Consider the following 72,089-nt stretch of genomic DNA (forward strand, 5'->3'; position numbering starts at 1 on the left):
GTGGGCTCATCGAACTACACCGAAGCGATCTACTGGAGAAACGTCGTTCGCTCTGTGCTTTGGAACCCAGGCGATCATACCCTTACAGATCGGCCACCCAACCCTGAAATCTCAAGTTTTTGATATGGTTCGAAATGACATGATGCTGGCATTGGATTTGATTCTAATCGAAGAACGAAGAGACCGTGCCCTTGCGTCGATGGCGCGGTACCAGCAGCAACTTGCCAAGTCATATGATCAACGTGTTCAGCTGCGCCGCTACATACTAGGAAAGTTGGTCCTGAAGAAGGTACTTCTAGTTGCCAAGAAATCGGCTGATGGGAAATTGGGTCCTAACTGGGACGGCCCCTATCAGATTGATTCGATCGCAGGAGTAGGGGCATATCGGCTCAAAGGCATGTCAAGGAGGAGTCTGCCACGGTCTTGGAATTCCACACATTTATGCAAATTTTATCATTGACCCGACTTATGGGGCATAACACTTGTTCTGAACGGTTCGCCATGTACATCTCATTTTTTGTAATACAAAGATCGCTACTTACTCACTTCAAAATCGAGTTCAAGGGTGTTCTAATAAAAGCCTCTAGATTCGGAGCGCCCATCGTGGATATCACGATTGGCTAAATAAAGTCTCCGAATTCGGAGCCCCATCGACGCACGACGTCTTTGGGCCGATTAAGCCTTCGGATTCGGAGCGCCCTTCGTGGATATCACGATTAGCCAAATAAAGTCTCCGGATTCAGAGCCCTATTGGCACACAACGTCTTTGGGCCGATAAAAGCCTCCGGATTCGGAGCGCCCTTCGTGGATATCACGATTGGCCAAATAAGTCTCCAGATTCGGAGCCCCATCGGCGCACGACGTCCTTGGGCCGATTAAGCCTCCGGATTCGGAGCGCCTTTCGTGGATATCACGATTGGCCAAATAAAGTCTCTGGATTCGGAGCCCCATCGGCGCACGACGTCTTTGGGCCGATAAAAGCCTCCGGATTCGGAGCTCCCTTCGTGGATATCACAATTGGCCAAATAAAGTCTCCGAATTCGGAGCCCCATCAGCACACGACGTCCTTGGGCCGATTAAGCCTCTGGATTCGGAGCGCCCTTCGTGGATATCACGACTAGCCAAATAAAGTCTTTAGATTCAGAGCCCTATCAATGCACGACGTCCTTGGGCCGATTAAGCCTCTGGATTCGGAGCGCCCTTCGTGGATATCATGATTGGCCAAATAGTCTCCGGATTCGGAGCCCCATCGGCGCATGATGTCTTTAGGCCGATAAAAGCCTTCGGATTTGGAGTGCCCTTCGTAGATATCACGATTGGCCAAAATAAGTCTCTGGATTTGGAGCCCCATCGGCGCACGACGTCTTTAGGCCGATAAAAGCCTTCGGATTCGGAGTGCCCTTCGTGGATATCACGATTGGCCAAAATAAGTCTCTGGATTCGGAGCCCCATCGGCGCACAACGTCCTTGGGCCAATTAAGCCTCTGGATTCGGGGCCCCATCGGCATACGACGTCTTTGGGCTGATAAAAGCCTCCAGATTTGGAGCCCCATCGGCGCACGACATCTTTGGGCCGATAAAAGCCACCGGATTCGGAACGCCCTTCGTAAATATCACAATTTGTCAAAATAAGTCTCCGGATTCGGAGCCCCACCCGCCAAATAAGCCACCGGATTCGAAGCGCCCTTCGTGGATTTTCGGGTCGTGCGTGACATAATAATGCTGATTAAATACTTAATGTAGAATGCTCTCATTTCGAGCCGGCAAAAACCTTTTATTCTTCGAAACATATAAACATTCGGAATGATGTTTATATAATAAAACACATGCAAACACGTGTGTGCCGAATGAAAGTCATAATGAAAGTTATGAAAGTTACAATAAAACACATGCAAACACATACAAACATTTTATTCAATCAGGCGATTATTACATAGTTTTGAACGCGATCTGCGTTTAAGCATTACAATGAGTATTTTTATACGGCGTCGCCCTCATCCTCACTCTACTCAACCTCAAAGGCGGAAAATGGAAAATGCTTTCATCGGTAGAGTGGCGATGTCGAATCAATGCCCGATGCTTAAAGAACTTCCGCGGCTTGAGATGCCTTGATCTAACCGTGCTTAAAACTGTGATTTTCACATCGGCAAACCTCTTCGGCGAGTTTCTCCTTGGTCTTCTGAATTCTGATCTTTCGGCCGTCATGAAAACCTTTTTCATAGGCCCCGGCCCTCGCAGTCTCAATCACGAACAAACTAGCCGAGTTTCGATCGACAATAGCATCACTTCTCAGCCTTTGAGTCACCCTCTCTTCCACCATCGGATTGGGTTGGCTGGTTGATTGAGACTCGACAGACCTGATTTTCCTTAGCTCATGCTCGGTCTTCTCTGCACGAGCTTCTAACTTCCAAATGCATTCATATCTTTGCTCTATATCGCGTTGAGCGGTGCAGAGATGCATGCCGATTTCATAAGCTGTGTACAGCCCTTTCACCGCCCTGTGAACGCCTTCACGAAACACTTTGAAGTCTTGCCGACCTACCATCGACTGTTGGGCTTCGGGTGGAAAAGTTTGTCAAGCGAACTTGATTGCCACATTTGGATCTCGAACGATCGAGTCTGCCTCTGTCATTGATCTATTCCCCACGAAGACCGCAAAACTCAATAGGCATGGAGTCGTGTCAGATTCCCTTCCAGAACTAGGTTGAGAAGCTTTGCCCTAAGGCTGCTTATCCCTCCTGGGCGACCTACTTCGATGACGAGGAGATTGGTGTCTCTCCCGATCCCTCGAAGTCCTACTCCCCGTGCGTGACGGGTCATCACTTCGATTCATGGCTCCTCTCCCAGCTCAACTAGCGTCTTCGCTTCGCCTCTGCTGTTGAAGAAAAGTCTTTGTGACATTCGCACTTGTTTAATCTTCCACAAAGGGCTGGACTGAGTTGCTGACTGAGCATATAAATAGGACCCTCGTTCACAAAGTACACGCCCATTTATTCCCTACGCGGGCAGCACCTCCGAGGCAATCTCATTAATATTGAAATGTCAACAGCCTGGCACCGACTGAGTCATATGCCTCGATAGCCCCGTCAGCCGCTGTTATTCGGCATTTTATGTTTGTGAACTAGTTGGGGCAAGGGCAGATTCATCAATCTATTCAACTTAAGTGCCCCAGCTGTTCCACGAATCGATTCATCAATACAAGATTCATAAGTAACGTGTTATTCGGCGTTTTATGTTCATGAATCAGTTGGGGCAAGGGCAGATTCATCAATCTATTCGGCTTGAGTGCCCCAGTCATTCCACGAATCGATTCATCAATACAAGATTCATAAGTAACGTGTTATTCGGCGTTTTATATTTGTGAACTAGTTGGGGCAAGGGCAGATTCATCAATCTATTCGGCTTGAGTGCCCCAGCCATTCCACGAATCGATTCATCAGTACAAGATTCATTACATATTATTTGGCGTTTAATGTTCGTGAACCAGCTGAGGCAAGGGCAGATTCAGCAATCTATTTGGCTTGAGTGCCCCAACCGTTCCACGAATCGATTCATCAGTACAAGATTCATAAGTTCGTGTTATTCGGCACCTCATGAATTCATTTTGTTGATTAAATCAGATCCATAAATTTAATCGGCTTCTAAGTTTTCCGTCTCACGTAATCATGACATTTTGTTCTAATTGCGGATTCTCCTAATTACGTACTCATACAACAAACAATACAAGCAATAACTTGAGTACAATATTAAATTTTCATTAATAAATTGGGCGCTAATAGCGGACATTTTACATATGAAAATCCAAAAATGATGAAAATCTACTAGACAAAAACATACATTGAAATTGAAAACACTTAATAAAACTAGTGTCTCCCAAATCAATCCTCGGGATCAGACTCAAGTGGCTCAACGTCCACTTGCTCGTATGGAATTGGCATGGCCAATGTAATTCCAGCGACAGCAAGGGCTTTGAGCCACCTATGTTTGAATCCCCGATTCTCGAATTTGGGGACTTCTTCTACGTAGTCCTTAAAGGCTGCGCTCTTTCCAGCCTCAAGCACCGCAGAAGCCTCAGAGTCGGCTTTTTCCTTGGCCTTCCTCAACTTTTCCAACTCGGCCTCCACCTTAGCAAGCGCCTTCTTGGCTAACTTGAGCGATTCCTCGCTCGCGTTGGCCATCTCCTCAGCATCAGATCTGAGCCGGTCAGCAGTCTGAGCCCTCTCCTTCTCAGCTTCGGCTCGAGCACTTTCCATCGCGGCTCTCATCGCCTCGAACTCAGCCCTGCTTCTCTCACCTTCAGCTTCCAACTTCAGGCAGCCAATTCTTTCAATGGCTTCGTGCTAGCGGTGGCCTAGTTCAGCTATCCTTCCAACTGTCTGCAAAATAAGGAGTCAGGATCATCACATACCAAGAAATATTGTATGCAAACCAAACCAAACAAGGAGTAAAAAAGATCAAGTCACATACTAGAAGGGTCGACTGGGCAGCTAACGCTATAGCTACCAAATCCAGCTCTGCTCGAAAGGTGGCCTTGTCAGCCGGCAACGAAGTTAAGGCGACCAAGCTCAATGCTACAGCTGGATCCTTCAAGGCAGACACATCAGAAGAGATCGGCATGTTTTTGATCTTCGGTTGAATAACGAAAGGAACAACCACATCCGATTCCTCTAGACGAGACCGTTTGTCAGCAGGGCTCTCCTTTGAGCCAGCCTCTCCCTCGGCGGTACATTTTTCGCCCCGCTCTTCTTGAATCGGCCTTTCTTCTGGGATCTGCTGTTCGGCCACCTTATTCGACTCGGCCGAAACAACTTGAGCCCTCTCTTTTACCATAACGGGTTGTGAAGATTCAATTGGGGCAGGCCCAGAATGGCTGGCCTTTACTTTCCGTCGCGCGACATTTCTCTTTCGCGCCATCTGCATTAGATTTTCCGCAGCCATGCCTTCAAGAAAATCGCCGGGTAGATCTCCCAAATCTATAAAAATATCTCCGAAGGAAAACTCCGCCCCAACTCGAAGTGGATGGTGAGTCAGGCTGGTTAAGACCGGCTGCCTCAAAAGCCGAGTTTAGAGCCTCGTTGACCTCTTTAATCTCCGCAACAAACTCTCTCATTGGTTCGGCAACTACCTCGACCACTGTCTCTGCGTCTTACTCCGAATCAGAAGTTTCGAAACCAATTTGTCTGAGGGTCTTGAAGCTGGAGAAGATAAGAGCCGTAAGGTGGTGTTCGTCAAATGGGATCGGGATGTCGTCCGTAACTGAGAACGTAGTATAAGTAGGCTCGTACCGCAGAAGTATATGGGCGGCTCTCCCTTGCTTTTGTATGTTTGGACGGCCAAAATACTTGAGTACAGTCTTAATCTCCACAAGGACTACGTCGTCATCCGAAGTCTGAATCTTTTTCAACTTACTGCCTGCAAAAACGAAGGATTAGACTTGAAGAGAAAGCTGAGTAAAAGAAAGATCAACAAACATAAGGAGTTACTCGGCCACCTAGTTCACCCCTCTTTTTGGGAACAGGGTCTAGGCGATCTTCGCCCTCGCCGAATTCCCAGTTGGCGCGGACGTTGACCATGACATCGTCAACTCGTTTGCCAGAACTGGCAAGCATGGTTACCAAGTGATGGTCGGCGCCTTTGGCCCTGAGAAAGTAGCGCCTGAGTCGACCGGAGGATTTGGCCAGAGCGTAGCAGTGCTGAATCGCCGGAATGCCGATGTTGATCCTAAGGTGCCGGTTCAGTTCTACGATTCCCATTATGATTCGAAATAAATTCACATTGGGTTGAAAAGGAATCAGACCCCAATGACGGAAGACGACCCTAAGAAATGGGTGCAAAGGAAAGCGAACCCCACCCTCCGTAATGGATAGGAGAGGAAAAACAATGGTATTTTGGTCCTCCCTCTCCATATCAAGGGTATTGTTCGTCACTAGAGATATATGGACATCATCAGGGATAGAGAAATGTCTCTGGAACCCAGAGATACGACCCTCAGAATTGAGGTCTTTCAAATGCTTAGCCATTTTAGTAAGGATTCGGGTATTCTAAATAAAAAATGAACACAAAAAATAGAATTACAAAGAGGAGAAGAAAACTTACGAGAGGCAAAGGAGACACGGAGAAACGGGAAGAAGTTGCAGAAAATGTGAGGTAGATGAGGAATTCTGGCTGCCAATCCAAGAGGCCCTAATATTCAAAAAGTATGCATTCGAAGAGACTGGAGTTTCAAATTGTAATAAATGCAAAAGATGCACGAATGAGGCGGGAACGTATAATGATGACCGACAGGTCTGTGTTCTGACATACACATTGGGATAGGTGAAGCCGCCTAATTTATGTTTCTCTTGACTTTTCAAATTCGAAACCAAACACACCAATTAACTGCCGTCAATGGAGAGTTTGGGAGGCAATTGTGGGAGCCGAATAAAGGGTAGAGTCAGAAGCGTACACTTCGAAGGATGGACATTTGTTCGGCTCTAACCTGCACGATTAGGAGGCCGACTACAATTAACAGGTCGAGTAACTATGGGGCCGAATAAATAAGTAGTTTGAGAGCGGAAAGTGGACCAGGCCCCGAGGCCCTGGAAACGAGTATAAATAGAGGAACAACAGTCAAAGAAAGGTATGTGAGAATTATTGTGCTTAACTTAGAATACAAGTAATCCTGAGTGCAGAAACTAACTTGCCCGTCGGAGTGCTAATTCGGGCACCCTCGACCGGAGTGTTTATTCCTTTTTAGGTGACTGTTAGAGGATCACTAGCGTCTCCCAAGATCAGAAGAGTATTTCCAAACCACTTCTCCACATTGTGTAATAATTTAAAATTATTATATATACATATATATTTATATTTTTATAGTACGTTAGAGTTAAAATTATTAAAATATACACAAATAATTTATATAAAATTATTATGTATTGATTGATGGGTCGTTGAACACACAAAAAATAAACCCTAAATTACACTAAATTCTTTTAGAATAATGGCAAGTGCAGGTATCGATCCACACGGATAATTGTGAAATTAAACTAATTTAATTGTTAAATTCCTAAATTAATTTTGATAAAAAGATTGATTGTTCATAGCCTAAATTAATAGCAAATAAATTAATCTAAGGAATTAAATTATCAATAATAAATGAAATTGGGTTTACTGAATTGGGGGAAAAAAACTAGGGCAAAGAGTCCACCACTAGCCACGTAATTAGGGTTTCCAATTGAAATAAATTATGCTATGGTTTGAACGGATTAATGTTTCGCAACTACAAGCTTAAAGCATTTAACAAGAAGATCATCACATTCAATGTACGAGTACGAACCATCTCAAGTAATATGAATCGTTCACTCTAAACTAAGGTACTGATACGACTCGTTCCTCATAGCATGGTTCGTCTCGTACCATGAATGTGAAGGAATACAAAACTCATGTATAGATAACATTCAACAATCATAGAAAATCAAATATTCGAAGAAATAATGAAAAATATATAAAAGAAACTTCTAAATCACCATACAAATGTTCAAGCCTTTACATAATTAAAGATAAAAAAGAAAATAAAATAATTACATGGCTAGGGTTTCATCAAAACCCTAAAAAAGAAGACTGGCCACTCATGGAGAAGTGGAAGGAGGTAGATAGAGAAGGAACCACTATGGGAGACATCCTTGAAGCTTTTAGTTTATCTTCCCTTCCAAACCCTTGCCTCTCTCTTTAGGTCAAAGCAAGTTCAGAACCCCTAGAAAAGCCTTTTCCTTGCATTTTTATCCTTCTAATCTCGTCCAAACAGGTTTAAAATGTCAGGATGACTTTCCCAGAAAAAGTCAACGCACGTGCGAGAAAGTCAACTCTCTCCAAATTTTGCCCTTTTGCCCATTTTATGCTCTGACTATGTACAACCTGATTGACATTCAACACACATAAAGTATACGGTTTGACCAGCAAGTGAAGTTAAGAGATTCTAATTAACAACCTCAATGATGTACATTTTAACCTTAATCATTGATTTAAATAACACTTTTATAAAACTATAGGATTAAGGTTATCAAAATAAATAAAAAATACTGTTTACCTTTAACTTTTTTTTCTTTCCTTATATAGTGCATCTCCCTTTTTGTCGTTTAATTAAAATTCTAGCTCAATATACCCCTATCAAAATTCTTTTTAAATTTTAATATTTAAAATACTTCTACTTAATCTAAATTACCTATAAATAAAATTTAATAGAATTATATATACTCAAAATATTTTACCAATTAATTTTATTATACTTTCTTCACTTTTTTTTTAAAAAAAAAACTAACTATTAAAATTATTTATCATCTTTCTAAAATTTATTATATATATAGTTATGTAAATAACATTTTTATAACACGATAGAGATAAAATTATTAAAATACATATAAATAATTTATTTAAAATTAGTATATGTGTTGATTTAAATAACATGTTTATGAAACGATATAACTAAAATTATTACAATAAATAATTAGAATTATTATTTAAATTTTAAATTATTATTTATTTTTTTCTACAATTTAACAATTATTTTAAATATTTTATATATTTAAAAATATAAATAATTGAACTAAATTTTATAAAAAAATATTTTAAAATAAATATATTTAGCCCGTGCAGAGAAACAAGCCCAGGGGCTTGAGGGGATGACACAAGGTCTCCGAGGAAGAAGAATTTGGGCAAAGTCAGTCTCTGTCTCGCCATTGGAGCACCACTGTCTTCCTCTATGTGTGCATCGCACACCATTGCCTTCCTCTAGTGTGCATCGCCATCGCCATCTCACCCAGGTATCAAGTATTTCTTTTGTCTCCCTCGTCCCCCAATTCGCTGTGGGGTTGGTTTTTCGTATGTAATTTTTATGTAAATTTTAAATTGTTCGCAGTGGAAGAAGGATTGATTGGGCAAAGTCACTGTCTCTTTGTCTCGCTATTGGAGCATCACTGTCTTCCTCTGTGTCTGCATCGCCATGCCATCTCACCCAGGTATTTGCTCTCTCTCCCTCTTCCCCCAAGTTTATCTGTTACGGAGTTTGTGATTTTTGAATGTATGAGGTCCCTGTGTAGAAATTAGTAAATTTCATCTGTTATATGTTAGTGGCTACTGATTTATGTCAAGGACACAAACTCATTGAAATCTTGGGTCATATGTATGTATATCACCAGAATAATGGTTTATTATTTCTTCTATGAGGTCACTTAACAGAATATATATATATATATATATATGTATACATATTTATACAACAATGGCTTATGAGTTAGGACTAACTGTATGATGATTTGCGCAAGACTGCAAATTTTTGTGGCTGTATGTGTGTGTCTTCATTATGGTTCATGAAAAATTGTGAATTTTGTGACAAAGAAAGTGAGGATGGCCCTAACATTCTTCTTAATGAGCCACATGATGTGACCAAAACTATGTACAATATATAGGTGGTGTTTGGTGTAGCTATTAAAACAGATTATAAATTATAGCTTAACAGATTATAGATTATGACTTTAATCAGAAGCGGTTAATCTGTTTGGTATAGCTGTTGGATTATAGATTTAAGTTGCTGAGTAGTGTTTGTTAAATAAGCTGTGAAGTAGCTTTTTCAATTAATTTTTATTTTTTATTATTCACTATTTGTCTACATTTTTCATAAAAAATAATAATAATATTTAATAGTCCATTTGAGTCTTTTTTTATTTTTAAAAAAATAAAAAATAAAAAAATCTAAGAGTATAACCGTGAATTAACATGTCCACAGCAGAAGCTGATAATCAGAAGTAAGGGGTGAGCAGCTTCTCAGAATCAGCTTTTTTGACTTAAAATAAGTTGTTAGAATCAGAAGCTGTTTGAAATAAGTTTAACCAAACAGTCCAAAATAACTTTTTAAAAGCCAGAAGCCATAAGTTGGCTTAAAAAAGCTGCACCAAACACCCCCATAGCCTTGAATGATACGATCATTACCAGTCAGCCAATGAAAAATTTTCATATAATAAGTCCCAACGAATAGGGAAAAAAATTTCTTTTATTGACTAATTTTATTGTTTTTACGGTTTGAATCTTTTTTTTTCATAGATAATCTTTCTTTCTTCTTTTTTCTTTTTTGTAACCTTTTTGCATTGTGAATAAGGTTGGGATGGGCCATGTTGGGTGACTAGGTTGTACAAAGGTCATGAGTCTCTGGAAATTAAGTGGGACTTTCAAAGTTTTCTTGGATTGTTTTAATTTTTAGGACAAATTATACTAGTGATCTCTACTGTTTGCTTTTGAATCAATTTAGCTCGTGTAGTTTTTCAATTGCAATAATTTTATCTTTTAATTTTTTCATATTGTGTCAATTTGATCCAATTGATAACAATTTTAAAAAACTATACAAAAAAATATTGATATGAGAATATTAAAAAGATATTCAAAATAACTTCTCTTGAGTTATATGTAGGTGCCTGGTAGTAGAGGCACTCTTTACCAAGCATAAAGCTTGGATTCGATGCAGCAAATGCAGCTTCTCATCCCTATTTTTCTGATTTTCCCTCTTTCTCCTTACCCAAAAAGAAAAAAGAAAAAAAAAATCGAGAGAAACAGAAGAAGAAGGAGGAGTTATATGTAGGTTTGCCTATCTTGACATGCAATTTAAGGGATTGGTGTTTTGAGTTGAGTGCTATGTATGAGAGTTATTGTAGATCGGATGTCAAAGTTCAAATCTCATTAACTATATATATATATATGCAATCAAAGGTTAAATTCTATATTTGGGAAGGGACAAAATTTGCTAAAAAACCAAAACGCCACAAAAAAAGCCAAAACGTCAAAAAGCTAAAAAATCATACAAAAAAGTCAAATATTCCTTTTCATTCTCTCTACTTTTTGCATATCTTTTCGTAAAAATTCAAAAAGTCATTCCTAAACACTTCAGTTTTTTTTCACGTCATATTTTAGTCAAAAAGTCACTAAAAAAGCCACTTCCCAAACATACCCTCAATATTACATAGGGCTTAGCTAATACAATAGAATAGCTAAGTATTAAGCTTTGACATTTAAGGGTTGTTTGGGATGTTCTAAATAAGTATATTTTTTAACTTTTTATAAAATATGGGTTGGATTTGAAGTGACGTGGTAGAGAGGTGAAGTGACTTAAATAAGATGATGTGACTTAAATAAGATAGTGGCTTTTTGACTTTTTTTAAGAGATGACAAACAAGGCCTTATTTTCTATTTGTAACTACAGTAATAGCATTGTGATATTCTATTTTACATACTCTGCTGGATTTGAAGTAATATATTGCAATGAGAAATGATATGTGTAATGGTAGATTACATTGTAGGTCGTTTTTAATATGCTCCACCTGTAAAATGAATTCCAACCACTGCCTATCTTGAAAAACTAGAATGTTTTAGAACTTGGATTATGGGTGTGTATGGGGAAACTTCTTTTGGTAATTTTTTTAAATACATTATATATGTATAGAGTGAGCCTGGGTGCGATGAAAAATGGGCAAAGGTTTCCGCGTTTTTCTGGACGAGCGCGGGTAAAGAAGCTAGTCCAAGACTATAGGTTTAGGATAGCCACTTGGAACATAGGAACCTTAACTGGTAAGACGATGGAATTGGTAGATGTTATGATTAGGAGGAGAGTTAGTATAGCTTGCATACAAGAAACTAAGTGGACGGGAAAGAAAGCTAGGGAAATTGAGGATACTGGTTTTAAACTTTATTATAGTGGTAAGGATAGACGCAGGAATGGGGTAGGAATCATAATTGCCAAGGGTCTTGTGGAAAGTGTGGTGGCGGTCATTAGGAAAGGAGATAGGATTATGCTAGTTAAATTAGTTATTGGAGGGAATATAGTGAACATTATTAGCGCTTACGCCCCTCAAGTAGGGTTAGATGATCAGACTAAGAGGGATTTTTGGGAGCACATGGATGAGATCTTACAGGAGATACCCGTAGGAGAGAACCTGGTTATAGGTGGAGATTTTAATGGCCATGTGGGCATAGATAAAGTAGGTTATGAAAAGGTGCATGGTGGATACGGTTTTGGTGACAAAAATGAGGCTGGAGAGAGAATCTTAGATTTTGCGTTGGCTTCTGACCTGGTGGTGGCCAATACTATGTATAAGAAGAGGGAGGAGCATTTGATAACCTTTAAGAGTGGATTAGTTAAGAGCCAAATAGATTATTTCTTAGTGAGAAAAGTAGACTGCCTAAAATGCAATAATTGTAAAGTGATTCCTGGAGAGAGTCTGGTCTCTCAACATAGGATTTTGATACTAGATTTATGTTTTAGAGGGCAATACCAAGCTAGGAAGGATGGTGGGCATCGTAGGACGAGATGGTGGGACTTAAAAGGGGATAAACTAGAAATATTTAAGAATCGAATGGATAAGGAAGGTACTTGGGATTTAGAAGGTGATGCTAACACTGTGTGGAATTCGATGGCCAATTATATGAGGAGAATCTCAAGGGAAGTGCTTGGAGAGTCGAAAGGAACGGGACCCAGCTCTAGGGAAACTTGGTGGTGGAGGGAAGAGGTCCAAGCGGTAGTTAAGGCAAAAAAAGAGTGTTTTAAAAAGTGGCAGAAGGATAGAACTGAGGAAAACCTTAAGAGCTATAGATTGGCTAATAAGGAGGTCAAGAAAGTAGTGAGAGAGATTAAGTTGAAAGTTTATGATGACCTATACACTAGACTAGATAGTAAGGAGGGAGAGAAGAGGGTATACCAACTTGCTGAGATACGGGAGAGGAAAACAAGAGATTTTAATCAAGTAAAGTGCATCAAGAGTGAGGATTCTAAGGTATTGGTGAAGGACGATGAGATTAAGGAAAGATGGAAGAATTATTTTGAGAAACTGTTAAATGAGGAACATGGAAGTACGACAATAGGGGAAGAAATAATCAGTAATACGATAAACCAAGACTATAGGTTCTATCGCAGGATTAGAAATTTTGAAGTGGAAATTGCACTTAAGAAGATGAAATCTAATAAGGCTTTAGGACCTGATGATATCCCTATTGAAGCTTGGAAGTGTTTGGGTAAAAAGGGAGTTGCTTGGTTGACTAGGTTGTTTAGCAAAATTTTGTTGACTAGGAACATGCCAGATGAGTGGAGGAAGAGTATTTTAGTACCAATCTATAAGAATAAAGGTGATGTCCAGAATTGTAACAACTATAGAGGAATTAAGCTAATGTGTCATATAATGAAAGTGTGGGAGAGGGTGATGGAACGTCGATTGCGAGACATAACAGAGGTGTCAGAGAATCAATTTGGGTTTATGCCTAGTAGGTCAACAATGAAAGCGATCTATCTTTTGAGGAGAGTAATAGAAAAGTATAAAGAAAAGAAAAGAGACATTCATATGGTGTTTATCGACCTTGAGAAAGCATATGACAGAGTGCCCCGAGATATAATATGGTGGGCGTTAGAGAAGAAAGGGGTGACAAAAGGCTACATTGACGTGATTAGGGACATGTATGAAGGGGTGGTGACCACTATTAGATCGCTAGCTGGAGAAACAAATGAATTTTCTATCACTGTAGGGTTAAACCAAGGATCTACCTTAAGTCCTTATCTTTTTGCTTTAGTTATGGACGAGTTGACGATAAATATTCAGGATGACGTGCCATGGTGTATGCTTTTTGCAGACGATATTGTGTTAGTGGATGAGACTAGAGAAGGAGTTAACACAAAGTTGGAGATATGGAGAAAAGCTCTTGAATCTAAAGGGTTTCGAATAAGCAGAACTAAGACAGAGTACATGGAGTGTAAATTTAGTAACAGTAACAATGAAAGCAGAGGAGAAGTGAAGATTGAGAACCAAGAACTGCCTAAGAGTGAACATTTTCGTTATTTAGGGTCGATTATCACAACAGCGGGAGAGATTGATGCAGATGTGGCCCATAGGATTAAGGCGGGATGGTGTAAGTGGAGAAGTGCGTCTGGGGTATTGTGCGATAAACGAATACCCACTAGACTAAAAGGTAAGTTTTATAGAACGGCTATTAGACCAGCTATGTTGTATGGGACGGAGTGTTGGGCAACTAAGAAACAACATGTAGATAAGATGAGTGTGGCTGAGATGAGGATGCTAAGGTGGATGTGTGGTAAGACTAGACAGGACAGGATTAGGAATGAGTGTATTCGGGAATGGGTAGGAGTAGCACCGATAGAAGATAAGTTGAGAGAGAATCGTTTGAGATGGTTTGGTCATATTCAACGGAGACCAACAGAGGCAGTAGTGAAGAGATGCGATGCTGTAACGGTAGATGGAAGTGTTAGGGGACAGGGTAGGCCTAGATTAACGTTGACTAGCGTTATAAATAGTGATATGAATCTACTTAATTTGACTAATGAAATGGCCTTTGATAGGGCCGCGTGGAAAAGAAGGATTCATGTAGCCGACCCCATTTGATGGGATTTAAGGCTTCGTTTGGTTTGGTTTGGTTATATATGTATAGAGTGAGAAAATACTTGATTTTGACAGACTCATGGTTGAGTTTTAGATAATGGGATTTGTAAAAATTGATTGGAACTGCGATTCACATGCGTTTTTCCTTTTGTTTCTGGACCAACTCATAATTTGTTCCCTGGCAGCATGCCATGGTATTTGGCAACAACAAGGACACCACGCACATTACTATATGGACCAGGAGTTACAATATCAATACAGAGGGTCCAATATGAAGAGCATTAGAGTAAAGCTACATGGATATATCCAAGGTTAGAAGGGCCTTAACTCAGTATGAAGATGGGGCGGGATTTGATATCATCATAATCATTATTATTGTTATGAATTGCTAGGTTACTAACAATGTTTTCAAAGTGCGTTCTATCATCCAATTCAGAAAACTAATCCCAACATCTTTTAAAATTTGATATGTCCAAGTTTGAATGGGATTTAGGTTAAGTCCAAGTTTTGAATTGAGAGCAGTTTTGATTATCATCATAGTCATTGTTATTGTTATGAATTGCTAGGCTACCAACAATGTTTTCAAAGTGCGATCTATCATCCAATTCAGAAGACTAATCCAAACATTTTTTAAACCTTTTGATTCTAAATATGGTGTGCCATTTGTCACGGACTTAGACTTTGCAAGCCTTCCGTGCGGCCTTAGATGTCTCCAACCCTCGTGGTTGCACCTAAGTCAGCCTTACCCACTCAACCACACTAAGACACACAAGATTTAGGTGGAAGAATGCCTTCACTATACAAGTTGAATTTACAAGTATAGCCGTGTACAAAGCTTTACAATGCTCTCACACTCACACTTACAAGTGCTCTCTTGGATCTCCACTCCTTGGTTTGTTGCCTAACAAATGAGACCCCTCACCCTTATATAGCCATCCTCCTCCCTAATGGACGGCTAGGATCATTTTGATCCAAGGGCTACAAACACTCATCTAGAACATTCCATAGAACTATCTAGGACATCTACCCTATCTACTACATTCTAGAATTCTCTACACTAGTGTAGTACATGGTAGGCTTCTCCTAGCATAATCTAGGATGTTCCAGACCCATCCAGACTGTACTGGACACTTCAAGGTTCTTCCACTTTCTGGAATCTTCCAGGCCACTCAAGACCCTTCCATCCCGTTCTAGAGTCTTCCAGCATACTCTAGCCCGTTCTTGCTCCTTCCGGAACCTTCCAGCACATTTGGCCACTTCAAATGCTGCTCCTCGTGTCACAGAAATTATCGGGGCGTGACACTCTCCCCCACCCAATCCCGTGACGCCCTCGTCACGCAGAAGCATACCGAGCCACCACGTCTCGATATGATCTGTATTCGCTGTTGCTGCTGGTGCTTGCTACTTCGCCCTTGCCCTGGACATGCTGCTCACCCTGCTGCATTGCCGCAAGTGCCTTCTGCTTGTCTTTGAGTAGCTGACTCCTGGCCACCAACGGTACCTCACATGGTCGATCCCCTGCCAACAACAACATGGTTGCAGTGTGTGGGACTGGCATCACATTGTTCTTCCTCATGAAATCCATCCCTAGGATCATGGGGTGGTCATCCATCTCAATGACCGACAACTCCACTTGCCCAGTCCAAGTTCCAATCGCCATGTCAGCACTCCTCACCAGACCTTGGATTGGCTTCGCCTCTGCATTCACTGGCTTAGACCAACCCTTGTCCTCCTTCATCTTCAAGCCCAGCCTCTTGGCCTCTTCAGTGCTTACAAAGTTGTGTGTGGCACCCGTATCAACCAACGCGTGTGAAGTCATCCCGTTAACCTTCACCTCCGCGTAGAGCACATCCTTCTTCTGGATGCTCCTGGGCTCCTGCATCTTCTCATTCTTCTTGGACACCGACCCAAGAAGTTGGATGCTCCCCAGTTGGGCTTCCTTGTCTGAAGTACTTTCACTATCGGAGCCCTTCGCCGCTTTCTTCTTCATGGCACTAAGCGTCTTCTTTGGGCAGTTCCTCACCAAGTGCGGTCCGTTGCATAGAAAACACTCGAGCCGCCCTTTGCCTTCGTGCCTCTTCTTTGGAGATCCGGTGCGTTGCCCATCCTTGCGCCGCTCCCGCCTCTTGGGGGACTCTCCATCACTGCGCTCGTCATCGGTGGTTGGTGGAGATTGTCTCCCACCTTTGCCCTTGGGTTTCCCTAGCGTCTTGAAGTCATCCAACTTCTCTGCCTCCGCTAGTGCAGTTGCAAGGTCTTTCACCCCCTTACTCTGCAACTCTCTTGCTGCCCAAGTCTGCAACCCATCCAGGAAGCCATACATTGCCTCTTTGTCCGCCATGTCGGGGATCTCTAATAGTAGCGCGGAATACTCCTTCACATAGTCCCGCAATGTCCCCACATGCTTTAGCTTGCGCAGCTTCCTGTATGCCTGGAACTCGACATTGACAGGGTAGAAGTGCTTCTTCAACTCTCTCTTGAGCTCAGCCCAAGTCTCTATCTTGCACAAACCCTTCTCCATGTCGGCATACCGCCTTCTCCACCATAGCATAGCAGTGTCCTTCAGATACATGGTGGCGGTTTGCACCTTCTCGTCTTCATCCACGATGTCGACATTCTCAAAGTACCGCTCCATGTTCCAAATGAAGTTGTCAATCTCCCGAGCATCCCTTGCACCATCATAGCTCTTAGGTTCTGGCGCACGAACCTTCTTCCTGGCTGGAGCCACATTCCCTCCATTGCCAGCAATGATGGCCTTCTTGCACAACTCCAATTCCACTTCTAAGCTAGCCACCCTTGCTTCCAGGGCCTTTCGTTCGGTGGGACTGTCTCTAACTACCTCAGAAAGAGACGAGTTCACCCTTTCTTCAAAGGAGTCGACCTTTTCCTCCAGCTCTTCTACCCGAACAACCAACTCGTCCACCCTGGCAGTAAGCTTAGAAAAGTGAGAGAAGAACTTTTCAACATGGGATGTGGGCATACCAAGGCCAACTAGAGCTTCCTCAAGTCTAGTGAACCGCTCTTCCACATGCTCCATCATCCCCTCGAGTCGTGCCTCCAATGCTGCCATCGAGTCCTTTGTTGAGAGCTTCTTCACCTTGGGGACGTTAGCACCTTCGTCTCCTGACGTAGCCATGTACACCTCGCTTGGTTACCTTCTCACGTAACCGGCTCTGATACTAACTGTCACGGACTTAGACTTTGCAAGCCTTCCGTGCGGCCTTAGATGTCTCCAACCCTCGTGGTTGCACCTAAGTCAGCCTTACCCACTCAACCACACTAAGACACACAAGATTTAGGTGGAAGAATGCCTTCACTATACAAGTTGAATTTACAAGTATAGCCGTGTACAAAGCTTTACAATGCTCTCACACTCACACTTACAAGTGCTCTCTTGGATCTCCACTCCTTGGTTTGTTGCCTAACAAATGAGACCCCTCACCCTTATATAGCCATCCTCCTCCCTAATGGACGGCTAGGATCATTTTGATCCAAGGGCTACAAACACTCATCTAGAACATTCCATAGAACTATCTAGGACATCTACCCTATCTACTACATTCTAGAATTCTCTACACTAGTGTAGTACATGGTAGGCTTCTCCTAGCATAATCTAGGATGTTCCAGACCCATCCAGACTGTACTGGACACTTCAAGGTTCTTCCACTTTCTGGAATCTTCCAGGCCACTCAAGACCCTTCCATCCCGTTCTAGAGTCTTCCAGCATACTCTAGCCCGTTCTTGCTCCTTCCGGAACCTTCCAGCACATTTGGCCACTTCAAATGCTGCTCCTCGTGTCACAGAAATTATCGGGGCGTGACACATTGTACCTATAAAAAAAAGTGTGTCATGCGTATCACCGATACCATAACTCTGAAGCATCTACATTCGCTATAGCGTTCATAGTGGAAGCTTTATGTGATCGTGTTCGCTATGATTCAACTAAATTTCTTGTTTATATACTAGCCTTTTCTAATTCTATGTTAGTTTGACAATCTATCCAACCATAAGGCCCCGTTTGTTTCGTTGGATATAAAATGGAGGATATAATATGATGTGGGATTTAGTCAGGATATATAATGAATAGGATATAAATATTGGATAGTATATCCCCCAAGTCATGTTTGTTGACTTGATATATAAGATTGGATATATGTTATGCATGTTTGTTTTACAAAATATATTGTGGGATATAACAAGTAATTTCCAAGATTGGCCTCATAATATTATATTATATTAAATTAAATTAAATAATATTATATTATATTAAATTCAAAATTTATATTAAATTAAATTAAATAATATTATATTAAATTAAATTAAATTAAATAATATTATATTATATTATATTATATTCAAAATTTGTATTAAATTAAATAATATTATATTAAATTAAATTAAATTCAATAATATTTATATTAAATTAAATTCAATAATTATATTAAATTAAATTAAATAATATTATATTATATTAAATTAAATTCAATAATATTTATATTGAATTAAATTCAATAATTATATTAAATTAAATTAAATTCAATAATTATATTAAATTAAATTAAATAATATTATATTATATTAAATTAAATTCAATAATATTTATATTAAATTAAATTCAATAATTATATTATATTAAATTCAAAATTTTATATTAAATTATATTATATTAAATTCAATTCAATAATATTATATTAACTTAAATTAAATTAAATTAAATTATATTATATTATATTATATTCAAAATTTGTATTAAATTAAATAATATTATATTAAAGTAAATTAAATTCAATAATATTTATATTAAATTAAATTCAATAATTATATTATATTAAATTAAATAATATTATATTATATTAAATTCAAAATTTTATATTAAATTATATTATATTAAATTCAAAATTTGTATTAAATTATATTATATTAAATTAAATTAAATTAAATAATATAATATTATATTATATTAAATTCAATAATATTTATATTATATTAAATTCAATAATATTAAATTAAATTCAATAATTATATTATATTAAATTCAAAAAAATATATTAAATTATATTATGTTAGATAGAAAAAAGGGTAAATTGGACTTTTTACATCATATCCCCACCAAGGGGATATGATATAATGGGGGGGGGTGTGGTATTGTATATCCTCCACTTTTGGGGGATATACAATCCCACCGGATATTATATCCCCTTCAAAAAAAATTTGCAAACATGGGATATATGGACCCCACCGGATATAATATCTAATCCCAATCTTTATATCCTCCAATCAAACAGGGCCTAAGTTCACAATTCACAATCTACCCTACGACAAAACCTTAAATACATATGTCATGTTATAGGTCATGTTAGTCATTTGAGTGTTGATAAACTACTTACACCCAGAACAAGAAACTAGATTTTACAAAATTCATCATATATTGGCGTCCAAGAAACTTAGAAAATAAACTAATTCACAAGTGACGGTGCATATTTGGAGGTTGAAAACCCCATGTACCTTGGCATGGTTTGCATCCTCCATACTCGCATTTTATATAAGAAAAATGTTAAGAGACCCATTGATGCAGGATGATTAGGGACAAGGCTGTAAGGACTGTAAAACAGACTTTCTGTGGATTTTACACTATTTAGGGGCTGTTTTAGGGTGCTATGAACAGGCTGCAGGAATTGAAGAAAGAAAGAAAAAGAAAAGAAAAGAAAAAGATAGATTTAGGAATCACTCTTAGATTCCATAGGCATCACTCTTAGATTCCATAGGCATCACACATAGGGTTTGATTGCATCACACAATCCATAAAAAATCTTCGAAGCTCTCAAATTTTTATTAAATATCAACTCTATTGAATTATAAGCACTATGACATGGCTTTTTATAGAATTAGGAGACTTTCTAAACCAACTATAACCAAAAAAGGAAACTATTATAATATATTTGATTTCTAAAACTAATTTAAGACTAAATAAGAAGGGCGAATTACACTAACAGTCCTTATACTTTGGGGTTCATGTCGCTTTGGTTCCTGACTTTTCAATTGTGACACGTTTGACCATAAATTTTGAATCTTGTTTCAAATAAGGACAATTGAAGATATCATTGCTTAATTTTAAGGGTAAAATCATCAATTTGATAAAATTTAAACTAATTTGACAAAAATAAATATCAAAAAAATATTTTTTAATTTTTAAAAATTATTTCTACCCACCAAAGATAAAATTGATAAATTTTTTAGACATTTATTTATTTATTTATTTTTACCAAGTTAATTTTTATTATGTATTTGGATGATAATCATGTAATGGGTGGTTGTTAGGATTTTCATGTGTAATTAGTATATTTGATATATGAAATGTTTTTAGTTTTAGATTTTTTGATTTAATGGATTGGTTTAATAATGATATTAAAGTTGTCACCATATTTGACTTTTAAAAAAATAGAAACTAATTTAATGAAAATAAAAACAACCACCCATTACATGATCATCATCCAAATATATAATAAAAATTAATTTGATATAAATAAATAAATAAATAAATTTCTAAAAGATTTATCAATTTTACATAATTTTATCTTTAGTATGTAGAAATAATTTTAAAAATTCAAAATATTTTTTGACATTTATTTTTTAAATTAATTTATATTTTATCAAATTGATGATTTTGCCCTTGAAATTAAGTAATAGTATCTTCAATTGTCTTTATTTGGAACAAGATTCAAAATTCAGGATTAAATGTATCACAATTGAAAAATCATGGACCAAAGTGACACAACCCCCATACTATAGGGACCGTTAGTGTAATTCGCCCCCAATAAGAAACATAAATAAAACCTAATTAAATAACTTGACCCACACGACGACCTATGGACGACCCATACAACCCATGCCAGTAAATATAAAATTACTAAAATACCCCTCACCTAAAAATTCTAGAAAACATAAAAATAATCATAAAATAGAATTATAATAATATTAGAAACATGATTATGTATGGTTCCTATCGATTTCTCTTTGAAACCATTCTAATTTCCAAATATCGCCGCTTCTTTGAATTTACTCTTCCTCGAGCTTCTTATATTCTTCATCATTCTCTTTGGGTTGGAAAAAACTCGACCTCGAGTTTTAAAGTGTTGAAGTATAAGAATCCAAAAGCATCGGAATCGCACCCAAGTCTTCATATAAAAATGTTTAAGTTGACATCACCTTTTCTTCTCCATTGGGGGTGGTAAGGAGAACAATGAGCTACTTTCAATTGTAAAGTTGAACTTCTCCGGAATGATAAAATCAACAGAAGAAAGAGATACATCCTTGAATTGGTCTATACCTTGTGTTGCAAAATTTTTCCCATGCATCCTAATATCTTTTGGATTGATGACGCTTTGATTTTGCTCGATTCGAATACTTCCTGTCATATCTGCCATTTTGGCCTCCATGTTCTTACATTGTCCTTCGAACAAAATGTCATCACGTGATTCAACCTTGCCCTTTTCTTCAATGGAATCATGACTTGTCACTAAGTGGGACATGATATATTGATTTAAATTTGACTCATATGTTGCAAGGTTAAGCAATTTAGACTCTTGTATATGACCTGAAGTATGCTCGATGTTATGCATGGGTGGGGCCTCATCATAGGACTGTATTGGCACTAAATTAGAGAATTCTGATAACAACTTTTCAATCTCTGACTTCAAAGGCCCTTTTGGCTCAGGACTTATAGTTGGTGGCTTTGGTTCTTGAGTCCTTACAATTGTTGTTGCATCCAATTCATTGCTTTGGACTTTAGTCTCTCTGGGAATAATAATCGGAACTTGTTGGGGCGCTTTTGAATCATGAATTAGGGCCTCACCAACCTTGAAAATCTGGTCATCTTCCACCTTGGGCAGATTTTGATCTTAGTCCTCTAATTCTACCTTGGAACACAAAGAGTTGTGAGTAAAAACCTTCTTCAACCTTGATGCTGTTTGGGATGATTTTGATTCATCAATCAAACTCTCTTTATCCTTGATAATTTGAGTGTTTATCGACTTGTCCTGAGTTGGTTGGCTCTCCAAAGCATTAAGTCGTTGACTAAAATTGTCAAGTTGTTTCACAATTTTTAAAAGAACTTGACCCCTTTGGTTCTTAGAAAATATCCCTACGACTAAAAACCTTCCACAACGGATTGACATGTTTTATAACTTGCTCTAATATTATGATCTTTTGTTTTGATACCAAACTGATGCAAGACGATTAGGGACAAGGTTATAAGGACTGTAAAACAGACTTTTTGTGGGTTTTACACTGTTTAGGGTGCTGTGAACAGGCTGTAGGAATTAAAGAAAGAAAGAAAAAGAAAAGAAAAAGAAAAAGATAGATTTGGAAATCACTCCTAGATTCCATAGGTATCACACCTAGGGTTTGATTGCATCACACAATTCATGAAGAAGCTTCGAAGCTCTCAATTTTTTATAAAATGTCAATTCTATTGAATTATAAGTATTACATGACTTTATATAGGTAGGAGACTTTTTAAACCAACTATAACTAAAAAAAGAAACTATTATAATATATTTGATTTCTAAAACTAATTTAAGACTAAATGAGAAACATAAATAAAACCTAATTAAATAACTTGACCCGCACGACGACCCATGGACGACCCACACCACCCATGTCAAATATAAAATTACCAAAATACCCTCACCTGAAAACCCTAGAAAACATAAAAATAATCATAAAATAGAACTATAATAATATTAGAAACATGATTATGTATGGTTCCTATCGATTTCTCTTTGAAATCATTCCAATTTTCAAATATCGCCGCTTTTTTGAATTTACTCTTTCTCGAGCTTCTTATATTCTTCATCACTCATGTGAGTGTTTGGTAAAAAAGTTGGTAGTTTTCTTGGGGTCTGTAGCATTGCTCTTTATATAAAATAATAATGTTAAAAAAAAAACAAATAATAATCTAAAAGGTTCTTTGAGAGGTTCCAAAGCAAGAGGTCAACTCAATGGACTAGTGTGACTGAACTTTGAATAACTTGGAGTACGGAGAAAGAATATTTTCTCAGTCCGAAAAGATGCAAGATAATATCACGTAACTAAAGAATCTTGATCGAAAATTGTATTAACTAAATTTGACATTGGCAGTAATTGCATTAACTGTGTGTTTGTGGTTTCAATATTTGAAACCACTAAATTTTCGATCAAGAATATGTTAGTTGAATATTTTCTTAGTCCGAAAAGATGCAAGATTGTTGAGAGTTATCACTAACTCTCTTTACTCTCTAGAATCTTCTCTCTAGAATATTCTAGAAGTTTCCAAATGAATCTAGAAGACTCCGGAAAGACCTAGAGATATTCAAAAGATTCTAGAACATTGTAGAAGGTTCTGGAACATTTGAGAAGTTTAAAGAAATCTAGAGAAATCCCGAAGGTCCTAGAATATTTTAGAGAAGTATAAAAACTCTAATATGTACTATTCTAGAAATTTCTTTAACTGCTATAAATATGAGATGAGCTCATGTACTAGGAGTTGAGTGAAATAATAGTGATGTGAGTGCTGTAATCAAGTGTCTGCAAGAGTGTGTGCAGGTGTGAAGGAGTCTAAGTGTGAATAGTGTCTTGATTATGTAGTGTGTGAAGAAAGTGCCTTGAGTGTATTGTTTTGTACAATTCTAGTGTATTGTGCTGTCCAAGGTATATGGGGTTTTCAACCTCTAGATATGCGCCCTCACTTGTGAATTAGTATATTTTCTAAGTTCCTTGGACAACAATATATGATGAATTTTGCAAAATCTAGTTTCTTGTTCTGGGTGTAAGTAGTTTATTAACACTTGGATGACTAACATAACCTATATAAGATGACTAACATGAAATATAAACATGACATATGTATTTAGGGTTTTATCGTAGGATAGATTGTGAATTGTGAACTTATGGTTGGATAGATTGTCAAACTAACATAGAATTAGAAAATGCTAGTATATAAACAAGAAATTTAGTTGAATCGCAGCCAACACGATCAAATATTGAAACCACAAACACACCGTTGATGCAATTGTTGCCAATGTCAAATTCAACTAATACATCTCATGTGGGTCCCACACCCATGTGAGTGTTTGGTAAAAAATTTGGTACTTTTCTTAGGATCCTGAGCGTTGCTCTTTATATAAAATAATAATGTAAAAAATAAATAAATCTAAAAGGTTCTTTGAGAGGTCCCAAAGCAAAAAGTCAACTCATTTGACTAGTGTGACTGAACTTTGAATAACTTGGAGTATGGAAAAAGAATGTTTTCTTAGTCCGAAAAGATGCAATATAATATCACATAACTAAAGAATCTTGATCGAAAATTGTATTAGCTGAATTTGACATTGGCAGCAATCGCATTAACTCTGTGTCTGTGGTTTCAATATTTGGATGACCTAGAACTCTTTTTTTAGGGTGCAAAAGTGAAATTCTGTCTGCGTACCTGTCTGAAAGATGTGCGTTATATATGAATTCTATGATGGATATATATATTTTTTGTTTGATTCCTGAACTTTAGCTCTTCTAATGCAATTCAAGTCAAATGGATATCTGAAGGTGACAACTCACTTTTGCAACTAAGATATTTGCATGTTTCTTTTTTCAGTTCTTTCAGCAGTTTCAGGTGTTGAAATATTTGCAAGTAAGATATTCATAGGACTCCATGAAAGTAAGTTTTCCTTCGCTACAATTTAAAATATTTAACCATTGAATGACATCAATATTTGATTGACCTTTAATTGATATTTTTTCGCCCAGATTATATTGCTATAATCTCATGAACATATAGGTGGTGTTTGAATATTTGATTTGAGAAGAGATGAGAAAAGGGGAGAGATTTGGGGTGGGGGGGGGGGGGGTGTTATTTCATTCGTAAATCTCTTTTCTTCTTTTCTGTTCACAAATCCAATATCCAAACACGACCATAGAGTTGCTTTCATGTTAGCTCCAATTGTCACTGCATAGCTTCCGTGCATTGGTGTCACAGGGACATATAACATTGTCAAGTGGAATCCACATAAATTTCATGCACGTTCTATAGTTTTCATGTTGAAGTTCCTCAGAAGCACAAACATTGAAGCTTGGGTGTCCTTGGGTGAATGGTTCTTTCAATAACAAGTATCTTTGTGCACGTTTCTGATACAAACATAGCAGCATACTTGTTGAACAAAGCTACTGGAAACTTAATTTCCTCAATACTGTCTCTATTGTGGAAGTGCTGTTTGCTAACTTGCCAATTAAGGTAATCTGCATTATAGTGTCTGACAAAAAAGCCTTACAAAGTATAAAAGAGAAGCTGCATCATGAGTTCATTTTACGTATAATGTTAATGTTGTATAGTAAGTTGTAACACTTGTGTTCTTATTCCAGATAGCCTTCGTATTTTTGTATACCCCTGTTTGGTTTTTGCATAAGTTGATAAGTTCACTTTGTGTTCTTAGTTGAGATACCGGCATACCTGTATCTGGTTTTTAGTTTATTATTTTAAGTGCTTTTGCTATTGTAATTGGAAATTAAACTAAAAGTTGCACCAGTTCTTTTATAAAAAATGCCTGATCCATTTTCCATCATAGTTGGCATGAGAATAAAAGTCACATCACGCAGTGGTAATTAAATACATTCACATTTATGGCATTGTTACCAGAGCACTACCGTGATGGATTTATAAAATCTTTTGTCTCACAAGTTAAACCCTTTCGTCAAAGTCGTTCAACAGTTCTGTATTTGATCCTCCAATCCCAGAAGCAATGTGACTATAATACTAATCAGTATCACCAACAAAAATTTATACTTCGTATATATTTATCCTAAAAAACAAAAAAAAAAATTCTACTTTGTATAGACAATATACAACAAATGTACCCAGATGTGCTACGTATGGTGATGTTATCAAAGCAATCCCTTTAGATTCATTGATGTTTGTAATATTCTCCATGCTCTCATCAAATCACTCTACCCACGAGACAACATATTTTTAGCGCATTTATAAGAATTGGAATGTCAAAAGGTATATATATCCATTAACCAAGCCTAATCTGCAACTTATTCATGTCTCTCAACAACATTTAATTGCTGGCTACATTCATCCTTATGTTAAGAGTTCCGTATACAATGCATACATCGTCTGGATATATTCATACGTCTGTAGAAGTATGACAATATTTCACAACGTCATGGGCTCACCACTGGCATTGTAATCACTTCTGTAGAAGTATGACTATTTCACAACGTCATGGGCTCACCACTGGCATTGTAATCACGTTGTGTGAAGCACACTCCTGTGCACCTAGATATCACCAAATGTACTACACTTTGAGAGCCACATTAGATGTGTTTTCTATTACATTTCTAATAGAGCCATATTAGATGCTGACTTACATAATCGATCAGTGATTTATATATGGACTACTACTAAATTGGTAGTCATTTCCCTCCAATGACTTGCATAATCGATCGATGATTTATATATAACTACTACTAAATTGGTAGTCATTTCCCTCTGATAATCAATTTTGGGATAGACTGCCTCCTCGGGAGGCTTTGGCTATGGCTATGGCTGACAAAGTTAGATCTGAAGGTTTAAAATTTAAATGACGTAAATGGGAAACATACGCGCTCATTCAATAATTATGCATTCCATTGTCAACATGTATATCCTATTTCTTCTTGGTATATGAAAAAGTGGCCATTTTGGGACCTACAATTGCAATTTCTTCAACTTTTCTTTTCCAAATTTTCTCCATCGATATCTACCTTTTGACCCATGGAATGAATGCCTGGAAAAGTGAGTGACTAGAAGGTAAACGCTACAATTTGTGCATACCTTTATCATTGTCTTGATTACCTGTGACTGACTTTAAAAATATATATGTATATAGGTAAATATATTAGCTTTCCCATTGATCTAGAACTGTTTTCCTTCAAATGTCTGACCGAATCTCCAGTTTGCCGGAGCAACATTGTAGGAGGTTATGCTTCTTTGACTGCTAGTGGTGACCTCGAATGACAGAGGCTGTCCAGTAAGGTTGATATCGCACTGCCAGTTTTGTCCCCAGTTCCTTCCCATGGGTATCCACCCTGTCTTTGATCCCTTCACTTTGACTGCAACTACTTGGCCGTCTGATCCTACATTAGTGATTAGGACTTGATAGAAGAATGAAGTCCCGTACACTGTAAACCTCATCCCCCCATTTCTCTCACACTTGACCCTGTACACAAAATTAATATATATATATATATATATAATGTTGTCAACATATAATTTGTGTCAACCCGCGATGTAGGGTTGTCAGTGGATCGGATTTAATTCGAATCCGATCCGAAAATCCAAATCCATTTCCGAATCCGATAATCTGAATCCGTTTATTAAACGGATTGAATATGCAAAAATTTGATCCGATCCGATTATTCTCAATTTGAATAAGAAAACATAAAATGAAAAAAAAAATAATTCAAATTATATCAAATTGTAACTCAATAAATAAATAAATAGATCGGATTATTGGATCGGATATCTGAAATCATCGGCACCGGATTCAAATATCTATAATCAGATATGGTCTAAATCGATTTGGATCAGATTTAGATTTTGACAGATCCGATCCGAATCCGATCAATTTAAAGGCCTACCGAATGGAAACAACCAGCTAGCTAGCAAAGTGATTAATATTATTACTTCAATTTAATTTGTTACCTACCTCCTATACTGAATGGGAACTATATCAGCTCTTCTTGTGATATCTGCAATTTCGGCAAAGGCGGCCTCTGAGATCTCAAAGTGTGCTCGGGGGAAATTGCACCAGCCACCATAATCAGCTGGAAGCCCATAATTTGGTGGGCAGAAGTCAGTGGCAGTAAGAGTGATGGATGGGCTTCCCTGGAGGCACCACAGAATGTGGTCGACACATCTCACCTCGAAGCAACCACCGCAGGTACTCCCTCTGTTGAATAACATACTACTTAGCCCCGAACTGTACGTAATTCCATAGATACTTTTGCTTTTGTGAAGGTCCCCATATCCACAAGCCCCTTCTGCAATAAAATGAAAAACAATACACTCTTGAATCTTCTTCATGCAGAAAGCAAAACAGGCATAATACACTTGTGTGTATAAGAAAGTGAAAGAGCAAGACTGGATGTGGCAAAAGACAAAACTAGTAGGGGGGGGGTTACCGGTGATGATGGAGGCATCTGTTTCTTTGAAGTATGTTGCCGTAGCAGACTTCCATACACCATCTTGGGCGGCAGGAGGAGCAGGAGCAGTAGCAGTAGCAGTAGCAGTCGTGTTGCTGTTGGATGCATGAAGGAGAATGAAGTAGATAAGTATTGTGGGCTGCAGGCGGAGGACGAGGAGGGCACCCATCAATATCTGTGGAATGGGTGGGTGGGGGATTCTTCTCTCTTGCTCAAGTCCCTTCCTTTCTATTCTTCTTTATTTTCCTTTCTCCTTTACCCCCCTCCCTTTCGCTTTTGGTAATGGTGGTGGGGATTGATAGACTAGAGGATTGCTTGCGGCGGCCTAAAAGAAAAGTAAGCCTTTCTTTCTTTTTTAATATATGTATATAAGCTGAAGCTAGTACAGAAGATGGGACTCTGGACAGTAACAATACTCTGTGTTGGAGGAAAGAAAAATGGTGAAAATAGGTAGCCGGAGCCTGGCTAAAAAAGGTTGCTGAGTTCACATTGACATTGTTGTGAAATGAAGACATCAAGTGTATGTTGTTGGTCCACCATAAAAAGGAGCAGGGCTCTCCGTCGCTTTTCTTCTGGTATATATCTATCCCTCCTTTCGGGGAGTTTGGAAAGGAAAGAGAAAGGAGTCAAGGCTCCAGTCTCAAGACACAAGAGAGATGGGTTTTGACAGGGTCCGTGAAACTTTTTTGGTTTGGTTGGTGGTTGTGGCAGACATGAGGGAAACAGAAAGCCTTAAGATAGGAATTTAAGGGGTTCTTTATTTTTTTTTTTTTACTTGTGCGTATATTGGAGCTATCTGGTAGGGGTTCTTTTTTTACTTGTGTGTGTATTGGAGCTATCTGTTCTCATTTGGTATTAAATATTTTAATTAAAAAATTTAAAAATTATCACATTATTATTATTTTTATTATTTTTATATTTTTTATAAAAAATTAAATAATTATTAAAATAATCTATTTTTGAGGCCATCTGTCACCAAAATCCTGATGGTAAGTAGTCTTGGCTCTTCTTTTGAGGTGAGGAAATTCTAAGCAGCTAGCTACTGGGGAGTGTGGTGTGGGGTAAATCCACTCTTATGTCTGGTTTATTTTCAGAGACAGGATGAGAAGTATTTATATTGGGAGAATTAATAAAGAAAAATTGTTAGTAAGTGGATTAATAATAAGGAGATTAAGGTTTAGTTTGGGAAGATTGAAAAAAGATAAAAAGTTAAAAAATCACTATCCTATTTAAGTCATATCATCTTATTTAAGTCACATCACCTCTCTAATACATCACTTCAAACCCAATCCAAATCCAACCCATATTTCATAAAAAGTCAAAAAGTACACTTCCCAAACTAGGCCTAAGTAAAATTGTATTTATTTTGATAATAGTTGTTAGTTTAGGAATTGTTAAATTATTTTTATATAAAATAATAAAATAAATACAAAATATAAAAAAATTAAAAATTAATGTTAAAAAAAATGTCTAATATATAAAAAATTAAAAAAATAAAAAAATTTCAAAAAAAAAAATAAAACAAATAAAACAATGATTTTTATTTAATAAAAAATTACAAACAATTAAACATTAATATTAAAAAAAAAATACTTAACATGTAAAAAAAAAAAAAAATTCTAGTCCTTGAGACTATTTTTTTAATATTATCTTCATCTCCTTCATCTTAATTTCCTTTTCAAGGCCTATCATAATATTAAGGGATTAGGAGTCTCTTCTCAATCTCTCAAAACAAACACCTTATAGAGTAAGTTTTATTTCATTATCAATTTTAATCTCCTCTTTATAATCCCAAACAAATGAAGTCTATGGATTGTCTAAGACTACTCTCTCTGGAAAAGATTTTTATTTTTTTTTTATTTTTTTATTTTTTTATTTTTTCGTATTTGGTTGTTTCGCAGCATTCCGAGGTGGAAGGAAAAGGTTTATGCTGCTATACAGCTCTTTTAAGGGTGGAAGGAAAAATATTATATAGCGTTTAGGGAAATTCTAATATACAATTTTTTTTAAAAAAAATATGTGTATTATATACATCTATAATTATATCATTTTCTTATTTCGTTATGATTAATTTTTTTAATTATAATATTATTTTAGTTATGTCTCATAAATTTTTTAATTATATTTTATAGTGTGTTTAGTTATGACATTTTTTTTAGTTATGACTTAAAAAATTGAAATAATATCATTTTTTTTTTAATTATAAGATGCATATGGTACATACTAGTAGGAATGGCAACGGGCCGGGACAAGGTCGGGGATCACACTCCTCGTTCATGATCCCTGATTGTGAAAATCTCCCCGATCCTCCACGAGAAACCTATCATCGTCTCCATCCTCGCCCCTGCCCCCACCCCCACCCCCACCCCCAACCCCGTCTCCTAACGGGGATCGAGTTTCCCGGACTCTAAAAATTCTCTGGCCTAAATTTGTTTCAACACCACCATCAACATCATCATCATCATCATCATTCCCAATTGTTTCATTTTCAACATCAACATCAACAAAATCATCAACAGATCCACTACCAAAAAATAAAAATAAAAAAATGGACAGATAGAGACACACACACACATGCATGTATACATACATACACAAATAGATCTGGGATTTGTGTATCTGTGTTACAGAGAGAGAGAGAGAGTGGATGATCGGCGGCGATGGACGACGGAGAAGATCGGAGGAGGCGATGGTGGGCGGAGACGATGGTGACTGTGATGAACGACGGAGGAGATCAGTGGCGATAGACGACGGAGGAGGACGACGGTGACTACGACGAACAAGAGTGGACGATCGGCGTCGACGACGGAGGCGATGGGTGACTGTGATTGCGATGACGAAGGCGATGGACGATGGAGGAGGACGATCGGTGTACGTGGACAGTGGCAGTGGTGCTTAGGAGGAAGAGAAGTACGTGAGTGAGAAAGAGAGAGTAAAGAGAAGAGAGAGAGAGAGAGAGAGAGAGAGTAAAGAGAAGAGAGAGATGGAGATGAGGATTTAGTTTATATATGGAGGGGTAAAATAGTAATTTCACTTTGAGGACAAACGAAGACGGGAACGGGGACAGGGACGAGCTGGGTATGGGGCTGGGACACTTATCCCCATCACTGGCTTGAAATTGATCGGAGATTGATTTTTCAATACCATCCCTGCCCTGTTGGGGATATTTTTCGTAAAAAAATCGCTCAAATTGGGATCGGAGGGGGGAGGGACAGAGCGGGTCCCCATTGGGCCGGGTTTAAATTGCCATCCCTACGCACCAGGTGTAAACCATAGTATTTTCCTAAGGTTTATTCTACTATACACCTCTTTTTAGTTGTCACTTCCAAGTTACAACTAAAAAAATTTGGATAAATTATGTTTTGTCCTTTTTATGTATTTTTTCACTTTGGTCTTTAAAATTTATTTTTTTTCACTTTGATCATTCATGTTTTAAGTTTTTTCTATTTTATTCCTAAACTTAATTTCTGTTAAAAATTAGGCCGAAAATGATACATCAATAGTCATATGACATAAAATTATTTTATTATATGTAATTCACATCTATAACATAAACTTAAAATCCAATATAATAATGTACTGTTTATATTATGTGACAATTATTATGACATTTTCTATATAATGGTGCATATTACTGTGACTGACGTGGTTAGGCCCACAAAGGTCATAGCCCACCATGAATAACCCAAGCCCATCACTTAGAGCCCAACACATAACCCAACTGATGAGATCCTGAACAGCTAGAAGCCAACATGGCACAAAGAACCAATGATATTTAGACATGTGGCAGGTAAAGGACAAGCCACATCAGTAGACAAAGATCTACAAAGTTATTGCCACTGCACATCGCCATTAATGCAGCCCATCACAACATTTATTACGACAACACCTCTCCGTCGGAACAGCACCCCCTCACCCTGAATAAGGTAAGCTACAGCATAGACTTTCGGCCAAGGTGGCAGGTCGGAAGGGACGGCGAAATGATTACCAAAGGATATAAGCAGACGTTGAAGACAAGAAGAAGGTTAAGTTTTCTATCTCCCATTCCTATCTCTACATTCTACTCCTCTCTCTCTAACTTGCTCGTCGGAGGGTTCGCTGGGGGACTCCCCGTTCCCCGTTGAACTCCTGTGCAGGTTTTCAGGTGGGCTTGGCCATTTAGATATCGGTTGGGGAAGCGTGGACCAGTCCGACCATTCCCTCTGGAACCCGTTGTATCGTAACTGTATCATCAGTTGGCGCCGTCTGTGGGAATGGCTCGGACTGGTTCACGCTTCCCCAACCGATATCTGAATGGCCAAGCCCACCTGAGAACTTGCACAGGAGTTCAACGGGGAACGGGGAGTCCTCCAGCGAACCCTCCGACGAGCAAGTTAGAGAGAGAGGAGTAGAATGTAGAGATAGGAATGGGAGATAGAAAACTTAACTTTCTTCTTGTCTTCAACGTCTGCTTATATCCTTTAGTAATCATTTCGTCGTCCCTTCCGACCTGTCACCATGGCCGAAAGTCTATGCTGTAGCTTACCTTGTTCAGGGTGAGGGGGTGCTATTCCGATGGGGAGGTGTTGTCGTAATAAATGCTATGACGGGCTGCATTAATGGCGATGTACAGTGGCAATAACTTTGCAGATCTTTGTCTGCTGATGTGGCTTGTCCTTTACCTGCCACATGTCTGAATATCATTGGTTCTTCGTGCCATGTTAGCTTCTAGCTGTTCAGGATCTCATCAGTTGAGTTATGTGTTGGGCTCTAAGTGATGGGCTTGGGTTATTCACAGTGGGCTATGACCTCTGTGGGCCTAACCACGTCAGTAGTCCCCCATTCCCAAGTGCAGCTTTAGCCTAACGAAGGGAATACTAATGGAGAAGTTGAGGAGGACCGACCGCGAAGGGTGGCCGAGTGGGAGGGCCGACCATGAGGAGGACCGACTGTAAAGGTTGAGGTGGGGGGGTGCGGGGCTCAAGAGGCGGCATGTCACGTGATGACTTGAAGTGGAAAAGGCAGGGTAAGGGGAGGTGGCAGTGAATCGTGATCGTACACGTGGCAGCATCTCGTGGGGAGGGAGATTAGGCGTTGGGCCAAAAATGAAACGATAGGTCATGATGGGTGTTGAACAGATAGTTTTGACGGATGTTTTGAAAAATTTTCAAACTGGCGAAAAGTAATTATGACCTTGGAATACGGGCAAGCCTTGGGCTTTTGGTATTATTCGATTTATCTACTTCTTTACAAAAAATCAAAACATTCCAAGTGTTAACTCCTTTGTTGCTGACGATACACCTCTGCAACATTTTTTGAATTTTCTTACACCCGCTTCCGAAGCTATTCGTAGGCACACCACAAAGATGGCTCAAGAAGAAGCTAGAACCGCCAGGGTTGATCCGTTTGGGGATGACGACGCAATGGAGCTGGCGGAGCAGTACCGGATGGAGAGACAAGTGGAGAGGGTAGGGGAGTCGGTGGTACAATCCCATTCTTCTACCATGATAGCGGCTCCGAAACCAATTAGCCAGGAGGAACCAGATCACTGGCATACGAAGGCTGACAAATCAACGGTTACTGTGGCGGACTTGGAGGTTATGCGCAAAAAATACCAGGTTCTGGCTGAAATAGAGTTACTGTTGCTGTCGTCAACGGAGAGGCCATCTGACGCCCGATCGGGGGAGTTTGCCTTGTACGAGGAAGCATTGAAAGGAGGACTGAGGCTGCCGCTTCTGCAAGTGGTGGTTGATGTCCTAAACCGGTTGGAGGTAGCGCTGGGGCAACTAGTGCCCAACGCGTGGAAGATTGTGTTAGCCTGTGCAAGCGCGTGGCCGAAGGCGACTAAAGGGGCGGCTATGACGGTGGACGAATTTTTCGCGTGTTATAAGGCCTCAGGACAGCAAGAGACTTGGGTGATGTTGTAGGCGGCAGCATGGAGGGGTCTGGTGACAGGGCTGCCGTCATCCATTAAGGGTTGGAGGCCGCGATGGTTTTACGTGTCCGCGAATGGAGGGGTTGGGGTGCGTACGGTGTGGAAAGTGCCCACCAAATCTGTGGAGCCAAAACTGGAGGCGGCAGCAGAGGAGAGGATAAAAAAGGTGAAGGCATGGAGGGAGAAGGAGGGAGTCAGGTGGGACGAACTCGTTCAACCTTCAGCCTTGTTTACAGCGGGATTGGGCCCTCAGCCGAGCGTTGGAGATCTGGGATGGGCTGAACTAGATGCGAGGAGGAAAGCGCAAGAGACTGAGGATATGGCCATCCTTGCCAAAGCTAGTAAGTTCAAAGAGTCCCAGGCAGACCGACCGCCAAAACCGATCGCAAGGGAGAGGATCCGACCTCGCCCCAAACCCTTGGGGAAAGGTGGATTTGAGCCACGACCGCCCCCAGTTGATCCGTTGAAGGAGAGGGCCTACAAGGAGATGGAGGTGGAGGGTGTGGTAAAGAAGAAGATGAGAGTGAGGAGAAGTGAAGAAGAGCCTGCCTTAAAGAGGAGGAAGGACATGACGGCGGAGGAGACCCTTATGGCCAAAGAGGCAGAGAAGGAGGGGGTTGGGGGAGATCCCAGGGAGGGTGGTTGCCCCAGAAGTGGTGGAGGTTGCTTAAGAGGCCATGGAAGTCGTCCCAGTAGTGGCGGAGATCGCCCAAGAAATTCAAGTAGAAGGTGAGGCAACTGGCCCTAAGCCGAGGGGAGAGGAACAGCCCTAGGGGGGTCTTGCGTCCTAAGGAGGAGAGGCTAACGACTGCTATCTACCATGCCCGCGCGATGTCTGGGCGACTGGAGGGAGAAGAAGGCCCAGCCAGGGCAACTGAGATCGCCGTGTTAGGATCGTGGACGAAGCGGCTATGCGCTCGGTAGCCAAGTTCAATGAGGCTGAGCTGCTAAGGGGGTTATGCTCTGCCCAAATGGAAGTAACCACCTTAGCTGGGGCTCTGCTAAGAAAGGCGGCGGCTGCAAAGGTCAAGTCAGATGAGGCCAAGGCTCAACTTGCAAACTTCAAAAGGGAGAGTGCAGGGTGGAAGAAGGCTGCGCGAAGCGCGTGCTCTAGAGGTTGGCAGGAAGCTAAAAAAGCTAAAAAGATTCAAGTGTTGGCCATTGTTCACCTCAATGTTGCCGACCGAGCCCAAGTGGAGCTGATCGCGGTCAAGTTGGAGCTAAAAGATGAACGCCGCTAGGTTGTGTCGCTTGAGTTCCAGCTGGCTGGCGAGCAGAAGAAGCTAAGGGATGCTCAGAGGGCCTGCGCGGTCGCCATTGAGTGGCATGAAGAGGCTATAACTAGCAATGAAGAACTACGCGTCCAACAAATCAAATAAAAGAATGAAGCAGACGTGAAGATTGTTGGGCTGCAGAAGAAGCTGGAAGATGAGCGTGCTAAGGCAATGGAGGAGAGGGCGAGCCTGTAGAAGGAGTTGGAGGAAGAGAGGGCCAAGACGGCCTCTGAAAAGGTGAGCTTGCAGAAGGAGTTGGAGGAAGAGAGGACCAAGGCAGCCTCTGAAAGGGCAGCATACCCCGATCTGTATGTCGCAACAATAGAACAATTCAAGGGGTCTACTGAATTTCAGATGGCGATCGATGCCGCGGTCGCCAACAGCGTGGGGAGGGAGGTGTTTGGAGGGACGGGCCCGTCTGGAACGACCGTTGGGGGCAGGACTGAGGCAGAAGTGATTGAGAGCTTCCAACGGTCAGACTTCTATAAACACGAAATGGCTGAGTTCTGGGACAGTGGCTGGAAGATGTTCAAGCGTAAAGCTGAAGAACTATTCCCAGGCTTAGACCTCAGTAGTGTAAAAATTGACGAAGACGATGTGGCCCAGACCCCCCTGGATGAGGGGATTGAAGAAGAAGACCTCGTTTCCAGTGAGGAGGAATAATTGAAGAAGAAGAAGAAGACCTTGTACATAGAGTTGTTTTTGCGTGTTTGTTTTTGTTTTTTGTTTTTTGTTTTTTTTTTTTGAAATGCTGTAATGTACTTATGTACAAGTTTGTGAATAAATAAAATTTGAGTTGTGTTTTCAATCCATTATTTTTGCTTGTGCATCTGAAATGTATAAATTATTGTGAAGTATAAAATGTAAGGAAAACTCAATGTAAAGTGAATTCTAACTTGTAAGAAAAAATTCAACGCAGAGTGAAAGTGAGAAAACTCGATGCAGAGTGAATTTTAATTTGTAAGAAAAATTCAATGCAGAGTGTATTTTAACTTGTAAGAAAAATTCAATGCAGAGTGTATTTTAATTTGTAAGAAAAATTCAATGCAGAGTGAGTGTGAGAAAATATGCCACTGTGCTTATGATCATGAAATCGCAATGGCGGCTTCAACCTGGCTGGGGCTTTAAGTGGCTCAGTCTGGCCGAGCTCTTCATGCTCAGTCTAGCCGAGACTTTTTGTGCTCAGTCTGGCTGAGGCTTTTTGTGCCTCGGTCTGGCCGAGCTCTTCATGCTCAGTCTGGCTGAGGCTTTTTGTGACTCGGTCTGGCCAAGCTCTTCATGCTCAGTCTGGCTGAGGCTTTTTGTGCTCAGTCTAGCTGAGGCTTTTTGTGACTTGCTCTGGCCGAGCTCTTCATGCTTAGTCTGGCTGAGGCTTTTTGTGACTCAGTCTGGCCGAGCTCTTCATGCTCAGTCTGGCTGAGGCTGCAATCAAAGAGTTATTGGAATACCACAGATAGTTGAGATATAAGCTTGCTGTTATACAAAGTGTAGCTCGTGGGGTCACAAATTTATACTATATGAGGAGAAAATGAGAACATAGGTTGTCCAAAAAAAAAATACAACATTTTAGACGATACAAAAATACAACTTTTATTGAAAATAGCACTTCAAATGTTCAGCGTTCTAAGGGTGGGAAAGGTATCGACCTTCCATGTCCTAAAGTCGATAAGTGCCCGGTCGTGGTCTGGCTTTCATAACGTAAGGTCCCTTCCATTTGGCTGCCAGTTTGCCTTTAGTCAGATTTTTGGTGGCAAGAGTTATTTCTCGCAAAACAAGGTCCCCTACGGCGAACTCTCTTGGTCGGACTCTGCGGTTGTAGTGCGTTCTCAGTTTTTGTTGGTAGGAGGCCAGTTTGACAGCAGTGGTTTCTCTGAGCTCTTCGATTAGGTCAAGGTCAGCCCAGCGGAGCTCCTCAACTAGTTCTGGGTTCACATGTAAAACCCTTGGGGTAGGCAGACCGACTTCCACTGGGATAACCGCCTCAGCGTCGTATATTAAGCGAAAGGGGGTCTCCCCAATGGGAGTTCGAGCGGTAGTACGGTAAGCCCAGAGTACATTCGGTAATTCCTCAGCCCAAAGTCCTTTAGCAGCTTCTAGCTTAGTTTTGATGATCTTTAGAAGAGAACGGTTGGTAACCTCGACTTGGCCATTGGCTTGGGGATGACCTAGGGAGAAGAAACAGGGTTGGATCTGGAGATCTGCACAGAACTTCCTGTATTTGGCGTTGTCGAATTGTTTGCCGTTGTCGAAGACGATGGCTTGAGGGATGCCAAACCTGCATACGATTGACTGCCAGATGAATTTGGTTGTGTTCCGTTCGGTGATGGTGGTAAGGAGTTCTGCCTCTACCCACTTGGTGAAGTAATCAATGACGACAATCGCGAACTTGGTCTGGCCTCGGCCGGTGGGAAGTGGTCCAACTAAGTCGATCCCCCATTTGGCGAACGGATAGGGATTGCAGAGTGTGATCAGCTCAGTAGGAGGAGCATGGGAGATGTTGGCAAAGCGTTGACATTTATCACATTTGAGTACGAAGTCGGTCGCATCTTGGTTGAGGATAGGCCAGAAATAACCAGTGCGAAGTATTTTGTGGGCTAGGGACCGGTCGCCTGAATGATTACCGCAGATACCCTTATGGATTTCTCGCATCACATAGGTTGCTTGAGCTGGACTGAGGCATCGTAGATACGGGCGTGAAAAACCACGTTTGTACAAGACACCACTGACGATGATGTAATTGGACGATCGGGCCTTAACTTGGGCGGTTTGCTGTTGGTCATCTGGAAGTTCCCCCGTTGTAAAAAATAGAAAGATGTCCGACGCCCAAGGGATGGGCTCATTCTGGAGGAACTGTACTTCTTGCTGATCGGGAGAAATGGCAGGGTGGGCTAGGTACTCGAGACGGACACCATGACTGAGGTCGGACTGGTCTGCAGAAGCCAACTGAGCCATCTCGTCTGTCTTTGAGTTTTCCGCCCGAGGAATGTGCTGGATGTGGAAAGTATTAAAGAGGCGAACAAGGGCAAGATCAATATCCATGTAAGCTCGCATTGTGTCCTCCTTTGCATCCAATTCTCCCGTAATTTGTCCGACAATGAGCTGGGAGTCACTGAACACTCGGATGTGGCTGACACCAATGTCCCTGGCTAAGCGGAGCCCTGCTATCAATGCCTCATATTTGGCCTCATTGTTACTGGCATCGAACAAGAAACGGAGAGCACATTTGAAATAACCACCCTCAGGGGCGGTGAGAATGAGGCCAGCCCCGCTGCCTTCTCTGCGGGATGATCCGTCGACGTTGAGAGTCCAAGAATGAGGGTCCTCTGGCTCGGTAGGGGTTGGTGGGGGTGGAGTGGCTGTGGTTGGGGTAGGATTAGTGAACTCCAGGATGAAATCGGCGACAGTCTGTCCCTTAATTGCTGTTCGAGGTCGGTAGGAGATGTCAAACTGGCTGAGTTCCACTGACCATTGCATGAGTCTGCCGGAGAGCTCTGATTGCTGCATTACCTTCTTCAAAGGTTGGTCGGTGAGGACCACTATGGAATGGGCTTGGAAGTAAGGACGGAGTCGTCTGGAAGCAGTGACCAAGGCCACGGACAATTTTTCTAACAGTGGGTAATTCTGCTCGGCGCCCCTGAGGGCCCAACTGATGTAGTAGACTGGCCGTTGAACACAGTCGTCTTCTCTGATAAGAGCTACACTGACTGCGGTGCTTGAAACGGCTAAGTAGAGGAAGAGGGGTTCGCCAGTGATTGCCTGAGAAAGGTGGGGGGGGTTGGCCATGCACTGCTTCAACTGCTGAAAAGCCTCTTTGGACTAGGTCGTCCATTCAAAAGTTTGCCGAAGAACTTTGAAGAAGGGGAGACACTTATCCGTTGCGCGGGAAATGAAGCGGTTGAGGACGGCAACTCGGCCAGTGAGTCTCTGGACTTTTTTAACTGTTCTGGGTGACTGCATTTCAATCAAGGCCTTGATCTTTCAGGGTTAGTTTCAATGCCCTGCTGACCGACCATGAAACCCAAGAACTTCCAGATCCTACGCCGAATGAGCACTTCTCCGGGTTGAGCTTCATTTGGTACTTTCGTAGGGTGGCGAAGGTCTCTCACAGGTCGGCCAGATGACCAGCGGAGAGTTTGCTCTTGACTAGCATGTCGTTGACATATACTTCCATGTTTCGACCAATCTGATGATGGAAAACGACGTTGACCAACCGTTGATAGGTAGCCCCTGCATTTTTCAGTCCAAATGGCATCACTTGGTAATGGTAGGTACGTCGGTGGGTAATGAAGGAGGTGTGTTCCTGATTAGATGAGTGCATCAGAATTTGGTTATACCCAGAGAAGGCATCCATGAAGCTGAGCATTTGGTGACCGGCCGTGGCGTCGACCAGCAGATCTATGCGGGGGAGGGGATAGCTGTCTTTGGGGCAAGCTCGGTTGAGGTCGAAGTAGTCGACACAGAGTCGCCATTTGCCATTGTTCTTGCGGACTAGGACCACATTGGACAACCATCTAGGGTATTCCACGTTCTTGATGAATTGGGCCTCAAGGAGCTTGTCAACCTCTGTGGCAATAAGAGTATTGCGCTCAGGATGAAAGATGCGCTGCTTCTGGCGGTAAGGTCGGAAATGGGGTTCAATGCTGAGGCGATGGGTTATGAAGGAGGGGTCAACACCTGGCATATTTGAATGGGTCCAGGCAAAGACATCATTGTGCTTGGTCAGAAGGGCAGTAAAGTCGGCCTTTGCTTGGGGGGTTAGTTGGCTGTCAATTTTGGCAGTTTTCGTTGGGTTGGTGGGGTCGATGGGAACCCCCACGAGCTCCTCCATAGGTTCTCTTCTGACCAGCTCGTCCTCATCTCGGACGTCAAGTCCTTCAATGATCATGGCTTCCTTCAACTTGACTTCTTTGAGTGAGGCGACATAACATTCCCTGGCCACGGTCTGCTCTCCCCTCACTGTCCCGACCCCCAGATCGGTGGGGAACTTAATGGCGAGGTGGTAAGTTGACGTGATAGCTTGAAAAGCATTTAGGACGGTGCGGCCAAGGATGATGTTGTAGGCGGATGGGCAGTCGACAACAAGGAAAGTGAGCAACTTTGTAGTCTGCCGTGGGTACTCACCGATTGTGATGGGAAGATCGATGGAGCCGATTGAGGTCACCCAGTCGCCAGTGAAACCGACCAAAGGGGTTTGGAGAGGAGACAGACTTTCCTCCCCGATTTTGAGCTGGCGAAAGCAGTTGAGGAAGATGATGTCTGAAGAACTGCCGTTGTCAATGAGAACTCGCCTGACCTTGTAGTTGGAGAGGAGGGCAGAAATGACGAGAGGGTCATCATGAGGGTAACGGACGCTTGCACAGTCAGCGTTCGTGAAGGTGATGGGCTCGGTCCACTGCTTGGGCTGTTTAGGGGGTCGGTCTACCGTGGCAACTACTTTGTCTGAGCCCTGCCTTATCTTTCTGAGTTCTGCCCTCTAAGCCGAGCGGGATGGTCCCCCATAAGTAAGGCCACCTGAAATAACTCTGATTTCACCAACAGGTGGGGGGGGGGGATTACCTGGTGGCCAAGGTTGTTGTGGAGGGCGATCATGGCCTTGAGGGCAGGTGTCCGTGAACCGGCTAAGGTGTCCCTGACGTATTAGGGTCTCGACCTGGTCTTTGAGGTTAACACATTCATCGGTGTTATGGCCATGGTCCTGGTGAAAACGACAATATTTGGACTGGTCTTTCCGATTGGAAGGGGTTCGTAAAGGTTGGGGCCATTTGAGGGGGTAGTCCCGCTGGATTTGATTGAGGACTTGTTCCATGGGGGAATTAAGGGGTGTGTACTGCTCGAACTGACCGCCCGGATTGGAAGGGGTTTGTGAAGGTTGGGGCCATTTGAGGGGGTAGTCCCACTGGATTTGATTGAGGACTTGTTCCATGGGGGAATTAAGGGGTGTGTACTACTCGAACCGACCGGGCGGTCGGGCTGGTGCCGACCGGTCAGCTCGGGGGGGTCGGTCGGTATAGTGTGGTGTTTGGCTATTGTACTGGGTGTTTCTGGGTTCTGAGTCTTTTCTCTTTTCTCTGGGGATCAGGTGTTTGGTTATTAGATCTTGCCGGGCGGCTAGGGAATCCTCAATATTCATGTATTTTTGGGCTTTGGAGAGTAGGGCTACCATGGAGGTCGGGGGGTTTTTAGAGAGGGAGAACAGGACGTCGGACGACCGTAGACCGGCCATGAAAGCAGTGAGGATGGCCTTGTCATCATTTTTCGCTACTTGCAGGGCCTCGGTGTTGAAATGGGTAACGAAACTGCGTAGCGACTCCGCCTCAGTCTGTCGAATGTTGAGGAGTTGGGTTGCCGGGTGTCGCTGGTGCTAGGCTCCAATAAAATGGCTGAGGAAGGAGTCACTGAGATGTTGGAAAGTGGAGACGGAATCTGTTGGTAACTGGCTAAACCACAGCCGAGCTGACCCCTTCAGTGTCATGGGGAAAGCTCGACACATGATCTCGTCAGGGAATGCATGGAGGATCATGAGGGTTCTGTAGGTCTCCAGATGGTCGACCGGGTCTGTTATACCGTCAAAAGAGTCGATGGTGGGCATCTTGAACTTGGGGGGTAGAGGTTTGTCCCGGATGGAGGCGACAAATGGTGAGTTTGCTGTGGTAGAGGGTTTATGTTGGATGTTCTGCGTGACCCCTTAGAGTTGGAGCTTCATGGCTCGGAGTTCCGCATCCCAGAGAGGGATGTGGTCACCTCCGGAGGGCAACGGGGGCTCGACGCTGCTGGCCTCTCTTTCAAGGATTGGTGCCGGGATCGATGGTTGTGGGCCTCGGGGTGGCAGGTTTATACCTGGGGGAGGGGGTTGCAAGCCTACTTTATTGGGTGGATTAGGCTACCGGATAATATGGCTCGGGGCTTGTTCGTAGTTTGGAGGAATATCGGGAGGTGGTGGAGGGGGCATAGGAAGGTTTCTTTGGAGTAGGGCATTAATTAGGGCTTGGTTTTGCTCAGCCATACGATTAATGCTATTGGTAAGCTCGATGAAATATTGTGGTGGGTTGTTTGGATTGGGGGGGTCGGCTTGGTGGTCGGCAACATTTTGGTGAGAAGCCATGGATCTACTCATGACTATACACTTCGATGGGTAGCGAGAAAGGGTTATTGGAACAGGGTCTCCGGCGACAGTGAACACAACTGGCGCGAGGAGCAAAGCTTTCCCACAGACGGCGCCAACTGATGATACAGTTACGATACAATGGGTTCCAGAGGGAATGGGTCGGGCTGGTCCACGCTTCCCCAACCGATATTTGAATGGCCAAGCCCACCTGAGAACCTGCACAGGAGTTCAACGGGGAACGGGGAGTCCCCCAGCGAACCCTCCGACGAGCAAGTTAGAGAGAGAGAGGAGTAGAATGTAGACATAGGAATGGGAGAGAGAAAACTTAACCTTTTTCTTGTCTTCAACGTCTGCTTATATCCTTTGGTAATCATTTCGCCATCCCTTCCGACCTGCCACCTTGGTTGAAAGTCTATGCCGTAACTTACTTTGTTCAGGGTGAGGGGGTGCTGTTCCGACGGAGAGTTGTTGTCGTAACAAATGTTGTGATGGGCTGCATTAATGGCGATGTGCAGTGGCAATAACTTTACAGATCTTTGTCTGCTGATGTGGCTTGTCCTTTACCTGCCACATGCCTGAATATCACTGGTTATTCGTGCCATGTTGGTTTCTAACTGTTTAGGATCTTATCAGTTGGGTTATGTGTTGGGCTCTAAGTGATGGGCTTGGGTTGTTTATAATGAGCTATGACCTTTGTGGGTCTAACCACGTCAGTTACAATCCATTTTTTTGACAGGTTTATTATTGATGGTGATTGGCTTCAACAATCAAGAAAGGCAGGGGCTGCTTGGATTGCTTTTGACAAAGATGGGCATCAATCAATATCCAAGAAATACTCATTTTTGGCTTCCTCAACTCTGATGACTGAAGCTCCTGCATGTTTTGAATTCCTGATTTGGTGCAACGCTAACAATGTCAAAACGTTGAAATATTTACAGATTACTTGCTGCTTGTCCAAACGATCAGCGGAATGGGATTTGGCTTATTTTATTTTGGATATATGCGAACTGTGTAAGAATATGGATTATGTATCTATAACCAAAGTACCTAGACAATATGTTTTGCATGCCCACCTAGCGGCAAAAGAGGCCTGCGATCATGCAGACTCTTAGCCATATCTTGTACTATATTCTCTATATTTAATATATATATATATATATATATATATATATATCTTTTCTCAAAAAAAAAAAAAATTAAAATAATAATAATAATAATAATAATTTATAACCAATTTTTTTTCTAGCAACTGGAATAATAACTGTAATAGGTATAACTAACGTTATAATAAATTATAAATTATGGTCTTTACCAAATGCATAAACAAAGACTTTTTTTTTACCATAATTAAAATAAAAATCACAAGATATCATAATGTAATTTGTCATAATTAACAATACAAATAGTCATAATAAAAAGTTACAAACGTCAAAATAAGATGTGTATGATAAAATTTCTCATTAAGTAATTATCCTAATTCAATGAATAATTTAATGATTTTCAATTTTTTGGGAGAAGTAATAACATCTCAATTTTGTTTGATTAAATTGTAACACATCACTAAAATCTTAAATTAATATTCTATATAATTTTGCATGTGCCATCTATATAATTGATGTGAATATTTTGCCGCCATTGATCATGAAATAAAGATTTCACTCTATATCCATAGAATTGAAAGTATCTGAATTCGTAGGTCTTATATGCTCCAATTACCCAATTATTATAGTCACACTATGATTATCTTTCAATGGAACGATGCAATCACACTTATCAGTATTCTTGTTTTTGTGATAGAGAAAATTGTATATTGCTTGATCCATCATGAGCATTCCCTCTCTTTATAAAACAAAGACGCTTATTATCATCTTCCATTCGACTCCACTTCTTGCTCCGGTCCTGAATTATGTAGACTGGCATCACCTTTAAATACCAGTAAATCTATATAGGTAAAGGTAAACCCTAACATTTTGACAAGTTCAGCTCATCATGTAACATTTCTGTTGGTGATAATTACAAATAAAACACCAGAAAATACAAATAATAAAAATTACAATAACGATTGTAAGGGTTGAGGCGCGGGAAATTTGCTCTCTTTAAGGAGATTCAAGCCCTCTGCGGTTAGGCAAAGTCTCGCACTGGTGCAGCAGAAAAAACCATGACTTGTCCCTCCCAAGATACACCAGCCCAACTAAGTCGTATGATTTATCAATACTGCACAATTGGTTGAACCCAAAGCTTCATCACATACACCCTTTTATTTCTTTGCTTGATAATCTCACACAAACATAATAAAACAACAAAAATTTCTTCTTATCTTTCAAGATAAGTGGTTAGCTCAATTTATAGGAGATGAAAGCTTGGTGGACTAGTTCTTTGGAGGATTCTTGGAAGTTGCTTGGAGGACAAGGATAGATGAGGAAGCTTGGTGAGAAAGTTTCTTAGAGGAGACTTGGAAGCAAAGAAAAAGACTTAACTTGGTGGGCAAGACTTGGAAGACTTGAAGAGAAAGAAAAGAAAATCAAACCTATAACACATTATAATATTAAAATATCTGCTAACATTCCCCCACCTATTTTAATATTATAGGTAGCAAAATCTGAGATTATTACGCAAAGAATGATATTATGCATCATGGCAGGTGTACTCTGCATTGAACCTCCATTAGTGAAATAATAATATCTACTCCAGAGCCAATAGTATGCTCAACATTGAACTATGGCTGCTTAAGGAAAATAAATAATTATTGTACAAACATAATATTCCATGTGTTCACATAAGCTTTAAGAGCCAGCATGTTACGGCCTTGTGCGATCCCAAGATTCATGAGTGTGTTTGAGAACTAGCCCAAATCTCATAGGTAGCGGCCTGTAGATGTCCCCGAACGTCCCGGGAGGAAATCCCCCTATTTTGTTCATATGGGCTCACTACAGTTCGGACTCAAACGTCACGGGGTAGAGAATAAAACACTGGTTGTCCGTCGACCAGATCCTCAGATCGATTAAGTCGGCGACCTCTAGTCCAGAGTGCTTGGGGAATATCTGCTAGGTCGGAAGCAATTGTGCTAAACTACCTAGCAAAAAAATAAGTAAAGCAATAATAAGGAAATAAATAACCAGACAAACGGACAGCATAACAGCGTAAAATAAACACACAACACACAGTTGGGCATCACAACACACGGTTGATAAGCTGAATACACTGTTCCTCAATACTGATTATTGTCCCCGAATCACTATTCCCGAAAACTGAATCTGATACCCGTAGATAACTGATTCCCAAAATACTGAACTGGTACCCGCAGGCCTGATACCCAAACTTGTGAGCTGATACATGCATTCCTGTAGAGGCCAACTCTAAAGCACATAACAAACAAGTGAGAGCCAAAACACCCCTATGTTGAGGTAGGGTTTCCCTGTCCTACTTTGTCAGGAGCTAGGGTTTCATTACGCATGCAGCGGTTTCAAACAACCTATAATCGGGTAAGCAACCTGTCCTAGCTTGGAATGGTCACTATGGATTCCGAATATGCACTAGGTCGAATGGTCAAGAATGGTGCCCCGGTGACAACCGGGGTTTGTGTTCCCATCGTGGCAGAGCCCATAGCCGGTCAGCCTTATGGCACGCTTCTCGAAGCGAGCCTCCGGCAAACCATTCAGGAATAGCAGATGGCAAACACTGTGACTTAGGTGCACCAATGCAAATGCAATGCAAAGAAACACATAAGTGTAGTCAAAACAAGATATCATGAGTTCGAGTCAAGTTCTCTAACTCCCCAGCAGAGTCGCCAGAAACTGTAGACGTCCCCGAACGTCCCGGGAGGAAATCTCCCCGTTTTGTTCATATGGACTCACTACAGTTCGGAATCAAACGTCACGGTTCTTAATCTGATCTCACAATGTGCGATGTGAGATTGATAAATCACCAAAGAGTCCAAATCCGATAAATCGTTTTGGAAAACTGATTTTTAGAAATAAGTGCCAAACATGGACTGCTTTGCCAGATACAGAGTCGCCGCCTAAATGTTTTATTTTTGGGAAATTTAGGAAACCTTGACTCGTTGCCTAAGGCCACATGTCCGTCATCACCAAAGTTGCCTCGGCTCGGGAACTTCGGTACGATTGGGGAAGGTCAGCTATGAGCACCCCCACTCGCCCGATCAAAGATCGGCCACTACTAAACATGATATCTTGTTTTTGAAAACATATGTGTTCTTGTTCTAGTTAATTAGCTAGAGTTACTATGTGATGCGCGCAGCAAAACAAGTATAGACTAGATCGCCTAATTTGGAATAAAGCATTGTATATCCGTTTGTTCAGAAAAATGGTTTGAGTTTTGCTACTCGCAAGTAGGCTAAAATATGGATTTCAATGAATTATTCCAACTCAAACAACCCAACCTTCACCCACGGGCATTCAAGCAGTTATATCACATAAGCACATAGCCTCATGGTAAGCATGCTATCATGGCAGTCACTCACACACATGCAAGGATGCTAAAGCATAAAAGCATACCGAGTACTCCAAGCCAAAAGAGAAGCTAATTAGAAGTCATGCATGAATCCTAATTATGCTGAGATGCCTAATGCAACACATACAAGATGTAACTACAATAGGCTCGGCTAATCTAAGAATGGCATATGAGATGCAACAATCGATACATGTATTCAACTTGGAATTGAAATACAATGTAGTTAGTATGATGCGCCAAGCCCGGTGCATGCAAGACGAATGAATGGATACAAACATGCGAGCATAAGTATGCTAATTGAAACATGCCCTAATCTAACCATCGAAAGCTGGTAAATAAAAGTGAGAAAGACGTGGGGTTGGAAGATATACACACACGCACGCACACTTATTACAACATTGCCCTCACTCGGAGGGTCTGAATGAATAATACAAATTAATCAACTAACAAGCTAATTAATTAATTACAAAACCACCTAACTAATTGACAAATTAATTAAGCTACTGAAAGCAGTAAAATAGCCTCGGGAAGAGGAATGAATGTATGCATGCTCGGCTCCGCTCGGAAATCCATCGCCATGCCACAGTTGCCTCTGTTTACACTAACCTGCACCTCTGAAGACTGTACAAGTCCCAAGGTTGGTTCTGGAACACTCCCTGAACACTTTGGGATGTCACCAGCCAAGAGAGATGGTCACCGGCTATGGAAAAGTGGTCATCGACCAGTTGTGAGGCTTTCGGCTAACAATGCATGGCCGGCCGACACTGAATGTGGTCGGTCGACCATTTCTTCCTGTAGAACCCTGTTTGACAGCAACAGAGGATAGACAAGGCATGGCAATGCATTTTTAAAGCAAATGTTCGCACAACCACCCTCCCCATTATGTTATGGACTCAAGGGAGTGTGGCCCTTGGTCCTCGGGCCACCAATCATGCATTTCGATGCATGATGGCCAAAGGCACCAAGCTTGCAAATCAATGTAAATGCATGCGACAAAACAAATGAATGCCTCATGCCCTATCATGTTGAGATCAAGGGCATCGGCGACGGAGGGTTGAGACGTGTTTCGTCACTTGGAGTACGAACACACCTCACCCCTCTTGCTTGGTTTGACACCCCAAACCAAGCAAAATGTGATGCATGTATGCAACATGGCTCAAACATGCGAAGTAGGTCAAGTATGCCATATGGGACTAAGGTAATGAACATGCCAAATGCAATGTGCCAAACATGCAAGATGCAATGCCATGCAATCTATCATGCAAGCTAGGATATGAAATGCAACTAGCTAAATAATATGCAAATGTGGAAACATGATACAATGCAAGCCTGATACCAAAGCAATGTAACACATCAAACATGCGATTATATACAAAGATGGACTTAAACCGAGATGGGAAGGCCTCAGCCCATCCCAAAACAGTGGCCAAGAATACTAAAATAATGGTGCCAATCATGCAAAATAAACATGCCAACCGAAGGGCCTAACACTAAGGCATGAAAGGCAACTCTCAAGAACACTCAAAGGTGACAAAAATGGACATTAAGCACTCATGTTAAACTCTGAAAAGCATGCGAAGGATGATGCCAAAACATGCTAGGGAATGGGTACGAGATAGAAGACATTCAAGGCCACAAAGAAAGCATTACTCAACACCTACCCCAAGCAAACATGGCATGGATTTTTCAATGCAAAACAGAGTTTTATCATGCAAAAATGAGCCCCAAAAACCTCTGATATGGCAGCCCAAAGCCTCAAACACATAGGCATGCACAAAAGCCCCAAATATGGAGCATAAGACCACATCTCTTCAAGGCATTGAAAAGGTAACAAATGCAATTATGTAAGCATAAAACATGAACTGAAATGGCATAATAAGTGACTCCAAATCACTAAAATAGCCCAACTAAAGCATGCTTATGACCCACACACCCAAGGCTCACAAGCCAAAATGCATGGAGGCTATACAAATCATGGCAAGCATGGCCAAATTAGTACCCAACAGACCTTAAGCATGGCAAAATAATGCTAAAACCTTTTTGGAACCAAACCAAAATCATGCTAGAATGTCATCTCATAACATAATACATATTAGACCAAAACATGAGATTACAAGGCAAACATATAATGCATGAAATAGACCATTAATCCGACCAAAAACAGTGATATAATATGACCAAATAACATCCAAAAAACCTCTGAAATGGAGCCAAAAACAATTAAGCATGCATGCTACCCTTGTGAGCCAAATAAATGAACAAATGAGAGACCAAGGGAGAGGGGTGTCCCTCCCCTATGCAAGACTTCAAGACCCCTTCACCACCACTGAAAATCCACTGGATTTCAGTGGTGAGAAGGCCAATACACAAAAGGTTCCAAAGCTCAACAAAAGAAGGCACAAAAGGGGAGTTATGTGTTCATATTTATTAATGACATTACATGTTTAAATTGAATCATGCATGAATCTGAATTTGAAATGAAGTCTGGAAGCTCAAACTATAGTTTTGAAACTTAGAAAATTTACAAACTGCTTGAGCGACCAATCGGTGGCTCGAGCGAACATTACGAGCTTCTAGTATTTTTACAGACAATACAGTCCGCTTGAGCGACCAAGTGGTCAGCATATTTTGAAAAACTACACTTTGCTCATATTTCGATCTCATCTCTTTCCAAAGCATTCTAGACATGATTTATGACTCAATGAAGATTAATAAGCTAACAATCAACATAAATTAGTTGGTTAAAGAATAAGTCATTGATTCAGTAGTAATTGATTAAGAAGCCAAGTAAGAAATCGATCTACTTGGAAAAGCAAGATTTAGTAACAAAATGATATGTGAAATGAGAACCCGGTTTATTTGAGTAAGAAAGAATAAGCGTAGTAGAATTTCGGATTACTTAGATAAAAAAAAAAAAAAAAAAAAACAAGAAAAGTCAAGTTTGATCAAGGAAGTGATGTTGTGTTCTAATGTGTATATGTTATGTGTTTGTGTAGGTCACGCACTATCGTCTACCTGATCTGTCTAATCTGTTTGTTCTACTTCTAGAGTTATCTGTGAGTAATGACTTTGTAAAGGTATGTTCAACTTTTAGTATTTTCTGAATGATATGATATGATTTGTTTTCTGAAATGCTATTTTATGATTAAATGGATGATTGTCCACCTTTCTAAAATATATTTGTGGCATCATTAGCATCATGTGATATCTGTTATATGACCTGGTACCAGGGTTAGTTATGCATAACCGTTTATCTGCTCCGTATACGTCCCTTTATAGGTCATCTGGTCCCATTATGGGTCATCTAGTCCCTTTATGGGTCATCTGTACCGTCTCATATAATCATGAGTCATCTGTTAGCGTTATTGGATGTACCAAGTATGGCTATATACAAAATTTGAATACATATATGAATTTGTTTCTGATCTGAATTCTGATTTTTGAATCTATTGTGGACATCATTCATAAAACCTTTACTCTATTATTATTCACTAGGCTCTAGCTTACTGTTTATTTATGTATGTTGGTTCAAGCATGTGATCAGGCTTAGAGGCGTCTATCTGGAATCTATTTTGTCAGCTAACCTATGTGCCTCCTGTGGAGGTTTCGGATATGTCAAGTGGTTATTGCTTTGTGATTAAAATTAAGTTTTGGTTATCTTGTTTTGGTAAACAAGTTTCTGTTTATTTTGTATATGGGGCTAAGTTCCCTTTTTGCCTTATCCGCATAAATGTGATTACGTAAGGGTGATGTATGATATATGTATATAAAAAGTTTAAAATTTTTCTATTTCATATAAGTCTGCACAACTCAATGGGCGTTGTATTTTTGTTATTTGCTTCCGCTAGTGTAATACCCCTGTTCCGTAATATGTTAATTGGTCCTTAACATGATGTGATTATGTATTTTGATATGATTTTGTGTTCCACTATATGAAAATATGTGGTTTGAAGTTCTATCTGTTCACCGTAGGAATATCTGTTTGAATAATCAGCTTTGGAAATTTAATTGAGGGCCTTATCGGCCACAGAACCTGAAATCGATTACGCCATTGTGATTGGCATAATTTTTAGAGCCTACGGTGAAATTTAATTGAAAAATGGTTCAGGCCAGATTAAATTGATTAATTAATGAATTGGTGCTCAAATATGTAATATTAAATTAATGAGGCTTAGTGGGGTTATATGGGACCCTTATGTATTCAACTCCCTCATCTTATTTCATTCTTGGCTGATTTAACTCTCTAGAGGAGGAGAGACCCGAATTAGAGAGAGAGAGGGGAGGAAATCAAAGTTTTGCTCTTGAATCTTGGAAGTCTTGAAGACAACTCTAGACTTGACCAAATTGGAAGAATTGAGCCCCTAGGTAAGCATTGATTCTTGAATTCATGAGTTTAATGTGTAATCTTGTGTGTTCAAGGGTTGTTTGTGATCAAGAGCATGATTTGAGTTGGTTTTATTGAAATTGAGGCTTGATATGTACATGCATGTAAAGAACTCCTATGGAATCACAAAATCTAGCATGTAATTTGTGAAATTGTGAAAGATTGGTAGTGTAATCCCACATGCAAGCATGTCTTTGTTAAATTTTATGGGAATGAGCACTAATTACATTATTTGAAGTGAATATGAAGTCAAATGGGCATGCATGTCTGAATAATTGAAGATGGGAGCTTTGAATGCATGAATATGTATGATAGAATTGAGTTTGGTGTCAATTTGAGACATGCAAGTGTTTAATCCTTGAAATTGAGCTCCATAATAAGGTGTTTTGGTGTTTATACCTTGTTAGTATACTTATATGTGATATTTGAGCTACAACATGCATGATTTGTTGGTTAAAAGTCGGAATGGAGCTCAAGAACTCAACCTGGGATTCCCAGATTTTCGACGTCCGCTCGAGCGGGTGAAGTGACGCTCGAGCAGAGAAATCGAGCTCCCAGCATTTTCTGCAGACATGGTTCCCGCTCGAGCGGGGAAGTTGACGCTCGAGCGGGGATCTATGTAGACAGGCAGTACGCTCGAGCGGCCGAGCTCACGCTCGAGCTGGAATTGAAGGCAACCAGTACTTTTGCAGACCTAAGGGTCCGCTCGAGCGGGGAAGTCCACGCTCGAGCGGGGACCATATTTTTTGAAATTCTGTTTTTGCATTTTGTATTCTGTTTTCCGTTCTCTTTCAGTTGCAAGCACTCTTAGGCATATGTTAAGCATTGTAAATGAGTTGATGAGATAATAATAAAGCCTAAAGAGGAATATGTGAATTAAAGAACGGATTGAATTGTTAATGACCCTTTTGTGTGCATGGAATGTGTAGGGTCAAGCTCCAGGGCGAATCCACAAGCCGATCACTGTGAGTAATATCGATATTCGAATAATTGTGAATGTCCAATTGTCTATTCCCTCATAAGCTTTATGAATTGCTGGAATTGCTGATTGGGATTGTGGGCAAAAGTCTGTCATGAAAGTAATTGGACCAAAGGTCGTTTTGAAATGAATGAATGGACCAAAGGTTGTTTTGATGTGAATGAATGGACCAAAGGTCGTTTTGATGTGAATGAATGGACCAAAGGTCGTTTTGATGTAAATGAATGGACCAAAGGTCGTCCTGATATAAATGAATGGACCAAAGGTCGTCCTGATGTAAATGAATGGACCAAAGGTCGTTTTGACATGAATGAGTAGGCCGAAGGCCGTTTTGACATGAACGAGTGGGCCAAAGGCCGTTTTGACATAAATGAATTGGCCGAAGGCCATTTTGATAAAAATGAATGGGCCAAAGGCCGTTTTGCCATGAATGGAAACCCAAATGGGCCAAAGGCCAGAATGTTGGAACTACAGTTACTTGATTTGCATTTCGTATAGTCTTATATATTTGCTAATTAGAAGTATGAATTGGGCCCAATGCCGTTTGGAGCATGTTGTTCTACACATTGTGATGTAACTGTCATATTTGATGATATTATTCACTGGGCTATCGCTCACGCTCATTCATGTCTTTGTAGGTGAGCCAAGAGAAGTTCAAACCCAGCCCCAGTGAAGTCTGCCAGGAATAACATGAGTTTGGAGAGTCAGCCTTGTGTCTCACGCACGAGACTCAACCTTGCCATTCTGTTATGTATTTCCATTTTGTCTTGTTGGCAAGGATCTTGTGTATATCAGTATGTAATTGTGATATGGGTTGACTCAGTTTAGATGATCCTGTCTGTAATGAATTTTGTGAAACTGTATTTTTGACGTGGGTTATTAACATATCTGAGCATGGTTTGTTTGATGTGCATATAAGCACGGCTCTATGGACAAAGTTTTAAATTTGGCTTCCCTTTGGCCCCCTTTACTCTGATGTGTTAAGTCTGTTTTGGTTTGAGGCCGTAGGTGATCTTAGGATTACTGGCCGGTTACGTCCTTAACCCATGGGGGCGGGTTCGGGTCGTAACAGCTAGCCCATAATATTATGTTAATCTCTCTCAACGGCCTTCAGTAATCCCAGGATTACTAGCCGGTTACGACGCTAAACCTATAGGGGTGGGTTTAGGTCGTGACAAGCCCAGTGAATAACATTAAAGTAAAGAGGCTAGTGAACGAATTCCGAACTTTTCATAATCATAAAACAGATCAAAACATAATCATTCTCATATCTAAACATAATAATGGTACATGCAACAGAACATAACATATCGTCTTCCGACTAGAGTAATCTATCCCGGACACCGATTATCAAACTTAACACCACTTTGTCGAGTGGTTAGCGAGATCTCGTAATCACATATATGCCATGGACCCGTATTAACATGTTGTCCCCCATGACTTGAGACTTCCTTTGGATGCCATAATAGATCAAAAATAGGACATTAGTTCACGTAAACAAATATCATTTCAGAAATCATAACTTATCAAATCACATTTCGAACATAATTTGTATGAACATATCTTTACAATAACGTTACTCACAGTGGGCTTCCAGAAACGGTTGATCAATCTTCGAACATTGACCTACAAACACAAACGTGCATAACACAAAACATATCTTATCATTACACATCCGTATGGCCAACATGGTTTTACTTTCCTTACATTGATTTCTTATTCAATCTAATTCACATAACTTGTACACATGAACCACATACTCGGATCCGTCTCATATTTTCTAATTCACTTACTTATGTTGTTTCTTAGCTTATTAATCCTTAATGATTCATAAATCAAGCCTAAGAATGCCTGGAAAGAGATGGGGGCAAAGATATAAACTTAAAATATCTTTTGAAAACATGCTGAAAATGAGCTGATGGCTAAAACCATCTTTTGGTCGCTAGAGCCATCTGAAGATATAAACTAAGTTCGCTCGAGCCACCATTTGGTCGCTCGAGCTAACTTTTGCAGAGTGAAAAATACTGGGAGCTCTCAATATTGGCTCGAGCCAACACTTGGTTGCTCGCGCCATCTGTGAATTTTTTGGGTTTTAAAACACAAAGTTTAAGCTCCAAAAATGTATTATAACTTGTAGAAGCTTGCATGGCCATTCTAAACTCATGAAAATACTTGGATAACACTTAGAAACTTCTTTAAAATCATGAATTTAAGGTCAATTTACTAAATCAAAGCTCAAAACTTTCATGCATGTAAGATTTTCAACCTTTTTTTTTTTTTTTTTTTTTATCTCATACTCTTCAAAACATGGATTTGAGCTCCAAAACAATATAATTCATGAAGTACAACTCTTGAAGCTTTTAGAAATCAATGATGCATGTGTGAATTAGCTTCCAAATCATCATGGGTGATAGGATTCAAACTCAAGAATGGCAAAACATGGAAAAATCATGCATGCATGTAGAGTTACTTCAAATTCTATTTCCAAAGCTCATAAAACATGAAATTCACTCTCACAACTTTGTGAATTATGCATGCATGTACAATTCATCTTCTAAATTCAACGTGGATGACATGAATCATGTTCAAAATGATGAAATTAAACAAAACTAAGCATGCATGTATGAATTAACTCTAAATTCATCATTTTTAGTTCTATTCTTGCACATAATCACAAATTCCTCTTGAATTGATCTAATTGATAGCTTAAACTCATAATGAAGTCTTGAATTCTCACCTAGGGTCTTGAATAAGCCCAATTTCTTGTAAATGTTAGAGTTTCTCTTCTTAATTTTCAAGAATCAAGCTTCAATCTTCCAATTCTCTAGCTTTCTCTCTCTAAGAGTGAACTCACTCTCTCTCCCTCTCTCTCTCTCTCTCTAGAATGAATTTTTAGATTTTTGCACTCAAATGGAGAAGAATTAGCTCAAGAATGAGCTTATATCACACTTATATAGCTAGGTTGATTTAATACATTAATTAGAACATTTGGTCAATTAAATACAACTTAATTTGTCAAACTAAATTAATTTTTAATTAAAATTACCACGGTTTTTCTAAAAATTTTAAATAATTTATTCATGTAACCAATTTCGGTTTCGGATACCAATAAGGCTTTCAATTTTCAGATCAAAGCAGAATTCCAAGCAGATATTTCTACGAGTAACAGATAGAAAGCCAAATAGCATACAAAGTACACAATTAGCACATAATTCCATTCTAAACACTTAGTTAGCATTCTTAATCACAGATTAGTAATTAATTACGGATCGAGCTTGTTACAAATAGCACATGCTATTTTAACATATTATCCTATTTGAGTTACAATCATTTTATTTGAGTCATATCACTTCAATACCACATCATTTCAAACTCAACTCATATTTCACATTTTTTTGTACAAAGTCAAAAAATATGCTAATCTAACACTTTCCAAATAACCCTAGACTACTTTGCCACTAATGTCTAATGCAATTGTAATTTTGGCCAAACGATCATCCTTATGCATTTCCCATTTCTTTCTTTCTTTTGCTGTTATTCTCATTATTGACTAACAACTCTTGAGTCTAACTGCCAATCATGGTGGCTCCTCTTTTAATCTTTTATCATGGGTAGCTTGTAATATTTGGTTAACTATGGCTGCCTGAGTCAAATTACTTGAGATCTTGCACTTGCCCTCTTAAATTCCTTTCTTCACAATGTTTGTGACCAATTTTAATTTGACGTGTCCTTTTCCTTACTGCTTTAAGTATTACTTTACTAGGCTGTTAGGAGTTTTTGTTTACAATTTTCAAATTTTTTTTAAAATTGGTTAAGGGTGCACATGCGTTACATGTGGCATACGAATTGATTTATAAACGAAATATGGATCCTTATTTGGATTGTTTTCTCAGATAATATTGTATTAATATATTAATGTGGGCTTCTATTTTATATAATGATTTTGTGCTTAGCTTACAATACTGTAATTGTAGTTGACTTTGCTGGCACTGTTACTTTAAGGTAGAAATAAGTTAAAATACAGGCTTTTCTGAGATGGGCTACCCATCTCAGGCTAAAATAGGCAATAAAACAAAATACCCCATCACATCACTTTCTCTATTTTTTGCATGCATTTTCATAAAAAATCAAATAGTCAACTAAAATAACTTATTTCCAAATGGGTTTGGTGATCATTTATGGGTCTCTAATTCTTTAGAAGAGAAGTTAATCTTAATTTTTAAATTTTTTTTTAATTTTTTTTTTAACTTTCTAGACACTTGGTAAATTTATGATTTTTTTTTTTGATAATACTAAGTGTAAAAAATAGAATATAAAACATATAACACAAATGTCTTGGGCAGTTAAAATTCATTTTGAGTGTGATGTGAGTTAGATGTGCACAAAAAGAGTATAACATGGAGAATAACTTCTCTTCAGTTCGATCGGACTGGAGCATGTTGTTGGGCTCTGTTTGATAACCATGTTCTGTGTTATGGTGTTAATCTTTAATTATATTTGTGATTATGTGTTTAATATGATTTTGGATGCTAAGCATGTGATTATATGCACTTTTGAATTCATATATGTCCATTGTAAAGATATTTGTCCTATATTCTGTTATAATTTGAAATTGAGGGCCGTAGAGACGACATAAATCAAAATTGACTGTACCATTGTGATTAGCATAATTTTTAGAGTCTACAGTAAAATATGATTAAAAATTGATTCGGATCAAAATAATTAGATTAAGTTGCTTAATTTATGAAGGATTGATTAGTCTTAATCAAGTTTGATTAGCCTAAGCTAATTACCTTATATAAATAGGATGAGATAGTGCTTAAACTCATATATTTGAGCTCTTCTTCAACAATTTGGCTGAGGTTAAGTTATATATAGAGAGAGGGAGCTCATCCTTGAAGATTTGCTCAAGAAATTGAAAGATTGTGAAGACTAACTCAAGTTCTAATTAGAATTGGAAGAATTGAAGCCTCTAGGTGAGTTTTTGAAACATAATTTGTGAGTTTAAGTTCATAACTATATGAATTCAAGAAGATAATGAAATGAGTTGCATAAATTGAGCTTAGGATGAAGAATATGATGCTGCATCATACATGCATGCATGATTTTGTAATGTTTGAGCAACATTCATGTCATTTGAAATGAAATTAGAAGCTATCTTTCACATGCATGCATAATTCACAAAGTTAAGGAACTCAATTGTATGTGTTTGAAGTCATGGAAGTGAATTTGAATTAAATTGGGACATGCATGGTGAATTCCCCAAGTTTGGGCTTTGATTTTGTAAACTGAGCTAATAATTATGTTTATAAATGAGTATATGAAGTCAAGAGTAAGTCATGTTTGAATTTGGCGCCTTGGAGTTGTGTTTTGAAGCTCAAACAGAATTTTGAAAATTCCAGAATTTGAGCAGTTCACTCAAGCAATGTAATTGTCACTTGAGTTTACATTTTGAGCTCCTAGTACTTTTGCAAACATTGGAGGTTGGCTTGAGCAACCAAAAGACCGCTCGAGCGACCACCCTTTATTTTTTGTCTTGGTTTGAGTGACCAAGAAGTTGGCTTAAGCGTAACATGAGAGTATCCAGTACTTTTGCAGACCAAGGAGTTCTCTTGAGCGACCAATGTTGCGCTCGAGTGAAGTACCCTATTTTAGAAAACTTTGACAACTTGTACTATGTTCCGATTTTCATTCTTTTTCATTTCAGCATTTTTAGGCATACATTGAGAATATTAAATGAACTAAAGACTTAGAAAGAAACCTTAGAAAGATAAACGAATTTGAGAATGGATTGAATTGTATTGTGACCTAATTTTTGTATATGTTATGAATTGTGTAGGGTCAACTCTGAGGACAAATCAACCAATTAAACACTCTGAGTAATATCTTAGTAAAAATATTTTAATGTATGTTATTTTCTAAATACTACCTATGTGGTAAGTTTTCCGAAATCATGAATTTGTATTATGAATGAGTATTCTACCTGTCTGATTCGAAAAAGGCTCGTGAATATGAAATGGGCCTAAGGCCGTTTGGTATATTCGATAAGGACACAAAATGGGCCTAAGGCTGTTTAGAATGTTTTACAAGATAAACCTAAGGTCATTTTACATATGAATTAGACCGAAGGTCATTTTATATGATTGTTAAATGGACCAAAGGTCATTTTGAATAAAGAATTGATTGGACCAAAGGTCATTTTGAATATGAACATGAATGTGAACATGATCGTGACTATGAACCAAGGATCATTTGAATAAGGAATTGGTTGGACCAAAGGTCGTTTTGAATACGAATATGCATGTTAACATGATCATGACTATGGACCAAAGGTCATTTTTGAACAAGGAATTGATTAGACCAAATGTCGTTTTGAATGTGAATACGAATGTGAACATGATCATGATGATAAACGCGCGCATGGATATGAATTTAGAAATGATAGACCTAAGGTCGTTTTGTACATGTGATGTGAATGACTGGATGGTCATTTGTATATGGATCCATTAAATATGAATATGATCTTGAATTTGAATATGCACATGAACAATAATATGGAAATGTTAGACTCGAGATCGTTTAGTACATGTGTTATGATAAGTTATGAAAAATGTTTGGACCTAAGGTTGTTTTACCCCTTTGATATGCCTTGAGCATAAGGAATGGAATTGAGGTCGTTCTGTTTTGATAATGATCAATATGTGTTACTCATGAGTATGATTTACATATTTAAGAGTCTCATTCATATAACCTCTTTACTCTGGTATTATTCACTTGACGTTAGCTCACTCTTTATCTATATGCATGTTGGTGAACAACGGGATGTCTAGCCTCTGCCCTAGTCCTAGTGATCTTGTGAGAGAACCAAGCTTATGTGGAGTTAACCAAGGTCGCCTCATGCAAGAGGCTTTATTTTTGCTTTTCCTTTTTGTTTTCTTTTGTGGTCATGTGTGACCAAGTTTGTATATAACCTTGGTTTTTGTTAAGACTATTTTTAAATGATCCTGGATGTATATATATATATATATATATATCTGAAATGATTGTCTGGTGTGAGTTATTATATACATGAGAAAAGTTTTTGTTATGCCATGTATGCACATCTCATTGGACAAAATTTAAAGCTTTGCTTCTGTATCTAGCCCCATATTATTAATTTTAATGGATTTCTGTCTGAGGCCGTAGGTAATCTCATGATTACTGGCCGGTTATGATCTTAACTTAAAGGGGCGAGTTCGGGTCATGAAACTCTGTGGGCCCACCATAAAACCCGCATTGATAATCCAAACTGTTCAATGTGTAGTTTTCGTTTGAGTACTTTATTCTTGTAAAAAATCACGTTGATCGGATATTGATAGCCACTTGATCAGATCACATTTGTATATGATTTTAAAAATAAATTGTTAATACAAATGTGATATGATCAAGTGACTATCGATATCTAATTAATGTGATTTTTTACAAGAATAAAGTACTCGACGAGTCTGATGTATTCAACGATTCAGATTATCAATGTGAGCTCTATATTGAGCCCATAGAGACCCAACAACATGCTCAAATTGGGAAACTCAAAGAAGCTTGAACCTATAAAAATATACTCAAGTGTCGTTTGCTTTTCTTTATACATATATGAATGAAGAACATAAAAAAACAAAAAAACGTGTTACTTGTTTAAAGCCTAAATTGATAAGTGAGCGGTTTGTTTACAAATTAGAGTGGGCTATTATGGTTTTATCTGTTTGTACAACCACTGGGTTGTCAAATAGAGTTGATTGTGAGATAATGCGATCGACTGTTTGGTTTTGAAATCCGAAACAGAGTAGGTAACAAAGAATTAAGATGTTATGATAATTCAGAATAATGAATCAGCTCAAAAAGAAAAAGAAAGAAAAGAAGAAAAAAAAGAGAAGCGAATGGAGGGTACTCAACCCACTATTAGTGGTTTTAACAAAAGCACCCACTCAAATTGATTATGGGTTTGTACTGTTTAGGTAATACCTTTGAGTGATGTAAGACCCTTTTCAATCAGTTGACGATATTGACGATATTATTATGTATGATGATGCATATTATAATACAAATAATATAATTGGACATGAGTCATGAGTCTGAAATAGAGAACTTGACAACTTCACAAAGTACCAATCACCTTGTTTGGTTTCAGTTTTCTTGATTTACTTTTCAGAAAATTAATTTTTTTTTTTATTTTCTGAATCATCCAAGGTGTTTGATAGTAGATTATGATGTTTCAAGGTGTTTCGTTGTTTTAAAATCTTTGATTATTGAAGGTGTTTGAATTTCGAAAGATGTCTGAGGTTTTTCAGAAAATTAAAATTATTTGTTTTCCGAATCATTCAAGATGTTTGATAGTAGATTGTGATGTATCAAAGTGTTTGGTTGTTTTAAGATGTTTGATGTTTGAAGGTGTTTGAATTTCAAAAGATATCTGTGATTGTTTGTGGTTTTGCTGATATTTAATAAATTTGACAGGATATTTTCGGAATATGTAAAAAGTAAAAAACATAACAATTTTTTACGCTTTTATAATAGTAGTAGTAGACAGCAGATATAGAAGGGTAAATTACACTAACATTTTCCAAGGTTTAGAAAAAATACAGTAAGTTTCATAATTTTGACATAATTACGTTGAGCTCTTTTGATGTTTTAATTTATATAGCACTTAGCTCCCTTTTCATCTATAACTAGTTTTCTGTGTTTGGAATTTTTTTGATATGTAAAATTACTTTAATAAATTATTATTAATTTTCAAAATGTACCTTTGTAGAAATGGAAAAAAAAAAAAGGTTTCGATAACTCGAATAAAATCTCCGTTAATTAATATGTAAAATCTCAAAGTGCATAAATTTCATATATTTGTGTAAATATGTGTATATGATGCACATGTCTATAGTCTGGTAGGTCATTACAAAGAATTTGAAGTAACATCGTCATATTTGTAAATACATAAACCCATCACAATTCACAAACTCAAATCTATCGAATTCTTCAACACAACACACATATATAGCCCAATCACATATAATAAAAATCGAGAATAAATCAAAAATATATTTATATAGTCTAGTAATTCATTTCGGATAATTCAAAGCAATATTGTATGTTTGCAAAAGCATACAAACTCAAACCCATCGATTGATCAAAGTCTTTAGCAAAATAAATATTAAAAAAGAAAAAAAAAAGTAAAAAGAAGATAAACACATATATATGCTCCTATCTCAAATAACAAAAATAAGGATTAAATCAAAAGAATATATTCTATATATGATATGACAAAGGAATTCAAACAAAGGGGGAGTGTTTCTCATTTGAAAAAAGAAAAAGAAAAAAGAAAAAAGAAAAAGAGAGAATGGCCTTAAAAAACAATTCAAAGAAACAAATGAAGAGAGAGGAGATGATGGGGTGTATGGTGGTAAAAATAGAGAGAGAGAGAGAGAGAGAGAGAGAGAGAGAGAGAGAGGAGATAATAGAATGTATAACGGTGAAAATAAAAAGAGAGCGAGAAAGAAACAAAGATGGCTCTATAGCATAAATTGAATCGCTTTAAAGTGAAATATGATGATTTGCTAGCCAAATGAATAGGAAAATGATACCATCATATTTTTTACATTGTAAGGTATATTTTTTTTTCTTATTTATCTTTCTTTTTTCATATCATTTACACTAGTTTTGATTAATTTAGGGTTATTTTGAAAGGTTCTAAATAAATTATATTTTTTTTATTACGAAAATATGTGCAAAAAGTATAGAGGTAATGTGACCTATATAAGTCAAAAAATCAATTAACTGACTTATAAGCCACTTTTCAAAAGAAGTTTTAACCTTACTAAAAGGGAAACTAGTATAATTATAATAATAATTATTATCACTATTTAAAAAGTAAGAAGGCTTTCAAGTGGGGTAATTTTATTTCCACACACCTATTTATCTCTTTGTACACACTTAATGAAATATTATTTTAATGACAATTTTATCCTGAAGTAAAATGACCACAATGGACATTAAAACACACCATTAACATTAAATCAATTTTTTTTTTTTTTTGTACACATCATTTAAAAATAAAAGAAATCTCAGTGCACATATTTTCAATAAAAAAAAAAACTAAACTCTAGTTTCTCCATTATTTCTCACTTCCTCCATTGTTGTTTCACATATTCTATTGACCGTTGTTTCACTTTTTCTCTACTATACACTTTGTAGTCATCTATTGCTTGCAAAGCAATACTCTCATATTGCTTTACTCTCTAAGTTTATACTCCATTGATTATATCGTTTTGTCATTAGAATCACCATAATTCTTGATTTTTGTGATGGAAGAGTTGCAAATCAATGGAAATTCAAATTCAAATAACAATATGCCTGGTTGCAATAAAAGCAGCTATGAAAATGTAAGTTTTTTTGTTCAATTTTTTTTTCATGATTTTAATTCAATTAACCAGTGCCGAAACATGTTTTTTTCGGATATCAACTGCCGAAATTATTAATTCTATTCAAAAATCAAGTTCTGAATTTGGATTTAAACCAAATTCGGAACTCAACTTTCTAATTTAAGAATTTATTTCGGAAACCAAGTTCCGAAGTTTTTTTTACATGTTTTGAAAGTTAAAAATCGAATAAACCTTTTTCATTCGGATAACCAGTACTGAATAAGCAAAATCGAATTGCTTCCAGAAAAAAATGAGAGTTTATGCAAAATAAGAGATATATGGAGTTGTATGTCTTCGATGGAGTTTGATACAAAACGATGATGTTTCAAAATCTATGTTGATACAAGTCGATGCCAATTAATTACTTTTTCGATGTTGATTAGATTGTTGATTAAAGGAATCAGTTTGATGATGTAACTAGAAATCAAAGGAGGTAGTTTGTTGTATAATTTGAAGATTCATGGAGCGATTTGCTGAGCGATTTCTTGTGAAAGATGTTACTGTGTTCTTAAGGTGGGTGGAATAAAAAATGAATCTACACCATTGATTCTCTGTGTAACAAATAGTTTAAGTGGTGTGTGTACAAAGATGTTAGTTTAGGATATAATTAGAATATTTGAGGTGTGGACTGAAAACAAAAACATAAAACCAATTTCATAAAAGTGTGCATTGAGAAATTATGTATACAGAAATAAAAGAGTGTGGAAATAGAATTTCGCCTCCAAGTGTTTTCTAAACTTTTTATTCACACAAATACCCTTAATAAATTATGCAATTTACATTAATATATTAAAGACAACTACTTGGTCCAAACGTCATCTCTATTTGGTCTGAGAGGTCTCATAACGGTTCATTCCTTTCGACGGCTTCTCAATTTATAGTGGCTGAAATATCAATATGGAAGGAAAGCAAGAGTGTCTACTATATATGTATATATATATATATATATATATGTATCAAAAATGAACTTAGAATTTTAATTTGATATTGTAGATTTAATCTTCTTGTCGTGGGTTCACTCTATGAATACATCTGAACCTGAGATGTTATATTATGAGTAAATTTTAAATCTTCTTTTCGGAGTTTGTAGATCCACCAGTCTAAAAGGAAAAAGGGTCTAAAATAATAATTAAAGGTATCATTTGAAGATATTTGTGTTGGAAATTTTATGTGTTTATTTATTTTTAGAAGTTTCATAATTCATAATTTTATTTATATTTATTATATTATATTTATTTCAATATCTAATGATCATATATTCACATTCAAACAGTATTTGTTTTGAATATGAATAGTTATGTCTATTCTAAATAGGTACCAAGTAGACTATAAATATAGGATTCTTTTACTATGCACATAATAATGTATTCTGATTACTCTTTTCCCTTATCTACTATGTTCTATATATTACATTTCTGGGCACCGATAGTGCAACGGTTCATGAATCATATTCTTGTGAGTTTTAGGTTATATATCTTGGATTCGTTTGCTATCGTCAAAATTTGGGCAGAGAGGTCAAATAATGACTTTAGAATAGTCTCTGATGTGTTTATCACAATTACGCATTGTTGTGAACCTTCTTCTTTTGTATTTTGTTTTGATATTTTGTTTGATTACATTGTTTAAGATTTTATATTTTCTTCATTTTATATATTTTACTTTTGTTATAATTAATTTTAAAGAATTAAACTACTATCTCCACAACAATTTGAGGGCTCTTTCTGGTTCTTTCCCTACTAATTGAGTAATTGTTTAGCTTCTTTTAAACCCTAACTCTCAATTTCAATTCCAAGGACTCAATATGTTTGGATTATCTTTCGCCTTAATTTTATGAATTCATTATCAGAACTTAAACTTTGACTGAAAGGTATTTTTCTCATTTGATTTGGTGTCGAAGAATGTTTACAATTAGATTGTTTTTCTCAAATTTCATATTATGTTAGGAAGAATTCAATTGAGAATGTTAAAAGTATGAAATTAAAGACAATGATATGCAAATATAATTTTCATATAAAATTTAATATATGAATAATGTAACAATGACATTTTTGTAATTATAAACTAAAATTATTATTATTTTGATTTCCAATGAATCAATTTAAATAAGACAGATCATTTTGTATAATTTTTTATATACTGTACGGGGAGGAAATAATTCTCCTCGTATAATTCTGTTGACCAAGTCCACGCTCCTCCGTACGACGTCGCTTCGTCACCTGAGAACACAAACGTGAGCTAGCCGGCGGGTGTGTGCCGGAAACCTCTCCGATGCCTAAGTCAGAAAATTTGACAAATAGACAAAGCTCTAAGTTCTCAGAAAGATTGTGTTCAATTACCTCCTCCAAGGTGATGCTTGTGAGCTTTTATAAGTTTCCCGTGGCACAATCCTAGTAGGACTTGTACTTCTCCATGCAGAGTCCTCCTAGGATTCATTCTTCTAAGGATAATGCTTATCCTTTTACACCCTCCCCCACTGCTTAAACCAAGTGGGATGGTTTTCTTTATGGCCGAACTTCCATTTGACCGAAGTAAAATTGGCTATACCAAGCCACAGAGGGCCGAACTATCCTTAGCTCGGTCTTCTCCTCCAACTCCTTACTTCGGCTGCCCTGTTCAACCTTGATGTGCTTAGTTCAAACTTCCAAGTAACAAGTTCTAACCGACCTAACCATTGTAAGTCACGACCGGACTAATTCCGACACCGGCCTTCCCAGAACATACTGCGACCGGACTAACTGAGACCGGCCCCACTGTGAGTTGCCTCCAGACCGGAGTAGTTTTACTCTTCCTTGGACCGAAGTAACTATCTCTTCTTGAGCCGGAGTAATCTCACCTCCTTGGGCCGGAGTGAGTCAACATCTCCTCAGAACCGGAGTAAATCTATCGTTCTTGACCGGAGTAACTCTAACAGCTTGAGCCGGAGTGCCTTTAATCTCTCCTGGGCCGGAATACCCTTTACGGCCTTTTTTACTCAGTCCTTCGCGTTTTGGGCCTCAAAGCCCAACTCGCAGCTCGGCCCAATTTTTCCCAAACATTACCCTCTCAATTGCCCCTTAATTCCATCTGCGCAGCATGATTGGGATTATCAGTCTACTGGCCGAGCTAGAGTTTATTAAGCCTTTCCAGCCGAGCTAAAAACCCTTTAGCCTCTCCAGCCGAGCGAATTACCCTCAGGCTCTCCAACTGAGCTAATTTTACCTCGGGTATTACTATGTCCGGTCAAAACGTCCCTTCAATCACAGCGACTGTAACGTTTCCCATTCCAGTGACACGTGGCAAGCTCTGATAAGCTGCAGCCAACTGTCATGCCGCCCTTCAGAAATTTTGTACTGTTCCCGCCTCTTTTTGCCGCCTTTTTCTCTCCCTTCTTTCACAAAACATCCTTTCCACTTCTGAATCATTCACCTGCATCTACCTTCTCTCTCTGTCTTCATCTTCTTTCTGTGCCTCTACTTCCATACTCAAGCTGGTGTTCTTGCTGCCACCGTTTCCGACTCCAGTCTTCTGCTTCATCTTTTCCTGGTAAGCAATCCTTTTTCCTTTCCTTCGTTTTGCTTTCATATTCTGTTTTTCATGCTCTGCTTGCTTTTGCAAAACATTTTTCTTCCAGCTCTAATTTACTTTAGTACTTTCATGGCAAAAAATCAGTAAAGCCCGTGACTATATATCATATACCCTAGAGAAAACTCGATTTTGATCCAGAATCACGTCCCAACCGAACTAGGATACTGTTTGTGTTATGCATGTAGATAGATTCAGAGAATGACCGAACTAGAACTTGTAGGAATATCAGTAGTTTCTTCTGAACCACTCTAGCCAAGCTAAGATCACCGAACAAACGAGCACATACCGAACTAGGTACTTCGGTCCATAATCGGGCTAAGCTTTTGGGGCCCAGCCGGCTTTCTTGGTTCTTAAACCGAACTCAGAAAGCCGCCCCTAGGGACACAACCGAAGTAACTTTCCTCATACTGCAACCGACTTAGGCCTTGGGGCTAAACCAGCTCTCTTAGTCTTTTAGACCGAACTCAGAAAGCTGCCCCTAGACGTTAAACCGGTCTACCGAGCAAACTGCTCAAGCCGAGCTGCCAAACCTTTAGATGAACCGAAATAGAACCAGCCAATTGAGGCCGAAGTAGGGCTCTTATACCTTGCTTTTAAATTGTAGCACGGTCCACTGATCAGTGCTTTAACCCCCTGTTTTTTACTTTGCAGACTTAGGTTACCCAGGCACTCCTGCGTGTGCTCAACCGAGCTTCTGAGCACGATTTTTGCGCCGAGATAACTTATCCATAACTTATACAACAAATAGGTAAGTATAGGTATTTAGTTGAGACCCCTGGTGGGATGGCCGAATTCAGGAAGGACTATAACATTCCGGATGACGTCCATTTGACTTTGGCCGAAAAAGACATCACACCCTGGGATAACGAAGGCTTCGTCCCCTTTACTCTTCAATCCATAATAGAAACCGGACTACGGTTTCCCGTACAACCGTTGATCTACGAATTCCTTAGGCAAACTAGGTTATGCCCCACCCAACTGTCCACCAATACATACCGAATCATTATGGGAATAGCCGCACTAAATCACCAAACCGGTTTAAACCTCGGCCTTGCCGAAATATTCCATCAATATTCCATCGGCTCGAAAGATGCTGGATGGGTCTATTACCTTAGGATCCGCCGCCGCCGAGAGAAGATTGTCAAGTACACACCGGACAAAGACCTTAATGATGATGACTTCTTCTGGGTCTCTGGGAATTTTGAGGATTTTCAAGCCCAAATTCCTGGCCGACCTATAAATTGGAAAATGGGAGAGCCTGGTAATTTAACTTCGGTCTTGTTCTTTGTTTGTTATCTCGGTTTTTTAATCTATTGACCGAACTAACACTTCTTATTTTTTGCAGATTTCGCCCACCTCCATTCTCTATACAGCTATCCCAACCTTGCGGTTTTGCGAGCCGCACTACGGATTAAAGAACGAGGTTGGGCCAAGCTTCTGAATTTTGAACCGACCTACCGGTATAGTGGTCGCCGAAAAGCAAGAGTGACTGACTTCCTTCTTGAAGAAGCACCTGAACCGGACCCATCCTTGCCCGAGATAAGACTTGTTCCACTAACCGCAGAAGAAGAGATGGCGAAAAGGAGCAGAGTTAGGGCCCTTCTCACCGAAACAACTAGGCCCGAAGTAACCCCTCCCAGTCAATTGCAGCCTGCTGTTGTGGCCCTCCCTTCTCAGCAGCCATCCTCCTCCCGCCGAACCAAACGTGCCCGAACTTCCGAAACCGAACAGGTTTTGGTCGATGAAGAACCTGCTATTCAGCCGAGCTTACCACCAAGCCCCCAACCGGTGTCTTCCGACCGAACCATCGGCTGCTGGGCACCGAAACTAACTTTCAACGACCGAGAAATTCTAGACACAGACTCGGTTGTTGCTGAGAAAGACCACCTGTTGGCCATCAATCTGGCCAAGAGCGTGTGTCTGCCCAAAGATATGGAGCATCACCAAAAACAGTTGACCACCGAGCTGAAGTCCATCCGGTCTGCTACTAAATCTATGATTCTGGTTAGTAACTTCGGTCGCTTTTCTGTTTATTTTTCTTTTTCTTTTCAACTTTTTCTTCGGCTTAAAGGGAAGTTGTTGCTTTGTCAGGCCATTCAGAAAAACCAAATCACCCACAGGAAAGTGCTAGAGCTGAGGAAAGTGACTAGGCAAGCAGCGGCAGAAGCAGAGGCGAAGTCGGCCGAACTGGAAGAGGCCAGAAAGGAAATGGCCGAACTCCGAGGCGAGGTCGGCCGACTGACCGGAATGGTTAGTTCGGCCGAAGCTGAAAAACAAAAGACTGCCATTGCTCTGAAGGACAAGTACTTGCGTGAGCTGGTGAAGCTCGAAAGAAAGAAAGATGCCGAAATAAAGGAGAAGGTGAAGGAGGCTGACAAACAAGGCTTCAAGAGGGCAGAGGATGCTTACGCCAAACAATGCGATGCTGCCAAGGAGCTGTTCTTTAAGTGCGGCTGGAGGGGGGCCGTTGAGACGCTCGGTCATGATCCTCAGACCGAGGTTTTCAACCCTCCAGCCTACTTTATACCGAACTCCCTGATGGAGTATGCCAAGGCCATGCAACAGCAGTTCCTTGAGGGCTCTGACGATGAAGATTCTGATGAAGACACTGCCCCTGAGGATACTTCGGTTGTGCATGCAGGTCAGGTAGTTCGGTCGGAGCCCATGGTGGAAGATCTAACTATTGATCAACCAAGTGAAACCGTGGCTCCGGCCGAAACCATTCTTCCTTCTGAGAACGTCCCTGCGCCAGAAACCGGTCTTCAGGTTGACGCCAATGCTGCCTTTGACGCCGAGATTGAAGATCTTTTTTCTTGACTCTGTACTTTTTCTTTTGTTATTTCGTCTTTGTAACCGGGCTACGCCCCTCTTGTACTTACTTTTTTAATGAATGGAAATTTTGCGCAACTCTTATTCCGGTCTTGATGCGTATGCTTGCACTTGTGATGTCTTCTAATTACTTCGACTGTTATTACGGTTTAGGCTGGTTAAAATATGCTTACTAGCCAACCACTCCTTAGCCGATATGATTACTTCGGCTGAGGAGTACCAAGTGTTGGTTTATTCCAGCCAACCACTCTTCAGCCATGCACTTACTTCGGCTGAAGAGTAACTAGAGTTGGTTTATTCCAGCCAACCACTCTTCAGCCATACACTTACTTCGGCTGAAGAGTAACTAGAGTTGGTTTGTTCCAGCCAACCACTCTTCAGCCATGCACTTACTTCGGCTAAAGAGTAACTAGAGTTGGTTTATTCCAGCCAACCACTTTTCAGCCATACACTTACTTCGGCTGAAGAGTAACTAGAGTTGGTTTGTTCCAGCCAACCACTCTTCAGCCATGCACTTACTTCGGCTGAAAAGTAACTAGAGTTGGTTTATTCCAGCCAACCACTCTTCAGCCTTGCACTTACTTCGGCTGAAGAGTAACTAGAGTTGGTTTATTCCAGCTAACCACTCTTCAGCCATGCACTTACTTCGGCTGAAGAGTAACAGGTGTTGGTTTATTCCAGCCAACCACTCTTCAGCCATGCACTTACTTCGGCTGAAGAGTAACTAGAGTTGGTTTATTCCAGCCAACCACTCTTCAGCCTTGCACTTACTTCGGCTGAAGAGTAACTAGAGTTGGTTTATTCCAGCCAACCACTCTTCAGCCATACACTTACTTCGGCTGAAGAGTAACAAGTGTTGGTTTATTCTAGCCAACTATTGGAGTTAGTTTTTCCAGCTAACTTATAGTATTTGGTTATTCCGACCAAATGTCCTGCAGCCTGGATCCTTATCCTGGGCTTAGGAAGGGTGTTGGTTTAATCCAGCCAACCTCTAAGTTAGTTTTTCCAGCTAACTTAGAATAGAATACTTGTAATGTACTTAAGTCTTGAAAGTTTAACTTTTACAAAGAATAATTTGTGCTGAAAAGAATTTCTCATTTTATTGAAGGAAGAGAAAAGTACATATGCTTGAAAAAAAGATAAGCTAAAAGTAAAATAACTTGAGATTGGCCGTATTCCATGGTCTAGGGATTGCCTTGCCATTCTTGTCTTCTAGGTGATATGCCCCTTTGCCAGCTAACCCAACCACCTTGTAAGGACCTTCCCAATTTGGGCCTAACTTGCCGTCTCCTGGGACCAAGGTGTTTCCCATTACTTTGCGTAGTACCCAATCCCCAATCTTGAATTGTCTTGGATGCACCTTTTTGCTGTATTTTCTGATTAACTCTCGTTGGTATGAGGCGATGTGGACTAGCGCTCTTTCTCTTCTTTCTTCTGCAAGGTTGAGTTCTAAGGCTATGGCTTCTCCATTTAAGTTTGGATCAAAATTTTCGCTTCGAATTGTGGGGAGGCCAACTTCTAGTGGGATCACTGCTTCCATGCCATAGGCTAAGGAAAATGGTGTTTCTCCAGTTGATCGCCGAGGTGTGGTGCGGTAAGCCCATAAGACGTGAGGAAGTTCATCCGCCCACTTGCCTTTTGCTTTCTCTAGCCTTTTCTTTAGTCCATCCAAAACGACTTTATTTGATGCTTCAGCCTGCCCATTTGCTTGAGGATAAGCCGGTGTGGAATTGTAGAACTCTATCTTGTATTCTTCACAAAAGCTTCTGAGGATTCTGCCGTCGAACTGAGTTCCATTGTCTGAGATCAGTGCTTTTGGTATGCCAAACCGAGTGATAATATTTTGCCAAACAAACTTCTTCACATCTTTTTCTTTGATTGATGCCAATGCTTCTGCTTCCACCCACTTTGTGAAGTAGTCTGTTGCTGCGAGAAAGAATTTTCTGCCTCCGGGTGCTGTTGGAAGTGGTCCTACTATGTCTAAGCCCCACATTGCGAAAGGCCATGGGCTAGTTAAGGGTAGCAGCTCTCTTGCCGGTTGATGTATTTGGTGTGCGAATTTCTGGCATTTTTCACACTTCTTCACATATTTCTCTGAGTCTGCTTGCATATATGGCCACCAATATCCTTGTGAAATAGCCCTGTAGGCGAACGACCTTCCCCCTTGATGACTTCCACATACCCCTTCATGTATTTCGAACAGGAAGGCTTCTACTTTGCTGGGATGAACGCACTTGAGGTAAGGCCCAGAGAACGACTTCTTGTATAATGCCAAAGATGGAGATAGCCAAAACCGCTGCGACTTTGCCCTTATTCTGTTGGCTTCTTTTTTCTCTTCTGGTAGGATGCCGTCTTTCAAGAACAGGATGATGGGATCCATCCAAGAAGGGCCTAATTCTGCGCAACATATTTCTTCTGCTTCGGGGTCTTCTATGCTTGGTCTTGGTAAGAAGTCGATGAGTAATGGATGAGGGATTGATGTATCTGCCATTGAGGCCAGGCCTGCTAG

At 39.5% G+C, this 72,089-nt stretch overlaps 2 protein-coding genes across 19 annotated transcripts; one reads left to right on the plus strand and one right to left on the minus strand.

The window, feature by feature from the left end:
* Positions 1 to 8,600: 8,600 nt before the first annotated feature.
* On the plus strand, positions 8,601 to 43,961 carry LOC114267347 (potassium transporter 6). 18 transcript variants are annotated; one of them, XR_014329061.1, is made up of 8 exons: positions 8,639 to 8,798; positions 8,894 to 8,993; positions 14,588 to 14,713; positions 25,027 to 25,089; positions 25,408 to 25,662; positions 28,146 to 28,351; positions 28,499 to 28,949; positions 43,643 to 43,961. XR_014329061.1 is itself a non-coding variant. In XM_028208389.2 (5 exons), exons 2-5 carry the CDS (start codon positions 8,978 to 8,980, stop codon positions 25,533 to 25,535), a joined length of 333 nt encoding a protein of 110 aa, XP_028064190.1. In that variant the 5' UTR covers positions 8,638 to 8,798; positions 8,894 to 8,977; the 3' UTR covers positions 25,536 to 25,990. The 18 variants fall into 18 exon arrangements, 3 of the variants coding, with proteins under 3 accessions (XP_028064190.1, XP_082724269.1, XP_028064191.1); XR_014329069.1 differs by lacking the exon at positions 14,588 to 14,713 and having other exon boundaries at positions 8,638 to 8,798; XR_003630914.2 differs by lacking the exon at positions 43,643 to 43,961 and having other exon boundaries at positions 8,638 to 8,798; positions 28,499 to 29,505.
* EXPA20 (expansin A20) lies at positions 27,040 to 28,795 on the minus strand. The gene is made up of 3 exons (XM_028208388.2): positions 28,593 to 28,795; positions 28,118 to 28,451; positions 27,040 to 27,628 (listed from the first exon to the last, which is right to left on the minus strand). The coding sequence occupies exons 1-3, from the start codon at positions 28,780 to 28,782 to the stop codon at positions 27,325 to 27,327; spliced, it is 828 nt and encodes a 275-aa protein (XP_028064189.2). The 5' UTR covers positions 28,783 to 28,795; the 3' UTR covers positions 27,040 to 27,324.
* Positions 43,962 to 72,089: the final 28,128 nt, after the last annotated feature.

This window comes from Camellia sinensis, chromosome 5 (assembly GCF_055761805.1).
Source record: "Camellia sinensis isolate YWXY chromosome 5, ASM5576180v1, whole genome shotgun sequence".
NCBI lineage: Eukaryota > Viridiplantae > Streptophyta > Magnoliopsida > Ericales > Theaceae > Camellia > Camellia sinensis.

Excerpts from the sequence above, each read along its gene's own strand:
- LOC114267347 (XM_028208389.2), top strand. Across the intron at positions 14,714-25,026 it reads GCTACATGGATATATCCAAG|TTCTTTCAGCAGTTTCAGGT; the intron begins GTTAGAAGGGCC and ends TTCTTTTTTCAG. Across the intron at positions 25,090-25,407 it reads ATTCATAGGACTCCATGAAA|GGACATATAACATTGTCAAG; the intron begins GTAAGTTTTCCT and ends TTGGTGTCACAG.
- EXPA20 (XM_028208388.2), bottom strand. The coding sequence starts at position 28,782 with ATGGGTGCCCTCCTCGTCCTCCGCCTGCAGCCCACAATACTTATCTAC. Across the intron at positions 28,452-28,592 it reads AGATGCCTCCATCATCACCG|AAGGGGCTTGTGGATATGGG; the intron begins GTAACCCCCCCC and ends ATTTTATTGCAG. Across the intron at positions 27,629-28,117 it reads GTTCCCATTCAGTATAGGAG|GGTCAAGTGTGAGAGAAATG; the intron begins GTAGGTAACAAA and ends TTTTGTGTACAG.